Source organism: Mustela nivalis, assembly GCF_964662115.1.
Source record: "Mustela nivalis genome assembly, contig: HAP1_SCAFFOLD_1828, whole genome shotgun sequence".
Classification (NCBI taxonomy): Eukaryota; Metazoa; Chordata; class Mammalia; order Carnivora; family Mustelidae; genus Mustela; species Mustela nivalis.
In genome coordinates, this window is record NW_028134836.1 from 33,865 (window position 1) to 95,127 (window position 61,263).

Here is a 61,263-nt window from a genome sequence, read left to right on the forward strand (position 1 = left end):
AACCACAGGGTCCGGGTGAAGGCCGGAGCCCCGCAACCAGGCCCACCTTCTCAAGCGAGGGGTTTGGAAGGACAGGACCGAGTCCCACGGACGTGCCTCCCCAGGCTGAGGTCTGTGCTTGTCCCACCCGGTGGGGGATGGTCTGGCCACCTGAGTTGGTGGCACAGACCTGCCAGGGAAGGCAGGCTGAGAAGAGGGAGCAAGGGGGGAACCAAGTCGGCCCAGTCTTCCCCACGGGGAAGCCAGTCTCTACTTCCCAGCCTCACTGTGCCCATTCTGCCCTTGTCCCCGTTAGCTCCTGGCAGAGCAGTCTCCAGAGCGAGCTCCCTGCTGCTAAGATGAGGCCCGCCCCGGCCACTCTGAGGTAGCCTTCCCTCCCACTGCCCTTCCTTCAACACACCCAGGAGGTCTCAGACCTCAGAGGATCACAGAGTCGGATCCTCAGCCTCCTCTGGGGGCCCGTGACCCTGAGCATCCCCGCACCCCGTCCGGGGGCTCTGGGGACTTCCACGTCATTTCCCTCCAGTTATATCCATTTAACGGCACCCCCTGAAAGGTAGGGCCGCCCCTTGCTTCCGCTCGTTCAATCCCTTGTAGGCCCTTGACCACAGTCTCCTCTCCCTTAACACCCTGAATCACCTCGCTCTCACTCCACGGACATTATCTTATCCCCGATTAGTTTTATTCTCTCTCTCTCTCTCTCTCTCTCACTCACACACACACACACACCAATACACACACCAACCATGACCCTCGAACCTCCCAGCCTGCTTTCTGTGCCCGAAACACCCGGGCTCTCAGGAAGGGTGTCTGGTCTGGCAGAGGCGACCCTCACCTCACTCAGGCCCAGATCTGACCCTGAGTCTCAGGCCACACAGCCCTGGGCCCCGGCTGAAGAAAGGAAGCCATCCCCGCCCATCAGCGAGGGCGACATGGAACACGGAGTCTGGACTAAATCTTCTGTGACCTGAAGGAGCAGTCGGGGAGCCTGAGCGGGGACACGGAAATAGCGCCTCCAGAAAAATCTGGGTCATGGTGGAGGTCAAACAGCATTGGAAGAGGACTACGCGGGCACATCGAGACCCGTCACGCACCCTTGCCATGGAAGGGGATGGCCACTTTGCAACCAAGGGACCGGAGACAACCACGCTGGAGGAGGGGGTGAGGTGATTTGGACAGGAGGGAAGGGAGAGCTCCGGTGGCTAGCCCATCCGTTTCTGGCTGCTGGCGGGCCCTTTGCCCCTGGTCGGCCCAGAACCCCCACAAGCCTCATTGCGCCCACCTCCAGCCCAGAGACGAACCTGTGCTTTTCTGCCCGGTTCCCTGACCTTCCTGTACGGGTTCCCTGTACATGCTCAACAACCCCACTGGGCTGTGACTTCTGCCTCCAACCTGCCACTGAACCCAAGGAGGGAGAAGTGACAGGGTTGGAAACCCAGCCTCAAGGCCCAGGGCTAAAGAGGAGAGGGGAAGGTGCACCAGTTCCCGCGCCAGTGGTCCTCGGGCGCGGTGGCACCAGAGGGAGGGAAGGACTCCGCAGAGGGCGCTGGGCCCAGGAAGGGCCAAGAGGAGCTCAGCTGTGCTTTCTAATGCCTGTTGAAGCACAGGGGCAGGGAGGGCCAGCGAGGGAAAGCCACAAGCCACGGGAGTGATCAAGGACGCTCAGACAGCAGAGCAGGGAGGCTGGGAGGAACAGGACAGCAATCCCAAGGAGGGAAGGGAAGGGGGGCTGCTGCAGCTCTGGCAGGGGTCCTGAGTTCCTGCTGAAGGGGGAGGGGTCAGGGGCAGGGGATGAATGGCAAGCACCCCCCCAGACTCAAAAAGAGAGGGACATGAGGGAAGAACCTGAAGGGGACCTGCGGGGGAAAGGGAGCAAATGCTCAGGTGGCCAGACAGAGCCCACGCAGACCCCAGAGGGGGCACCCAGCACCCAGCACAGGCCCACCCACTCTCCCCACAAGGAGAAGGCCTACCACAGGACCCAGGAGGTCCTGTTCAGGCAAAGGCTGGGGCAAGGAGCAGCTCCCTGCCCTGCCCCGCCACTCCCCTCCCCTCTCCCACCCCTCCCCACTGCCTGCCCAGCCCCCTCACCCCACAGAGAGGGCAGACCACAGACCTGAGAGGTACTTTAATTTGAAACTGCTGTGAATGGGCCTGGGGAGGGGGCAAAAGAACAGGGAGAGGAAGTCTTGGCCGAGGTCGAACAGGAGGGAACCGGCTTGGCCACAGCTCCCTGGCTCCAAAGGCACCAGATGCTCCTCGTGCGCAGAGATGCTGGGCTCAACCTGTCCGACAGAGCAGGCTCAGGGAGGAGCAGCAAGCCAGGGCCAGCCCCCGCCCTGCTGCACGGGCCACCGCCACGGTGCAAAGGGGAATGGAGTGTGTAACACTCACTTCAAAGGCTCTGGAACTTGTCAGTCAGGGACCGCATGGCCGCTGAAACAGAGACAGGCATAAGCAGACCCTCCAGACCCTCCAGACGTGGGGAGAGGAGCCCATCCCCCTGTCCCCGTGGGGAACCGCCTAGCCCTGCAACCTGAAACCCCCTCCAGCCCCTATCCCAGGAGTGCAGGCCTGACTCACTCAACCACCACCTCCATTCACTATGGACACATCCTCTAAAGGAACGCGATGCGCAGGTACTTCTCCAGCTTTGGGGCACATCCCACTCGGTCAGACTCGGACACACACACACACACACACACACACACACACACACGTCTTGCAAGCCATACCAAGGAACTGTTAAAGGGAAAATCAAGGCAGCATCTGCAAACGTCCTAAAGGAGGGAGACCTGTGCGACCTGTTCCCGCCGCCGGCAGAGCGGCCACGCAGGAGAGGCACGACTGAACCGCCTGTGCGCACACCTAGCTGCACACGCACTGTAGGCTCCCGGGTCAGGCCTGCCAGGGTCTCCTCCCCACAGGAACGATGGTCCCTGGGAGGCCGCCTGCACCTGCAGCCCATCTCGGGTCCTGCCCTGGGGACCCCCACCCCACCCCGCAGCCTGCCTCTGCCCCAGCCCGGCCCCAGCCAGAGGTTCCTCATACCAAGCTGCTCTTTGAGATCGTCTATTTCTCTCTGTAGCACGAGACACTAGGCCGGTAGACAGCAGACACAGAGAGAGAAACCATTAGTATCCTCTGGCTTCCTCTCTCCTCCACCTCCCCCTCTCCCACGGGTACTACATCCCCAGGCCCAGTGGCTAGACCCCCAGAGGCTCCTCAGTGGAAAGGCGGTACCTTCCCTCTGTGGTGAGCAGATCGGGGTGGGCGGGCGGGCGGGGGCACCCAGGTCAGTCTAGCCTGGACCCGGATCCCACCCTCTAGTTTGGGCCTGCCTTTCTAGGAGCCACAGGAAGCATTACCCGAGGACAGTCCTGTGCGCCAGCTGGCGGCTGCTGCTGCCTCTCTGGCCTTGGGGGCTGGTCAAGTGGCTCCTGGTCACCTGAGAGGGAAAGAACGTCCAATCCAGCTTCCAAGGCCCCCAGGGAGGTGCAAAGGGCCTCAGCGGGGTCCAACGTGAGGCAGCACCACCCTCTGCTGGCAACCAGTGGCCCCTGCTCCGCCAGCGGCTCCAACCTTCTCTCTGGACCCATACCCCCTGTCCCCCAGGGGCAGCCAGCCCATCCTTGAGGGTGGGCCCCAGGGACCGTGGCTCTGGCTCGGACTCTCCCAGAGCAGCATCGACAGCCACCCCTGGCAGGAGCAACGCGCCCAAACAGGACTCATCAGAAGAAAGGCTCCGTGCTGCTGAAAGGCTGGCTGTGTCCGGGGCTGCAGTTTGGGGCACTGCCACGCATCACCCCTGCTGCACAAACCCCACGTGGGGGAGGACGCGGCTTAAGGTCGATCCTGTCCACATCCCACATCCTGTGCGAGAAGCTGCCCGGGGCGGCGGGGCGCAGAACTGAGCCCCCAACAGAGCCAGAGCCAGAGGTTCCCCTCCTCCTCCCCTCTCCCCCGCACTCCTCTGACACCCACAAGACTCACCGGAGGGTGCAGGCCCTCTGGGCAGGACGTCTCCCTGGCTCGGAGCCAAGGGTTCCGAGCTTCCTGGGACTTGGGGGGCTCTGGCCTGGAGGTCGCCAGTGCTGCATTCTCCACGATGCATGCACAAACAAGATGGCCCTGGCCTCTGTTTTGGAAGCTAAAAGAAAAATTTCTCACCCATCTGGCCTTGGGATGTGTGTGTGTGTGTGTGTGTGTGTGTGTGTGTGTGTGTGTAGGTGTACCCACGTGTGTATAAGAGCTGAGGTGAGGCAGGGAATGGGCAAGGGAACTCAGAGCCCGATCTGGCTGGCACCTTCTCCCTCAATCAGCCCCAGGCCAGGAGGCAGGGCTGAGCCAGGGAGACGAGTAGGCCACTGACAAAGCCCAGGCAGCTAAAGCCTGAAGGGTCGTGGTCCAAACTTTGAAGGGGTTCCTGGCTTCCAATCAGCTACCAGCCCTCCCTTCATCCAGACCCCTCTCTGGGGGAAGGAGGCAGGAAACGTGCCAAGGGTTCATAACGGTGCCGGGCTCACACGCAGTGCTACCCCAAGTTAATACCTGCCCCCGTGAAAACGACCGACGAGCCGATCTGCCATCCCAGTGATCCCAATGACCCAGGGGCACCCACGGCAACCCCTGAAGTAGGGACAGAGGCAGCATGGGTAAAGAACTGGGCAGAGCCGGAGGGGCAGGGGGAGAGGAAGGGCACCCAGAGAGAAGGAGCATGGCCTACTCACCTGGCCCTTTGGGAATGCGTCTCTGCTTGAGTCAGTGCCTTCTCCTGCCGACGCCACCACCTCCGCCTCCCGAGTCCTCCTGGCCACCGATTTCTTCCCGGCCCCCGTGTGCTTGGGCTGTTTGATTCCCCAAGGGCCCACGGAATGCTTCTTGGACTTGCCAAGCAGCGGGACACCAGAGATTGGGGGGAAGGTGGCCGGTTCCAGGGGAGCTGCCGAGACTCTCTGCCCCCAGGAAGGAAAGCTTTTCCCCGAGGTGACTCTTGAGGGGCCCCCTAGGGATTTCTTCTCCTGGGTCACCTTCCTCCTAGAGGTGGCCCGGGGCAAGCCGCCTGCAGCAGCAGCAGCAGTCGCAGCAACAGCAGTAGCTCCCCGGTAGGTGGGCCTGCTCTCCCCCTTCCCCCAGACCACGCTCTGCATTTTCTTGGAGGAGGGCATGTCCAGCTCTCCGATGGCCTGCCTCTCCACAACCGAAGTGAATCCTCGGGGAGCCGAGGTCAGGAAAGGGCCCGGCACGTGCAGGAAATTCTCCCTGATGCGGAAATTCGAGTGTCTGGGTGTGTCCCCGGGATCCTCGGGGCTGCTGGGCTTGGCCTGGCCTCCTTCTTTGGAGTAAATGCTCACCCTCATCAGCTGTATCTCCCCGAACTCATCGGAGGACTCAGGGTCGGAAGGCAGCGGGGCGCCCAGGCCTTCGGCGGTGGCGGCGGTGGCGGCGGTGGCGGCGGAGGGCCGCTGGCGATCCGCCCTGGCATTCGCCCTGCTCTTAGCGCCTCTTCTCGGGTTCCCCCAGGCTCGGCTGCCCTGGGGCCCAGCCACGCGCAGCCCGGCGGCGGCGGAAGGCGGCTGCGACTCCACGCGGCCCAGAACGAGCGCGCCTCGCCCACTGGGCCCCGCGTCGAGGCCCGCCCAACCGCCCGACGCTTCGGCTGCGCAGCTCTCGGGGGACGGGTTTCTCCGCAGGCCCAGGCCGTCGCGGTCTGTCAGCTGCTGCACGAGGTCTGCCGCGGACTCGTCAGCCAGGTGGGCCGCGTAGTCCGGGGCGTCCCCCTTGTCGTCGGCCGGGGAGCCGGGGCGGCCTTCGCGGCCCCACAGCACCGGCCCTCCCGCTTCCAGCACTTCCCGCTCGGACTCGAAGCCCTCGGCGTCTGCGAACCCGCCCTCGCCCTCGCCGCTCCGCGGCGGGCCCACATCCAGACCTACTCCCGGGGCTCGCGGGGCTCGCGGGGCCCACGGGGCCCCGGGGCCGGAGGGGCGGACGCCGGCCTGCTCCCCGCCCTCGGGGCCGAAACCCGCTCCCCAGACAGACCCCTCATTCGGAGTGCTCATGCCGGTGACGCCGCGCAGCCGGGCTTTGACGGAGACGGCCGCCCTGGTCCCGGCGTGACGGGTGAGAGGCGAGGGCGCCTGAGCAGCAGCGGGAGTCGCTCGGCGTCCGCACGACGCGGGCCCTCACCACAGGCTCCACGCCACGCGGCGTGGCGTTGAACCGCTCGAGATCGCCTCAAACAACGTGCGGCTTGCGCGCGCCTCCGGCGGGACTGCGGCGGCTTCCTCATTGGTCCGCCCCCCACCAACCAATGCGCCCCTTGTTGGCCCGCCCCTCGAGGCCCTAACCAATGGGGTCGAGCGCCGTTGGTTCTCCCTGCAGCGGGTGGGAGCTGGGTGTCCGTGAGTCCTGTCGTTGCTTCGGGCTGTTCTGGTCCCGCCTCCCTTGCCCAGAACCTGCTTTCCACTTAGAGTCACCGCTTTGAGCTTCCGTCTCTCCATCCACCGAGTCGGGGGGCGGCGGCACCTGTCTCCCGGGTCTTGGGGACGAAAGGTCGGGACGGAGGTGAGGCACGGAGCGCACAGAGGATTCGCCGGCCTGTTTTCCACAGTGGCACTTAGGACCCGATGGGAAACTGGGCACGGGAAGCCCGCAGTCACCGATCAGGGGATGGGGGGGCGGGAGGCGGGCATACTTTCCCTGCGAAGGGCCCGAGTGCAAACGATGTCATATTTACGCGCCTTTCAGTCTTTGTCGCAATCACTTGACCACGATGGACCATCAAGTTGGTCCGTGACTCTCTGCTCCGGGAACTGTATTGGCAGGCAGGTCTGGTGCACAGGCCGGGCTTTGCCCCCCTCCTGCCGGCCCCTCCTCCTCCTCTCCGAGGCGGTTCAGAAAAAGAGGGAATCCCAGCCGCCAGTGCAGGCACCAAAAGCTGCTCACCATCACCATTGCCGGAGGTGTGAACTAAAACCTCGAATCGGTGTTCAGAATCTGGACTTGGGACGATCAAAGAGCTGAACCATTCCAAGGGTGGCAGTGGTTGTGAGCAAAGCGGTGCTTTTGCCCTCTGGGTGGGGGTGGGGGCCCAGGGCAGCCTTTTGGGAGGTATTTGGCAGAATCGATGCAAAGCAACTTATACAATAGGTGCCACATGCCCGGCGCTCACGTGAGCACTGTAGTTAACTAGTCACGCACCCACAAGACAGGCGTAGGGTTGAGGTACCCTCGGTTACCACCCTCTTACAGGGGAGGAAACGGGCACTGAGAGGTTGAGCCACTCGCCCAAGGTCATCAGGATTGCTGGGATCCCTGGCAGGATCAAAAGCACGCAGTCTGGGGGCAGAGTGCTCGCTTTGAGTGGAAAACCTTAAAGCGGAGAACACCCACATTCCCTAACTACCATCCAGCAAATCTGCTGCCGGTGCTGCTTCTGGAGACTCGCTCATTCCCGCAGTGGGTAAGGAAGGACACGTGCGCGCTAGGACGTTGGTGATGAGAAAAACTGGGAACACTCCACGTTCCCAGCAGTGCGGAGAGGGATGCAAGCAACGGGGAAGTGTGCATCCCGAGGATGGGAAAGGCGGCAGTCAGAAGGAACACGAGAGGCCACGTTTACAGGTTTCAAAGCACCCTCGTGACTGAATAGAGCAATTTGGAGGTCAGTGGAGCTGGACACACATTGGCAAATAATGAAATGAATTGAAAACCACCAACCACTCCTATATTTAGACTAGGTAGAGGTGTAGGTACGAGAATGTCAAGAGGTCTGGAGCAAGGTACAGCTAAGTAGGCCTAACAGTGGTGGTGGCGGTGGGAGTGGGGCGCCAGTGGTCTCAGATTTTCCTGACACTATGGGTTCCCAGCTTCTCTGAGCTGAGCAGTCATGACATCTGGGGACTGGTCCCTCTCTCCCTTGGCTTCTGTGAGGTCCCGGCCCATTAGAATTTCCCTTGCTTGCCACCCAACCCCTACTCCAAGGGCCCTCCCTTCCTTCCATGCTTCTCCTTCCTCTTTCCCATTCATACTCTTCTGTCTGCCCCTTGTTTCTCTCCTTCCCGCATCCTACTCTAGCTGATCCCCAGGAGAGGCCTGGGGTGCCTGAACACTTCACGTCTGTGAGCTCCGAGGCCCAGTGTCATGTCACTGGGCACACTCTAACTCTGCGATGAGCCGCCTCCTCCAGCGTGCCCCTCCCCACCACTGTCCCTGCCTGTGTGTGGAAAATGCCCTCTCCCACTTCTCCCACTGACTCTTAAAGTCATGGTGCTGTTTCAGACATGCTTAAATTGGTCACGGAGGATACAGTAGCATCGCTTCTCCCCACCGCCCTCCTAGGGAACATTGCCTTTGGAGCCAGTGGAAGCCTCCTTGTCCCTATCCCCCGCAGACAGAATCCTGGAGCCTTTTCACACCTTCCGCACTCTCGTCATCCCTGGGGCTCTCGTGTCTCCTCTTTGCTTGCACCCTATAGGTCTCCACCGGCGTCCGCAATCCCTGCTGACTCCCTCCCTTCAGCCCCGCCCTGCTCCGATAGCGGTTTCAACTTACCTGTTTGGTGTGGCAGGACCAGTGTCAGGGACCGGTGTCAGGGCATCCACGTGGCCGCCCTGTCGTGATAGCTTGTTACCACACAGACCAGTGATCCATGGTGGGGGTTTTCACCCCAGCTGCCACTTGCATCGGTTGTCAAGTTGAGGACTGGAGATGTCTTCCAAAACAGAGGCCAGGGCCATCTTCTTTGTGCATGCATCGTGGAGAATGCAACACTGGTGACATCCAGGCCAGAGCCCCCCAAGTCCCAGGAAGCTCGGATCCCTTGGCTCCGAGCCAGGGAGACGTCCTGCCCAGAGGGCCTGCACCCTTCGGTGAGTCTTGTGGGTGTCAGAGGAGTGCGGGGGAGAGGGGAGGAGGAGGGGAACCTCTGGCTCTGGCTCTGTTGGGGGCTCAGTTCTGCGCCCCGCCGCCCCGGGCAGCTTCTCGCACAGGATGTGGGATGTGGACAGGATCGACCTTAAGCCGCGTCCTCCCCCACGTGGGGTTTGTGCAGCAGGGGTGATGCGTGGCAGTGCCCCAAACTGCAGCCCCGGACACAGCCAGCCTTTCAGCAGCACGGAGCCTTTCTTCTGATGAGTCCTGTTTGGGCGCGTTGCTCCTGCCAGGGGTGGCTGTCGATGCTGCTCTGGGAGAGTCCGAGCCAGAGCCACGGTCCCTGGGGCCCACCCTCAAGGATGGGCTGGCTGCCCCTGGGGGACAGGGGGTATGGGTCCAGAGAGAAGGTTGGAGCCGCTGGCGGAGCAGGGGCCACTGGTTGCCAGCAGAGGGTGGTGCTGCCTCACGTTGGACCCCGCTGAGGCCCTTTGCACCTCCCTGGGGGCCTTGGAAGCTGGATTGGACGTTCTTTCCCTCTCAGGTGACCAGGAGCCACTTGACCAGCCCCCAAGGCCAGAGAGGCAGCAGCAGCCGCCAGCTGGCGCACAGGACTGACCTCGGGTAATGCTTCCTGTGGCTCCTAGAAAGGCAGGCCCAAACTAGAGGGTGGGATCCGGGTCCAGGCTAGACTGACCTGGGTGCCCCCGCCCGCCCGCCCACCCCGATCTGCTCACCACAGAGGGAAGGTACCGCCTTTCCACTGAGGAGCCTCTGGGGGTCTAGCCACTGGGCCTGGGGATGTAGTACCCGTGGGAGAGGGGGAGGTGGAGGAGAGAGGAAGCCAGAGGATACTAATGGTTTCTCTCTCTGTGTCTGCTGTCTACCGGCCTAGTGTCTCGTGCTACAGAGAGAAATAGACGATCTCAAAGAGCAGCTTGGTATGAGGAACCTCTGGCTGGGGCCGGGCTGGGGCAGAGGCAGGCTGCGGGGTGGGGTGGGGGTCCCCAGGGCAGGACCCGAGATGGGCTGCAGGTGCAGGCGGCCTCCCAGGGACCATCGTTCCTGTGGGGAGGAGACCCTGGCAGGCCTGACCCAGGAGCCTACAGTGCGTGTGCAGCTAGGTGTGCGCACAGGCGGTTCAGTCGTGCCTCTCCTGCGTGGCCGCTCTGCCGGCGGCGGGAACAGGTCGCACAGGTCTCCCTCCTTTAGGACGTTTGCAGATGCTGCCTTGATTTTCCCTTTAACAGTTCCTTGGTATGGCTTGCAAGACGTGTGTGTGTGTGTGTGTGTGTGTGTGTGTGTGTGTGTCCGAGTCTGACCGAGTGGGATGTGCCCCAAAGCTGGAGAAGTACCTGCGCATCGCGTTCCTTTAGAGGATGTGTCCATAGTGAATGGAGGTGGTGGTTGAGTGAGTCAGGCCTGCACTCCTGGGATAGGGGCTGGAGGGGGTTTCAGGTTGCAGGGCTAGGCGGTTCCCCACGGGGACAGGGGGATGGGCTCCTCTCCCCACGTCTGGAGGGTCTGGAGGGTCTGCTTATGCCTGTCTCTGTTTCAGCGGCCATGCGGTCCCTGACTGACAAGTTCCAGAGCCTTTGAAGTGAGTGTTACACACTCCATTCCCCTTTGCACCGTGGCGGTGGCCCGTGCAGCAGGGCGGGGGCTGGCCCTGGCTTGCTGCTCCTCCCTGAGCCTGCTCTGTCGGACAGGTTGAGCCCAGCATCTCTGCGCACGAGGAGCATCTGGTGCCTTTGGAGCCAGGGAGCTGTGGCCAAGCCGGTTCCCTCCTGTTCGACCTCGGCCAAGACTTCCTCTCCCTGTTCTTTTGCCCCCTCCCCAGGCCCATTCACAGCAGTTTCAAATTAAAGCACCTCTCAGGTCTGTGGTCTGCCCTCTCTGTGGGGTGAGGGGGCTGGGCCGGCAGTGGGGAGGGGTGGGAGAGGGGAGGGGAGTGGCGGGGCAGGGCAGGGAGCTGCTCCTTGCCCCAGCCTTTGCCTGAACAGGACCTCCTGGGTCCTGTGGTAGGCCTTCTCCTTGTGGGGAGAGTGGGTGGGCCTGTGCTGGGTGCTGGATGCTGGGTGCCCCCTCTGGGGTCTGCGTGGGCTCTGTCTGGCCACCTGAGCATTTGCTCCCTTTCCCCCGCAGGTCCCCTTCAGGTTCTTCCCTCATGTCCCTCTCTTTTTGAGTCTGGGGGGGTGCTTGCCATTCATCCCCTGCCCCCGACCCCTCCCCCTTCAGCAGGAACTCAGGACCCCTGCCAGAGCTGCAGCAGCCCCCCTTCCCTTCCCTCCTTGGGATTGCTGTCCTGTTCCTCCCAGCCTCCCTGCTCTGCTGTCTGAGCGTCCTTGATCACTCCCGTGGCTTGTGGCTTTCCCTCGCTGGCCCTCCCTGCCCCTGTGCTTCAACAGGCATTAGAAAGCACAGCTGAGCTCCTCTTGGCCCTTCCTGGGCCCAGCGCCCTCTGCGGAGTCCTTCCCTCCCTCTGGTGCCACCGCGCCCGAGGACCACTGGCGCGGGAACTGGTGCACCTTCCCCTCTCCTCTTTAGCCCTGGGCCTTGAGGCTGGGTTTCCAACCCTGTCACTTCTCCCTCCTTGGGTTCAGTGGCAGGTTGGAGGCAGAAGTCACAGCCCAGTGGGGTTGTTGAGCATGTACAGGGAACCCGTACAGGAAGGTCAGGGAACCGGGCAGAAAAGCACAGGTTCGTCTCTGGGCTGGAGGTGGGCGCAATGAGGCTTGTGGGGGCTCTGGGCCGACCAGGGGCAAAGGGCCCGCCAGCAGCCAGAAACGGATGGGCTAGACACCGGAGCTCTCCCTTCCCTCCTGTCCAAATCACCTCACCCCCTCCTCCAGCGTGGTCGTCTCCGGTCCCTTGGTTGCAAAGTGGCCATCCCCTTCCATGGCAAGGGTGCGTGACGGGTCTCGATGTGCCCGCGTAGTCCTCTTCCAATGCTGTTTGACCTCCACCATGACCCAGATTTTTCTGGAGGCGCTATTTCCGTGTCCCCGCTCAGGCTCCCCGACTGCTCCTTCAGGTCACAGAAGATTTAGTCCAGACTCCGTGTTCCATGTCGCCCTCGCTGATGGGCGGGGATGGCTTCCTTTCTTCAGCCGGGGCCCAGGGCTGTGTGGCCTGAGACTCAGGGTCAGATCTGGGCCTGAGTGAGGTGAGGGTCGCCTCTGCCAGACCAGACACCCTTCCTGAGAGCCCGGGTGTTTCGGGCACAGAAAGCAGGCTGGGAGGTTCGAGGGTCATGGTTGGTGTGTGTATTGGTGTGTGTGTGTGTGAGTGAGAGAGAGAGAGAGAGAGAGAGAGAATAAAACTAATCGGGGATAAGATAATGTCCGTGGAGGGAGAGCGACGTGATTCAGGGTGTTAAGGGAGAGGAGACTGTGGTCAAGGGCCTACAAGGGATTGAACGAGCGGAAACAAGGGGCGGCCCTACCTTTCAGGGGGTGCCGTTAAATGGGTATAACTGGAGGGAAATGACGTGGAAGTCCCCAGAGCCCCCGGACGGGGTGCGGGGATGCTCAGGGTCACGGGCCCCCAGAGGAGGCTGAGGATCCGACTCTGTGATCCTCTGAGGTCTGAGACCTCCTGGGTGTGTTGAAGGAAGGGCAGTGGGAGGGAAGGCTACCTCGGAGTGGCCAGGGCGGGCCTCATCTTAGCAGCAGGGAGCTCGCTCTGGAGACTGCTCTGCCAGGAGCTAACGGGGACAAGGGCAGGATGGGCACAGTGAGGCTGGGAAGTAGAGACTGGCTTCCCCGTGGGGAAGACTGGGCCGACTTGGTTCCCCCCTTGCTCCCTCTTCTCAGCCTGCCTTCCCTGGCAGGTCTGTGCCACCAACTCAGGTGGCCAGACCATCCCCCACCGGGTGGGACAAGCACAGACCTCAGCCTGGGAAGGCACGTCCGTGGGACTCGGTCCTGTCCTTCCAAACCCCTCGCTTGAGAAGGTGGGCCTGGTTGCGGGGCTCCGGCCTTCACCCGGACCCTGTGGTTCTCTCTTGGCGGGGTAACACGGTGCGCTGTCGTCTGCGGGGATGTGTTTGGGAGAGACCTTCTGGCTGGGGTGTCCGTGGGCCTTGGCGCGGTCAAGGTGTGAGTGGGGAGACGTCCAGCACCCACAGCGCCCCTGGGGGTACAGAGCCATGGTGGCCAGCACCAGGAAGGGGAGAGTGGGTCGAGGATGGTCTGGTCACAGTCCTGGCTGACTAGTTTTGCCAGCCTCCCTTCTAACGTCTGAGCACACGAGCTCTGTTCCCTATTCAGATCGCGTAGCCCGCAGTCCTGTTGCTGTAAACACATGCATCACAGGCTGTGGCTCGGCACCTTCCCATCCCAGGGGGAAGCGAGTGGCAGATGGTGAGGCACAGACTAAGGGCGTACGTGTGGGTCCAAAGGGAAAGGAGGAGGTGGGTCCCCTGCCTTTATTTAGTGCCCCTTTCATTTTGCACTTCAGCCAGGGAGGCGGTGGCAACTGGCCTGGGGAGCCCTAGGCCCCATCCGGCCTCGTTCTCAATTGGCTGCCTGCCCAGGCCCCCGGCAGATGACTCCCTCTCCACCTCCTCCGGCACCAGCACCACTGGCCACCCTTTCTCTGCCAACGCTTGAGGGGGATGGGCACACCCAAGGAGGGCAGGAGGAAGTGTGCACCAGAGACGGCGCTGGGCGTGGTGGGCACAGGCATGGTCCCCAAAGATATCCACGTCCTAATTCCTGGAATCGGCTCATATGTTACCTTGCATGGCAGCGGTGGGGTGCTACTCAGCTACATTCGGCGTGCTACTCAACTGACCTTAAGGTGGGAAGACTCTTTCCCGTGTTCGCTGGCTTTGGCTTGCCCGCACATTGTGGGTGTCAGGGTGGTCATGTGACCTGTTACCTGCATGATCCCTGCGGGCACCATCGGCATCACTAGAGGGTGCTCAGTGGCCCTGGGCTCTTGTCAGGTTGGCATCCTAGTAACTACCGCTCAGATTTAGAGAAATTTTGACAGTAAGTTGAAACCCTCCTTTTGCCCCATGCCAGTCACCTGTCTCCCCAGTTTTCTTGAGGTGACTGCTGTCCTGACTTTTCCACTTTCTTTTAAAGGAAAACAATCGCTATTTAATAAATAGCCTTCACAAAGATAGGATAAATTACAGGAAGGTAAGGATTAATTATATTTATGTTACACCATATGTATACATGATTGTGGAAAGCCTGCAATTTGACAAATGGATAGGAAGTGATCAAGCCATGTAGCTACTACCCAGGTGAGGAATGGTACATGACACCTACAGACTTGCCATATGTGTGGGTCCCTTTCTTGAAGGACAAGTGTAAAGTCTGCATACCATAGGATTCCATTCTTGTGACATTCTTACAAAGTCCAAACCATAGGGACAGACAACAGATCAGTGGTTGCCAGTGTCTGGGGTTGAGAGAAGGGGTTTACCTCTCAGAGCACTTTGGGTTTGGCGGGTGATGAAAATTTTGTAGTCTGTGGTTGTGGTTCCCTAACAGTATGAGTTTGGAAGGACTCATAGACCTTAACGCAAATTCTATCTCCATAATCTTGAACTTTGCTCCCTGGGCTCAGACCTAGTTTGCGGCAACATGGCTAAATGCACCAAGAAGGTTGGAACTGTGGGTAAATATGGAACCTGTTATGGTGCCTCCCTCGGGAAAATGCTGAAGATTGAAATTAAGCAGTATGCTAAGTACACTTGCTCCTTTTGTGGCAAAACCAAGATGAGAAGACGAGCTGTCGGGATCTGGCACTGTGGCTCCTGAGTGAAAACTGTTGCTTGTGTTGCCTGGACATACAATACCACTTCTGCAGTCACAGTAAAGTTGGCCATCATAAGGCTGAAGTAGTTGAAAGAGCAGAAGAAGCTCCCGCATTTGAGACACTGCTAGCCTATAATAAATGGGTTACTTCATGTAACAAAATTACTTCGGCTTGTTGTTAAATTTATTAATTAGATCTTCTGGTTTGTGTTGCATTAATTTTGCTTTCTCAAAAGACTCAGAAGTTAAAAATCCTCTAATTAAAAAAAAATAATCTTGAACTTTTAAAAAATTGTGAAAAATACATTACGAACGGATACTGTACCCTACCAATTATTTTTCTGAATTTGAGGTTCACAATGATCTCCTATAATTTGTGAATGTGGAATATTGTAGCAATTTATTTTCTGAAGTTAAATCAAGTTTGTGTGTCTGGGATGGATCCAGTTTCATCATAGCGCCTTCTGGTTTCCTTCTTATATCCTGTAGAATTCAGTTTGCTAATATTCTGTTACTGATTCTTTTTTCTTTATCATGAGTGTGTGACTGATCAGTCATTTTCCTTTCTCAACTTGTCCTTGACAGGATTTAGTATCCAGGTTATTCTATCCTCCAAGTGTTTTGCAGAGTGTCCTTCGTTTTCCCGTTTTTTTATGAATTCATGTCACATTAAAAATGTTTCTGCCAAAAAAACAAAAAGTTTTTGCTTAAAGTATTTGTCCAAAGTCAATGGAGGAGCCTGGATTTTTTTTAAACATTTTTATTTATTTAATTGCTAGAGAGAGAGAGACCACGAGAGAGGGAACACGAGCAAGGGCAGAGGGAGAGGGAGAAGCAGCTACCCGCTAAGCAGGGAGCCCGACTCGGGGCTTGATCCCACATGACCTGAGTTGAAGGCAGATGTCTAACAACTGAGCTATCCAGGCGCCCTGAACCTGGATTTTTTTTTTTTCTTAAGCTTTTTAACTAGTGATATATTTCTGTATGGCTATAGAACAATTCAAGTTGGCTATTCCTTTTTGAGTGACTTTTGGCAAGTTATTTTTTTCTAGATATTGGTTACCTTTTTCTGAGTTTGCAAACTAATAGACATAAAATGGCATTTAATATCTTCTTTTTCCTTAAATTTTACTTTTTTAAAAAAAGATTTTATTTATTTATTTGACAGTGAGAGAGGATACACATGCAGGTGGAGAGGGAGGAGCAGGCTTCCTGCTGAGCAGGGAGCCTGATGGGGAGCTTGATCCCAGGACGCTGGGATCAGGACCTGAGATGAAAGCAGACACTTAACGACTAAGCCACCCAGGCGCCCCCAAATTTTACTTTCGAAAATGTCTCTCTTACAGATAATTGCAAGACAATTGCAAGGAACACTCAGATATCCTTCACCTGGATTTACGCATTATTATTTGTCACTTATGTCATTCTCTGTCCCTCCCCTCTGTGTGTGTGGTTTAAATGTTTCATGAATCATTTGAGTTACTTGAAGAAATTATGGTTTATTGTCCCTAAATACACAACATATATTTCTTTTTTATTCTTTTTTTAGAGATTTTATTTATCTATTTGACAGAGAGAGAGATCACAAGTAGACAGAGAGAGGGGGAAGCAGGCTCCCTGCCGAGCAGAGAGCCAGATGCGGGGCTCAATCCCAGGACCCTGAGATCATGACCTGAGCGGAAGGCAGAGGCTTAACCCACTGAGCCACCCAGGCGCCCCACAACATACATTTCTTAAGAAAAATTGTGATCTGCTACAAAATCTTAATGCAGATATCACACTCTGAGAATTTAATTTTGAGACAATATAATACCTAGTTTAGATTCTCACTCAAAATTTCCCATTGTCCTAATATTGTTCTTTGTACCTGATCTCAAACAAAAAACCCTCATCTTTCCAAGTAAAGATCATCCATTGCATTTCAGTTGTCAAGTCTCCTTAGTATTTAAACTAACGTATTTTCCCAGACTTTTTTTTTTTTTTTTTTTTGGTCTTGCATGACATTGCCTTTTGAAGATCTGGTCCAGGAGTTCAGAAAGCTTCTTAGGCTGGATTTGTCTGATTGCTTTCTCCTGTTTAGTTTCAGGTTAAACACAGGCAGGAATACTATACAGGTGATGTTCTGTCCTCCGTGCGTGACACCAGGATATTCTTCTTTTTTTTTTTTTTTTAAGATTTTATTTGATAGACAGAGATCACAAGCAGGCAGAGAGGCAGGCAGAGAGAGAGGGAAGCAGGCTCCCCACTGAGCAGAGAGCCCAATGCGGGGCTCAATCCCAGGACTCTGGGATCATGACCCAGGCTGAACACAGAGGCTTTAACCCACTGAGCCACCCAGGCACCCCGACACCAGGATATTCTTGATGTCAGTTGTCCCACAACTTAATTTGGATCATTTGGTTTTGTGGCTATTTCTACCCTCTCTTTTCCAATGTTGGTGCTTTGCTCCCTTGTTTCCTTGACCAAGCTCCTTCGAGTTTCACCAATTTTAGTCTTTTCCAAAGAACCAACTCCTGCCTTTGTAATTCTATCTCTTGTATACTTGTTTCCTCTTTCACTAATTTATTTTACCTTTATTCCTTCCTTCATCCTTTCTTGAGCTTATGCTGCTTTTTTTCTAACAGTTTTCATTAACTTTCAACTATCCTTTTAAACATATACATTACAAATACCCCTTTAGGCGCCTGGGTGGCTTAGTGGGTTAAGCGGCTGCCTTCGGCTCGGGTCATGACCCCAGGGTCCTGGGATCAAGTCCCGCATCGGGCTCTCTGCTCAGCCAGGAGCCTGCTTCCCTCTCTCTCTCTCTGCCTGCCTCTCTGTCTACTTGTAATCTCTGTCTGTCAAATAAACAAATAAAAATCTTAAAAAAAAAACAAATACCCCTTTAATGGCAAGACAGAAAGGTTTATGAGCAGCATTTTTGCTATCATAGGGGAACCACACAGATTTCTACTTTTGTGGGCAGGATCAATGATTTGTGGCACATTTATATGAGGGAATACTTTTTCATCAGCAAAAATGCACAAGGTACTGCTGCACAGAATAATAAGAGCAAATCTTACAAATATGAAAGTGAATAAAAGAAGCAAGAAACAATATGGACATATTTAATGATTCCATTCATATAATTGTAAATAATGGGCAGTATTGATGTATCATTTAAAAATGCATATATAGGGGCACCTGGGTGGCTTACTTGGTTAAGGGTCCAACTCTTGATCTCTGCTCAGGACATGATCTCAGGGTTGTGAGATCAGCCCCTGTGTCGGGCTCCATGCTGGGCATGGAGCCTTATTAAGATTCTCTCTCTCTGTCTACCCTGTCCCTCTCCCCCAACTCCTGAAAAATAAAACAAAATAAAGATGCATGTATTGTGTATAAAACCACGAGGAAAAGCAAGGAAAGTGTGGTCACAGAAGTAAGGTTGTGGATTTCCTCTTTGGAGGAGGAAATGGGGCTGAAACCAGACAGGGAAACCTCAGGAGCCTTGGGGGATATTGACAGCGTTCTCTTCTGTGACCCGGGGAGTTTACACAGACATTAACTTGATAATCATTTATTAAAATATGCATATAATCGTGACATTTTCCCTATCTATATTACCTTCCACCATAAATGGCGAAAGAACAATGCTAAGGGAAATAACATAGTAGTATAAACATATTGTAATTATCTTATATCCAGAAGTAAAACTAAAATTATTTCCTTTATTCATAACAGGCCTCATTAAGATTAGTAACTTCATTTAATTTATATTGATAGCCTTATGTTCCAAATTTCATAGATTTTACTAAAAATGACAGGAATGATGTTTACATAATTATAGTATATAAATCAATCTCAGTTTTTTAATAGTTATTCCATATTTGAGTGGTATGTTTTCATTCGGAATCTAATTGTGAGTTTGTGCTGAAAACCCACAAAGGTGTTGCACTATAGTTACAGCTTTTCAGAGATTTCTACCTTCCCCATCCACTTCCTCTCAGCGCTGGAGGACCAAGAACCCTGAGAGCAAGAAATGAAGGCCAAAAATCCAAAACAAAGGACCTGCGTTGTAATACGATGATTTGACCAGCTGAGGGCAGTGCCGTTCAAGGTTGTTTGTTGGGAAGTAAGGGGTGGACGCCACGCCTTTGGAGTTCCTCCCGTCCTTCGTAGTTAGCTGATTAGCCACTGGGACTGAAGGGGTTATTCGCCAATAAAGGTGGTGGGCGTGGTGATGGCGGTGCCCCGCATTTCCCTTGCCTGTTTGACACTTCCCTCTTAACACCAGCCTTCACCCCTGCTTCCCCATCTGCAACCCTTTTCTTCCTCTTCTCCCTAGACAGAAACTGAGACCAATGATGTGTAAGACTAGGTGTGGGGGCATGGACAGGCAGAAGAAACAGCAGAAGGGTGTGGGCAGCCCTTCAAGGCCTTATTGTTGGTAGGGAGCAAAGCTAGAAGAATATTCCTGAAAAGTTAGACCTCACCCCAGTAGTTTCCCCTGCTTTTGTTTCTAGTCTTGCTTTCCCCCAAAGTGGCTCAAGTTTAGGCTCCACGCTGCTTTATGGCATTGAGAGGATCAGTTGAAAGAATGTCATGGTTGTTTATTTCATTGACAGATGAAATGGAACAAAATGATCCTCTGGGGCCACCACCTCTGCCTAAAGATACATAGCATTTCCCATTGCAAATACTGCCCCATTCTCTTGGCACCTTTATTTAGAAGTTCAGCTACCCTAATTCTCCTCTCTTACTTAAGGATGGGCCTGAAGCAGAAACAAAGGAAACATTTATGTCAAAACTTTACGTTAAATGACTAAGTATTTAAAGGGTCTTTTCAGATTCTGCTTAGGGCTTTTCCATCTCTTCAAAAGACATTTTTTTTCTTTTCTTTTTAAAGATTTATTTATGGGGCGCCTGGGTGGCTCAGTCAGTTAAGCGTCTGCTTTCTGCTCAGGTCATGATCTCAGGGTCCTGGCATCAAGTCTCAAATTGAGCTCCCTGCTCAGTTGGGAGTCTGCTTCTCCCTCTCCCTCTGCTGCTCCCCCTGCTTGTGCTCATTCTCTCTCTCTCTCTCTCTCTCTCTCTCTCTCTCTCTGTGTGTCAAATAAATAAATAAAATATTTTTTAAAATAATAAAAATAAAAATAAATAAAGATTTATTTATTTTAGAGAGGGGGTGGTGGGGGCAGAGGGAATGAGAGTGTTAAGCCGACTCTCCGCTGAACATGGAACCCAACACAGAGCTCAATCTCCTGACCCTGAGATCAGGACCCAAGCCCAAATCAAGAGTCGGATGCTTAACCAACTGCACCATCCAGGCACCCCCAAACAACATTTTCTTTATCGCTAATTCTATGGTACCATTAGAAGACATTTTGAAAAAAAAAATTATTTTCCCTAGAATTAAGAACCCAAATGCCTCAACTCATTTTTCCTCCTGCTTCCTGCCCCAGTACCATAGAAGTACAGAATCTGAGAGCCAGAAGAACTCCTGGAGAAATCAAATAGCCCAACTTCTGGGCAGTGTCCAAGTGAGGAATCAGACCTAGGGGGACAATGCCACGTCAAGGCCACCAGAGAGTTCAAGACTGTGCCTTGTCCTCTCCATTGTCTTTCAGCAAGACCAGAGCCCTTCCGCCTTCTCAATCTCCGGTCTCTTGTGGATGAATATTGAAGTTGGCGCAGCTCCTTCACAAGCTCCTGACTAGTTTGAGACACTGAAATCTATCCACCTTGCTGTCCATTACAGCTAGAGCCTTATTAACCCATGTGAGTACCCCAGGTGAAGAAGTGGCTGCACCTGGGGCGCCTAGGGGCTCAGTCGTTAAGCGTCTGCCTTTGGCTCAGGTCATGATCCCAGGGGCCTGGGCCTGAGCAGGGAGCCTGCTTTCTCCTCTCTCTCTCTGCCTGCCTCTCTGCCTATTTGTGATCTCTGTCTGTCAAATAAATAAATAAAACCTTAAATATATATATTTTTTAAATAAAAAGAAGAAGAAGTGGCTGCACCCTTCCACCCTGTCCAGAGGACCTGTGGTGTGCTTGTGCTGGGGTCATCCTGGATGGCTGATCTAACAGGCTCAGAAGAAGGCAGAATAAACTTGGGCAAGAACTAGATGAGGAATCATGAGACCTGGCTCTCTCCGAATCTGTGGAAAATCACTTCCCTCTTCTGAAGCACCATTTCTCCATCTGTGAAAAGAGGAAGTTGGTCTGGAACAACGCTGCTCAACCTGGGGTCCATGAACTTCCTGAAATTGTGTGCAACGATGTGGGAGGCGATGTATGCAGACTCCGGGGAGGGTGCACAGAACTTTCATCAGGTTCTCAAAGGGGGCCTGTTACGGGCTGAAACATGTTGCCTCAAAATTTCCTGTATTGAAGCACTAACCTTCGTTGTGACTGTAGTTAGAGACAGGGTCTTTAGAAAGTTAAATGAAGGGTTTCCTGGTTGGCTCAGTTGTTAAGTATCTGCCTTCAGCTCAGGTCATGATCCTGGGTCCTGGGGTCCAGCCCCGCATCGGGTTTCCTGCTCAGCGGAAAGCCTGCTTCTCCCTCTCCCACTCTCCATGCTTGTGTTCCCTCTCTTGCTGTCTCTCTCTGTGTCAATTAAATAAAAATATAAAATCTTTTTAAAAACTTAGAAAGTTAACTGAGTTCACATGGGTGGGCCCCAATCTGATGGGACTGGTATCTTTATAAGAAGAGAAAGAGACACCAGAGATCTCTCTCTCTCTCTCTCCATAACATACAGAGAAAATGCCATGTGGTGACACAGCAAGCAGGTGGCCATCTGCAAGCAGAGAAGAGAGCCTAACCAGGAACTGCATTTGCTGGCACCTTGATCGTGGACTTCTAGTATCTGGAACTATGAGAACATAAATTATTTAAGCCACCTGGCCTGTGGTATTGTTTCGGTTTCGGTGGCCTGAAGAGACTAATACAGGATTCATAGCCCCAAAAAAAAGATTCAGAACCAATAGACCCACGGGTCCCCAGGAACCCATCCAGGACATTCCTATTTTACTGCAACATGCTTCTAGATACTTCACAGGCTTCTTGAGTGTTTAACCTTTCTTACACAGGGATTCCTGGGTGGCTCAGTCAGTTAAGCATCTGCTTTTGCCTCAGGTCATGATCCTAGGGTTATGGGATCAAGTCCTGTATTAGGCTCCCTGCAGGGAGTCTGCTTCTCTCTCCACCTGCTGCTCCCCCTGCTTGTGCTCCCTCTCTCTCTCTCTCTCTCTCTGACAAATAAATAAAGTCTTTAAAAAAAAAACTTTCATACACATATTTCACATAGTTGTGATTATAGTGCATATACAAATTTGTTTTCCTTTTAAAAATTTTTTTCTTTTTTTAAGATTTTATTCATTGAGAGAGAGGGCACAAGGGTTGGAGAGGGGCAGAGGGAGAAGCAGACTCCTCACTGAGCAGGGAGCCCGCCCCAGGGCTGGATCCAAGGACCCTTAGATAATGACCTGAGCTGAAGGCAGATGCTTAACCAACTGACCCACACAGGCACCCTGAGAATATTTTTCTTTTAAATTATTTTCTCAGGCTAAATCCTGAGAGTGATGTAACTGAGCCAATAGTCTTTTTTTTTTTCTTGTCAATTAGAGTTATTTTGTTTAGGTGTCAATCTCTTGTGAAGACATTAAAAAGAAAAATAAATCAGGGCACCTGTGCGGCTCAGTCATTGTGTCTGTCTTTGGCTCAGGTCATGATCTCAAGGTCCTGGGATTGAGCCCCACATCGGGCTCCCTGCTTGGTGGAAAGCCTGCTGCTCCCTCTCCTACTCCCCCTGTTTGTGTTCCTTCTCTTGCTGTCAAATAAATAAATAAAATCTTTTTTTAAAAGCAAAATAAATCAGTTGACTTATTTCTAGAAATGCTTTATATTTAGTGTAGAACTCAGAGTTGTCTGTGTTGCTGATCTTGTACCCTGTGGGATTCTTTGGCAGGACGGCATTGAAATAGAGTGCTTCACTCTTGGGTCCAGGATTTCCTTCCGACCTATTGAAACCCCCATTTGGACCCTTTCAATGGCAATGTTTTCTTGCTCTTTTAAGGGGGTCTAATGGGCATACAAACAACGACAGACGCAGCACAAAAGCAACAGATACCCAACAGCCATCACTGACCTATCAAAAGTACACTAATTTCATGGGGCGCCTGGATGGCTCAGTGGTTTAAAGCCTCTGCCTTCGGTTCAGGTCATGATCCCAGGGTCCTGGGATCGAGCCCCGCATCGGGCTCTCTGCTCAGCGGGGAGCCTGCTTCCTCCTCTCTCTCTCTGCCTGCCTCTCTGCCTGCTTGTGATCTCTGTCTGTCAAAAAAAAAAAAGTACACTAATTTCAGAAGCATAAAAATGTGGGGAAAATGCGTGTCTTAGAATCAATGAAATATGCTTACTCAACCACTACTGTGAATGCCACCTCTTCAGATAGATTTCTCCTAAACTTCATTCCCCAACGTCCCTTGCATGCCTGTGATGTAGTTCTTACCAATAAGATGCCCCCGTGGAAAGCTTTGATTTGGAATTGACATGGGGTCACAGCTGGGCAGAGGTCACTGGCTTTGCGGGCATGGATGGCAGCAGAGGCAGTGTTTCTGAGGTTAATCAGACTAACTAAGCAATATTGTTTCTGAGAGTTTTGCCTAGACCTGCTTCTATAGCTCTTCTAACATTTCTGCCGGAGATAAATTTCTTTCTGCCCCAACTAGTTAGAGCCCATCTGAGATTTCTTCTTTCCCTCCTTCCTCATTAGCAAACCCTGATTTTGTCTGTGGCAGCAACACATAACAGCTAGAAATCTACATTGCCCAAGCTCCCTCAAAGAGTGATAACCACATGACTAAATTCTGGCTAGTGAGATGGAAGTAGAAGTTGGTGCATAAAACTTTTGTGAAAATTCCTCAGGAAGCAAGGTGACCTCAGTATGTCCCACAAGGTAATATCCTGCAGCTGGCTTGCAGTGTGTCAGCTCCTCAAAGCTGGAGTTCTGTTTTCTTCTCGTTGCTAAGTGTGACCATAGGGCACATATTCAAGGCACATATTCATTTGGGCAAAATGAAAACCACACCCAGAAATGCATTTGAATTGTGATGAAGCAACAAATATATGAACCCTTAGACCTCCTGCTGTATATTGATAATTTCCCCCCAGGAAATGGAGAACATTCTTTCAGCTTTGTACACAGCTTTGTACATAGCGGCATTTTACCTGAATCCCATTCAGTATGCATAAGGAGTCACTAGGTACAGGGTGCCTGGGTGGCTCCATAGGTTAAGCGTCTGCCTTCAGATCAGGTCATGATTGCAGGGTCCTGGGATGGAGCCCCACATCTGGCAGACTGGTCACCAGGATGTCTGCTTCTCCCTCTCCCTCTGAACCAGCGTTGCTTGTGTTCTCTCTCACTCTTGCATCTCTCTCTCTCTCTCTCAAATAAATAAAATCTTTTTTAAAGAAAGGGTACAAATTGGCCAGGGTACAAATTGGCCATTATCTGTAGATAATGTTAGTGCAAGAAATGTTTGATGAGAACCTGAATCTATAACCTTGCTTTTGTCACAAGTAGATTTTTTTTTTTTGCTGTATAACCAGTAATTTGGATTTTATTCTGTATTTGCAAGGTTTGTCATTGAATAAGAGTTAATATTCATCATATGGAAAGCTCATACTCGTAACACAAACGCAATGAATGCTAATTTTCTTCTTGTTTGCCCTACAGCCCTTTTCATACCCTCAGAGGCTGATTTTGTTTCTCATGATAGTCCTATTCCTTAGTGTTTTAAATTGTCACAACCCTAATTCATGAAGCTTTAAATTATTATTATAAATTTCTTTGAAGATTAAGTGCTCTTTATTCAACATTCTTTTCAGTGTGTCACATTGGATATGTCATCCTTTGACATTATGTTCTACTGAATCTAACAGTGAAATCTGAGTATCATCCTTCCCACTGAAAGGTGACTGAATGTTTATACATATATATTTTGTGCAAAGAAACACGGATGAGAGAGATGAATCAGTTGACCTATCTCCTTGCGTCATTAACTTCTCTTCCCCTCTGCTGCTTTGAAGGCAGATGTGAAGGCTGGCAGTCAGGCAGCCATCTTGTGAAGGTTAAATGTTCTAACATTGTCTGAGCAGAAATTCAAAGAGTCCAAATTTCTGAAAACATCGTGTAGATACCATTTCATCCCTTGATTACCCATCTTGGGACTTTTCCTTACATGGGAAAATATGTTTTTATGTTATTTGTTTGGGCCAGGCTTTGGAGTTCCAGTTATTGGAGCTAAATTGGAATGTAGTACCTCAAAGTAGGAGCTACAAGGTACAAAATCCAAAATTTTAGAATTGGCTCAATAAGGAGGATTAGGCTTGGAGCCATAATGGTAAAACTATGGAAGATTAGAAAGTTATCACCCTTAGTTATTTAGTGGTGAAACATTTGGTCAAACAATGTTGCCTGTGGTAATTTAAAAAGTGGGCTCTGTACCAACCAAAGCTGTAAGGCAGGGCAGTTAGGTTATTTTTAAAACTATATATGGGGCGCCTGGGTGGTTCGGTCGGTTGGGTTTCTGACTCTTGATTTCATTTCAGGTCACGATCTGAGGGTTGTGAGATCCAGCCCCAGGTCAGGCTCCATGCTCAGCACAGAGGCTGCTTGAGATTCTCTCTCCCTCTCACACTGCCCCTCCCCCCTGCTCTCCCTCTCTCTCAAATAAATAAATAATTCTTTTTAAAAAAACATGTATGGGGGCACCTGGGTGGTTCAGTGGGTTAAAGTCTCTGCCTTCGGCTCAGGTCACGATCCCGGGGTCCTGGGATCGAGCCCCACATCGGGCTCTCTGCTCAGCAGGGAGCCTGCTTCCCTTCCTCTCTCTCTGCCTGCCTCTCTGCCTATTTGTGATCTCTGTCTTTCAAATGGATGAATAAAATATTTTTAAAAAGTATGTATTTTTAAAACCTGTCTACACAGAAGGGTGGGTCACCGGAACAGATACAGGGGAGAGACAGAAAGATGAAAGGAAGCTATCCTCTCCCCTACGGTGGCCATTAAGGCCCTTGCACCATCATCTCAGGTCCTGGCCCCCACGTCAACAAGGCTGGAAGAGTTTCCCCCCAAGCAAAAGCTGAGGGAGTTTCTTACCACAAGGCCTGCTGTACAAAAAGTGCTAAAAAGGAGTCCTTCAAGTTGAAGCCAAGGGATGGTAAACAGCTATGTGAAGCCATGTCAAAATGGAAAGATCTCTGGTAAAGGTAAGCCCATGGCCACACAGAAGAACCCGGATGGTACCATGGGCATATCTAAGGTGGTATCTGGAGAGGAAGCCTGAGAAGGTCATCTTGGAATGGGGGAGATCTGGGTTGCTATATGCAGAAGGAGAGGAGAGGGAAAGATAAGAAGCTGAAGAGGCAAACGATAGAGGGGATCGTTCTGGATCAAGGCCTGCTGGAAGGGCTACGGGGGAGGAGCTAGGGTGCCTGTCAGAGACTGCTGACAGGGAAGGGGGATGACTCTTCCTCAGCTATGGCAAAAGGAAGTCAGGGAGAAGGAGACAGGCATTCTGCTGATGAGTGTGTTCCCCCAGCAGAGGAGGAAAAAACCTATTGGTTGCAAACGTGAACATTTGGAAGCCAACACGGTAAGCAGAAAGTTATCTGGGCCCAAGGCCACCCAGGGAAAGGGAGTGTGGAAATGTGAGGCAGCAGTTGAGGTCACAGTGACGTGGCTAAGGCTTCAGGTTCTGGCTTGGCAGAGAGGTGACTGAGGCTGTCCCTGAGGCTGTCTGAGAAAACAAGGTTGGCTGGAGGGGCTGGAAGCCACGCTGAAGGCAGAGTGACTTTGGCAGAAGGAAGAGAACTGAAAAAACCAGAGGTGGTACTCAGAAAAGAGGATTTCCAAGTTTAAATATTTGAAAATGAAACCTGAAACTTGGGTTGAGCGGAGAAGGCATCCTAGGTGTGATTAAACCCGTGGGAGGCTGACTAAGAGCAGAGGTGGGAATTACTGAAATTGAAAGGAACAGTTCTATGGTGTCATCTATTCCCCATCACATACCAAGGACCCAGGAGATGACAAAACTTGGGCCCGAAGAGGTGAGGCAGCCGGTCAAGAGAGATGGCGGGGTTGAGATTTGAACCCAGATCTGTGAAAGGGACATGGTGCTCTCCTGCCACCAGCAAGGAATTGGAATAAAACAGATGGCATGGACGGAGGACAATGTCCCCCAGGTGAGGGCAGGTGAAGGCAGAATTAAGCACAAAGTTAGTTTGGACAATGAAAAAGGAATAAGAAAGTTTGGTCCGGGGGTGCCTGGGTGGCTTAGTCGGTTCAGGTCATGATCTCGGGGTCCTGGGATCGAGTCCTGCCCTGGGCTCCTTGCTCAGCAGGGAGTCTGTTTCTCTCTCTCTCTCTCTCTCTCTCTCTGTCTCTGTCTCTCTGCTCCTCCCCCACCTCACGCTTTCTCTCTCTTTCAAATAAATAAATAAATAAATAAATAAATAAATAAATGCAAATAAGATGAAAAAGAAAGGTTTCGTTAGGTTCTTACACTTGGGACCTCATTTTTTTTTTTAAGTTCATTTTCTCTGGGGCCACTTTTAACAAAAGTGGTTCTTTGAAGGTTATCTGCGTGTAGCACATGACAATTTGGTGAGCACTTTCACTTCGTCGCTTGGTGCCTTCCCGACAGTCTTTGAGGGTAGCTACCATGATTATGCTCGTCTTCCTGGGGAGAAACAGAAGCTCATAGACTGTGATTTGTCCGTGATCACACAGGAAGTGACAGATGAAGGGGGCGCAGTCCAGACACAGTGTTGAAAGTAGGATTTACAACCCCGCCGCCCCCCCCCCCCGCACCATCACTTCAGTGTTGAAGAAATCTCTAGCTCTAGCACCTTCAGCCTGAATTGTCTGGGACCAGAAGGGGGTGGTCTAGGAAAATGAGAGCCATGCATGCTTGAAACCACGTAGTTGGAGAGTACTACTGAGAATCTTCTAAAATGGCAGAAATACAGACATAACGACACAGACTGTACCTTCAAAGAACGCATCTGTGTCGAGGTGGAGAAAGAATTGTTTTTAAAATTGCAATCCAGGGGTACCTGGGTGGCTCAGTTGATTAAGCGGCTGCCTTCGGCTCAGGTTCCGGTTTGAACCCCGCATGGGTCTCCCTGCTCAGTGGAGAACCTGCTTCTCCCTCTGCCTACCGCTCTGCCTACTTATACTACCTATCTGTCAAAAAAAAAAAAAACGTTTAAAGAAAATAAAATAGCAATCCAATATGCTAGCTTCTATGCCATCCTGGTAGACACTGTACTGTGGGACCCCCAAGGAGAAACAACCACTACCGTGCTGGGCTTTGAAAGCCAGCTTCTGGCACAAAGAGCATCCTGAAGGATAAGAAGGCAACTGAGTTCGGGCATAGCAGATGGGAACAGTGTGCCCAGGGACACACTAGCCTCTAGACCCATTTGGTGAACAAACCTTGCAGCATGCTTGCAAAACTGTTAAGAAGCCAGGAAACAGGGGTCCCTGGGTGGCTCAATCTGTTAAGTGTCCTCCTTTGGCTCAGATCAGGTTCCCAGGGTCCTGGGATCAAGCCCCGCATCAGGCTTTCTGCTCAACGGGGAGTCTGCTTCTCCCTCTGCCTCTGTGTGCTCTCTCTCTCTCACTGTCTCAAATAAATAAATAAGTCTTTAAAAAAAAAAAAAAAAAGAAGCCAGATCACAGGGACAGAATATCAGTCTATTTATGGAAGGCAGTAGAGGAGAGTTCTGGAGAGTTTTGAACAGGAAGGTGAACAAGGAGGTGATAGGATTAGGTTTGTATTCTGAACAATCTTTTCCGTGGAGAAGAAAGTCTGGACCCAGGAAAATTGGAGAGGAGGCTGTTCACAGTGGGTCAGGTGAGAGACTCTGGCTTGAGCCATGCAAGGAAAGCTAGAGAGGAGGAAATGAATCCGAGGCAGCTCGCACAGGTAATTTTGAGCACTCATGCTGTCGGGGTCACGGAATCATAGGAGATATACCTGCTTAGCAGATATGGCTCGCTGCTCTCCAAAAACACGGGCAGCCAGTGTGTGCAGGTGAGTTCCTTCGAGCACCGCAAGGCTTTTCCATTCTCGCTCAGTCTCCCTAGAATGCTTGTTCGTGTACACTGCTCCATGAAGTAGATTGTATTCTCTGATTGTGGATAAAGACACCCAAAAGCTTCATTTTAAGCATGTGGTTTCCCATGTAACTGTGTGTCCAAGCCCTTTGGCAGATTGAAAGGCATGTTGCTTTGTTATTAGTCCCAGATCATAAATCTAGGTATGGAAGAATATTATCCTTCTCTCTTGGGTTTTTTTTTCTTTTTTTTTTTCTTTTATTTATTTATTTATTTTGACAAGGAGAGACACAGCGAGAGAGGGAACACAGGCAGGGGGAGTGGGAGAGGGAGAAGCGGGCTCTCCACCGAGCAGGGAGTCCGACATGGGACTTGATCCCAGGATCCTGGGGTCATGACCTGAGCTGAAGGCAGCCTCTTACCTGACTGAGCCACCCAGGCGCCCCTCTCTTGTTTTTCTAAATCAGCTCAATTTCGGTTCTGCACCCCATCTCAGCAGAGTGTTGGGAAATTCTACCTGAGTCATTCTTGCAGTTCCTGCCTCCCTGAGATCAAGACTAGGTCTTGGAAACTTCCACAGTGCCAGACATCTGAGGGAGCACCATCTCATCATCAATTATTGGTTGTCTGTAAACTGCCACTAACCCTTTCATTGTCCCTGTCACGGGAAGCTGAGGAAATCTGCCAGACAGCTGGGAGCTCTTGTGTTTCTGTGTGAACAGGGCGGGGATGAGGCGGGGGAGAACTACACTTTGGGGGAATTACCAACTCCTCAGAGCGCTGCTAGAAAGCCAGGTCAGGAGACCCACAGTGCTCTCTCTACCCCCTGCCAGGCTACATTCCTTCCCTGACCTGTTGAAGTAGTGAGGCAGTAAGGAGCAGAGCTGGCTTCACTTTGGTGGGGGGGGGGCCGGTGGGGAGAAAAGGGAAAAATACACCCTTGAGCCTAAGGTGTCTACAAACATGAGGTGATTAGCTGATGAGTGGATTTATGAAAACTGATATAATATCAGAATAAAGCGATATGGGAGTTTAGGATTTAAAAAATAATTTGAAAATTCCAGCATAATGTCATAATTTGTTAAAGCAACAATAGGGAATGAGTACAAGCTGACAAGGGAAAATCCAATTTGTGAATTTCTCATCATTGTTTCCAGTATAACTGCTTCCATCCCAGGGCTTGAAGGCAGCATTGGGCAAGGCCGGTATCATGTTTGCTCCCATGCCTCGGTGGTAGATGGTGTGGTTAGAGCAGATGGCTCACCTCTAGCCCTGCCTACTTGGGCTTTTATAGAAATTGATGTCCTCAGGGCTCCTGGGTGACTCAGTGGGTCAAGCATCTGACTTCGGCTCAGGTCATGATCCTAGGGTCCTGGGATCGAACCCCGAGTCAGGTTCCCTGCCCAGAGGAGAGCCTGCTTCTCCCTCTCCCTCTGCCACTCCCCCTGCTTGTGCTCTCTCTCTCAAATAAATAAATAAAATATTTTTTAAGAAAGTTTTTTAAACAATTGATGTCCTCTCTTTGCCCTCCAAGCCATCTAGAAACCAAGTCTTGACCAAAGATGAGTGTTAACAGTTTTTGGATCTGCAAACAGATTCTTCTTCCAGCCATGTCCAAAGACAGTAAGTTAAGGAGGAAAGCTACTTTACCTATTTCTCTTTTTTAAGACAGGGGAAACCTTTCCCCAAAGCCAGCCAGCTGGTTTCCCCTTACATAGCATGGTCCAGAACTCAGTCGTCACACGTGATTACTCCTGCTTGCCAGGGAGTCTGGGAGAGTGAGCACCTGACATTGAAAGGGTTTTCTAGTGGAAAAGGAGAGGCGCATGGCTGTCAGGCAGACAACGAGAAGAAGGCGCCAGAGCCACGGTGAGCCCAAGCTTTAGCCTGCCTCTCCACGACAGCATCCTGAGCTCAATATCTTGCTTCCTCCAGCACCAGCTGGGATACTGGGGTTCGCTCTGAGTAGTGGGTTTTCTGTTTTCACTCCTTCCCACACTCCTGGCCAGATGACCACCTGGGTTATGGTAGAGCCGCAACACCAAGGGAGCAAGCCTTGTGGCTGAAACACCACTCGAATGAAGGTTTAATGCCAAGCCTTAGAGAGTGTTGATGCCTCCTCTAACTTTTGGGCTTGTTACAGAGGCTGACATTCCTTAGAGGCAGGCATGAAAGCTAGGTCATTTGCCTGCACATTAAATGCAACCTGAGTTTTCAAAAGCATCCTGCTAAGTTGTGCTTTCTACCTATCAGGCAGCAGCAGGGGGAGGGGTGGGGAGGCAGGTGGAAGGAGGACCGTAGAGCTTGTAAGAGATTGGCTTCTCCGACCTAGCCTGGACAGAAAATTCCAGGCAGACAATGGCCAGGCTCTTTCTCCCTCCAGCACCTCCTGGAGACTGTTGCGGTGATTCAAGAATAGATGGGCCCTGCTGGAGACCAGAGTGGTTAGGAAGCCTTAAGAGGCAGGACACAGACTAGGCAAGGAGACCCCAGCATCTTCCTTCTGGCTGGAAGCAGGCACAAATATCACCCACACAGAGGAACCCAGCCATCTGGCCCCCAGGGCTTCTGCAAGGTAAAGAGAAGGATTTTTCCAGGGGAGTCTTATCGAGGGGGCCCATTCCAACCTCCCAGGGGGTATAAATGGCCAGCTCCCAGCTCAAAAGATAGATCGCTAGGGCTGTTGGGTGTGAAGTGCAGGGCAACTGCGTCTTTGGAGGTGGCTGGCCCAGCCAAGGGGGACGACTTGCCTTTGAATCCCGGCCCTGCCCTTTATTTGCTGTGTGATCATTCCGAACCTCACTTTACTTTCCTGAAAAGTAATGATCCCAGCTCCCAGCAGCAGTATTCACACCAGCCAAAAGGTAGAAACAACTCAAGTGTCCGTCGATGCACCCATGGATAAAGAAAACGTGGTCTACCTGCACGAGGGTTAGACCATAAAAGGGAAGGAGATCCTATCCCGTGCTACAACATGCATGAACCTTGAAGACCTGCGAAGTGAAATAAAGCAGTCACAAAAGGACAAAGACTGTATGATTCCACTTCCATGAGGTGCCCAGAGGAGTCCAGTTCATAGAGACAGAAAGCAGAATGGTGTTTGCCGGAGGCTGGGAGGAGACGGGAATGGGAATGTGTGTTTAATGGGTGCAGCCTCAGTTGAGGAAGATGAAAAGAACTCTAGACATGGATGTGGTGATGGGTGCATGAAAGTGTGAACATACGTAATGCCGCTGAGCTGTGCTCTTAAAAATGACTCTGACAAAGGGTGCCTGGCCGGCTCAGTTGGTGGAGCGTGCAACTCTTGACCTCTGGGTTGTGAGTTCCAGTCCCACGTCGAGTGTGGAGATTACTTAGAAATAAAATCTTTTTTTTTTTTAAGAAATAAAATCTTTGGAAAAAAGTGGTTACGATGGTAAACTTTAAGTGATGCATATTTTGCCATTAGGTTTTAAAAATGACTTGCCCATCATTAAAGTAAAACACTCACATTAAAATAGTAAGTGTCGGGGCCCCTAGGGTGGCTCAGTTACTTAAGCACCTTCAGCTCAGGTCATTATCCAAGGTCTCTGAGATCGAGCCCTGCATCAGGTTCCCCACTCGGCTATCTCTTTCTGTCAAACAAATAAAATCTTAGAAAATAATAATGATAAAATAAAATCATAAAGTGTCTAAATGAAACAACTCAAAACAAAGAGTCTGATTCCATGTTGACATACAGGTCTTCCTCCTGCCCATCATTGTGGGGGAAGAAGGCCGAGGGACCTAACAGGTATTAATTAGTGTATTCTTGGTATTTATAAGAAACCAACATATTCTAGAACTTAAAGTTTACACAGACTAGCTTCAAAGCCATCATCCCATTTTATCCTTTCAATATACCGAAATGATTGGAGATGTTGAGGTTAATGTGATTTTCTCTCTATGAAGAAGGCATGGCCCAGCATAAAAAGGTATCTGTGAGTCTTTGTTCCCAAACTGGTTAAAATGGCAAGTTTTCTGTCGTTTTTAAAATGAGAAAAAAAGGGGTGCCTGTGTGGCTCAGTGGGTTAAAGCCTCTGCCTTCAGCTAAGGCCCTGATGGGATCAAGCCCAGCATCGGGCTCTCTGCTCAGCAGGGGGCCTGCTTCCGCCTCTCTCTGCTTGCCTCTCTGCCTACCTGTGATCTCTGTCAAATAAATAAATTAAATATTTTTTAAAAAATAAAATAAAATGAGAAAAAATATAACAATAATGCTAAATGGTTTTTCTCCCCAGAGAGCTGGGGAACTTCGAGAGATAAGAAAGCCCTGGATAAGGACCCCATAGAGAAAGGGAAGAGTATTCCTTTTTGGCAGCCCCAGCCTCAAAAGGGGCTCAGGTATCCTTTATAAGACCTCAGATCAGTTGGCTTGAACCTCACATTTAATACTCGAAAAAAATACTTGGGCACTAAAAGCACTCGGCCTCTCCTAAAGGCTGGCTTCTCTCTCTGAGATCCTGCAGAGTTGCTGACCACCCCCACTCCAGCCTCAGCAGTCATGGCCAGGGTGCCCTAGCCTACTGGGCCAGGAGGGACTGGAGGCCACTGACTGCTGGGCCTAGCCCAAGGGCTTTCCCTTAAAAAAAAAAAAATTAAATTGGGACCCCTGGGTGGCTCAGTGGGTTAAGCCTCTGTCTTCGGCTCAGGTCATGATCTCCGGGTCCTGAGATCGAGTCCCGCATCAGGCTCTCTGCTCAGCGGGGAGCCTGCCTCCTCCTCTCTCTCTCTGCCTGCCTCTCTGCCTACTTGTGATCTCTCTCTCTCTGTCAAATAAATAAAATCTTAAAAAAATAAATTAACACCTCCTCTTTCTTCCTCACAAGTCCTGGCAGTTCTCTGCTGGCTCCCTATTTCCATGCCCTAGCCTTGGCCCTGTAGTCTCCAACCAGGGCCTGAGGCTTTTGACCATCCCTGGCTCCCGCCATGCTTTCTGCTTTCTCTCCGCACCTCCTCCTTGCCCAGCATCCCCGCCCCCATCCCACCCCACAACCCCCCTCCCCCCAGGCAGCTAGTGTTCCTGGCACTTTTCACATCCAGTATTATCTCCCCCAAGAAGGTCAAGAGGGTTAATAATTGATGTCAACATTGTGAACTTTATTACCACTCTTCAATATAATATTCATTAACAGCTGTGTTTGAAGCGCGCATCTCCTCGGCACTCTGGCCTAGTGGTTTTCCGCTCTTACTACGCATTACAATTACCTGGAGAGCTCTTGAAAGCCGCCCAAAGCCCAGACACCCTCCCCAGCCCAATTAAATGAGAAGCACAGCACAGTCATAACTCTCCATCAGGCATAATTACCTCTCCACATCTTTGTAAGCAGTGGGTCCCAGTCCTTGACCCACAAAAAGAATTAGCAGGAGAGCTCCATCGGTATCCAGCCCCATTCCTCCCATGCTGAGAAGGGTCTGACGATCTGTAGTATCCTTTCCAAATTTCAAGTTGTTTCTTCCTGTACCCTACTTCTGTCTCCATGCCCATTCTTTCCAAAAGCACATTTTTCACAAGTGATCCTGGCTCAAAATATACTCTATAGTGATAGCCGGGGAGTTGTGGAAAACTGAATGGTTCCCAAAGAGCCATCCAGTCCTAAACCCTAGAAACTATGTACATTATCTGACATCCTTTCTTGGAAATGGGGTCTTCATGACGTAATTAAGTTCAAAATTTTGAGACATGGGGCGCCTGGGTGGCTCAGTCGATGAAGCGGCTGCCTTGGGCTCAGGTCATGATCCCAGGGTCCTGGGATTGAGTCCCATGTTGTGGGGCTTTCTGCTCACAGGGAGCCTTCCTTTCCCTCTCCTTCTGCCCCTTTCCACCGCTCATGCTTTCTCTCATCCACGCTCTCTCCCTCTCTCTCTCAAATAAATAAAATCTTAAAAAAAAAATCTTCAAAAAACAATTTGAGATGAGGAGTCTCTCCTAGATTATCTGGGTGGACATCAAATTCCATCAACAAGTGCCATTATAAGAGAGAGACAGAGGGAGATTAGACCCACAGAAGAGGGTACTGTCTGAAGATGTAGAGGCAGAGATTGCAGTGACAGGGTCACAAGCCAAGGTTTGATGGCCAACAGCCACCAGAACCTGGAAGAAGCAAAGAATGGATTCTCCCCTAGGGCCTCTGAGGGAGTGTGGCCCTGCCAACACCTTGACTTTGGACTTCTGGCCTTCAGAATGCAGGAGAACAAACTTCTGTTGTTTTTAAGTCCCCCCCCCCAGTGTGTGGACATTCCTTATGGTGGCCCTAGGAAGCTGATACAGTGACTGAATAAGATCAGTAACTCTTCATTTTTTTTTAAGACTGATTAGTCAGAGAGAGAAGGAGAGCACAAGCAGGGGGAGGGGCAGTGGGAGAAGCAGGCTCCCTGCTGAGCAAAGAGCCACAAATGCAGGACTTGATCCCAGGACCACCCCCACCATCACAACCTGAGCCAAAGGCAGGCACTTAGCCAACTTAGCCACCCAGGCACCCCAGCTCTTGTTTTTATAGCTTCACCAAAAGTTTCCTATGCTAACGGGCACTGTTTCTCAAACACAGGCCCTGGATGAGTGCTCCCCGGAATGCACCTTGTGCTAGGTCACATGCTAGCCAAGCAGCAGGGAGCAGAACTCACAGCATTGCAGGATGCGTGTGTGCAAGACCTTTATGTGTGAGCTATAGCCACACACAGATTCATCGTGCCTCTACCCTTTCAGAACCTACTATGCACTTGCTTATAAACTGTTTCAATAAATATTTATGAGCACCCACTATATATATCAGAAATTACTCAAGCCTCAAGCCACGAAAGATAGAGTGATTTTACAAGCAAAAATAGGGGCACCTGGGTAGCTCAGTCAGTTAAACGTCTGACTTTTGGTTCCTGCTCAGGTCATGATCTCATGGTTCCTGAGATGGAACCCAGTGTCGGGCTCCGTATTCAGCCAGAGTCCACTTGGATATTCTCTCCCACTGCCCCTTCCACTGGTCATGTTCTCAATCTCTCTCTCTCTCTCTCTCAAATAAATAAATCTCTAAAAATAAATAAATAAGTAAATAGTGAAAATAAAAATAATAAAAACAAAAAGGAAAAATCATGTCTCTTGTGAAAAGTACATTCTAACAAAACAGTCAGTAAGCAAATAAGCAAATAAATACCAGGTAGTGACTAACGCTAAGAAGAGCATAAAATGAGCTGAAAGGGTAGAGAGGGATGGGGGGTCGCTCCTTTAGATTGGGTAAAGCCTTTCACTAGGTGATTCCCTACGTTAGTTGCATGTTAATCTTCTCAAGAACCATTTCTTCTTCCCCATGTGTGGTAGATATTATCTCGATTTTGCCGAGGAGGAAACTGAGACTCAGGGAAGTGCAGTGACCTGCCCAGATCATCCAGCTGTTCAGTGGCTAATATGGGATTGAAATCCAGGCCTGACCAACACCAATAACTGCCCTAAAAGTCCATTTACCAGTAGTGTGCTATATCGTGTCTGTACTCAGCTGGACTCACAGCGAGAGCCTCTAGAACCTGGGGTAGGCTGGTCCACAACAGTGGAATGAATGGTTCTGAGGGTGAGAAGGCTGGGGGTTGGATTGGCAAAGGCTACTTCTCTTCAGACACTTGCCCTGTAGAATTCCTTCAGTCTGGGGTGCCTGGGTGGCTCAGTCAGTTAAGTGTCTGCCTTCAGCTCAGGTCATGATCCCAGGGTCCTGGGATCAAGTCCCATCAGGCTCCCCGCTTGGCGGGAAGCCTGCTTCTCCCTCTCCCACTCCCTCTGCTTGTGTTCCCTCTCTCGTCCTCTCTCTCTCTCTGTCAAATAAATAAATAAAATCTTCTAAAAATGAATTTCTTCAGTCTGTTTCTGTGTTGGGAAGGTAGGCATGGGGTACTGAAACTTCCCACTGCTCCCCCTGTGGCATCTCACCTTTCCTTTCTGTCCTGCTCCATCAGCTGGGGCCCTCAGGGCAGGGCCATGAGATCTCAGATAAAGAGAGTTTTGAGTGTTTATGGCTCACTGGCTCTGGCTGCACTTCTGGGTCCTAGATGGCAGGTAGGATGTGGGCAGAGACGAGCCAAGCATTGGATACCTGGGGTGTGTTTGCAACAGCATATGGCCCAGTTTGCCTGGGACACAGGATACCCAAAGCAGAGTGAAGACTGGGGCTGGAGCAGGAGGCCGGGGCCAGATCACAGAACAGCTTTCGCTCTCTGGGTTGGTGTTTGCCAAAGCTTGTACTGCAGACAACTCACTGTTTGGGATAGTAATAGCAGTGACAGGAAGAGGCTTTATGTGAGGAAATAAAGGTTCCTCACCAGGAAGGTGGAGTTCAAAGAGACTAAAACAGATATCCTTTAAAAAAAAAAAAATGTACTTATTTATTTATCTGAGGCGGGGGAGCAGTGGGGGTGCAGGGGCAGAGTGAGAGGGAGAGAGAGAATCTCAAGCGGACTCCACGCTGAGTGTGGAGCCTGACGCAGGGTTCAATCCCAGGACCCACAAGATCACGACCTGAGCCAAAATCAAGTCAGACACTTAACCGACTGCACCACCCAGGTGCCCCTAAACAGACCTCTTTTATGCCGGACTCCCCAGACTTGACACGAAGGCAGAGGGAGAACAGAGAGGCCACCGTGGAGGCCATCCTCGTGGCAAAGGTGGGCAGAGACCTACTGGAGGCAGATTGGGCTGGCGCTGGCAAGTCAGTGCTGTGGACTCCGGCTCTGGATCATCTTCTGTCCCCTCCCTGCCACCCCCACCACCCCCACCTCAGCCAGCAGTCTCCCTCCAACCTGTTTCCCTGCACCTACCTGCTCCTAAACTCTCTTCCAAATAGCTTCCGAACCCCACCACCTCCCTCCTCCCCCTCCTCCTCCTCCTCTTCTTCCTCCTCCTGTGTCCCATCAATCCCGTCTGGGGCCTCTTCCTATGCAAGTGCTTCTCCAGCTGTATTAAAAGCTACAGTAACTTTTAGATACTCTAAGTGTGAAAGACCTCTATTCACTAGCAAATATGCTACAAATGCATCTGCATTCTGCAGAGAGTTCATCCTAAGCCATCCTCCAGAACAATCTAGAATTTTTTTAAAAATATCATTTGCCTGCCTGGGTTTTTTTTTGTTTGTTTGTTTTTTGTTTTTTTTTTAAGACCCAGACAGGCTCAGGCTCAGCTTTGAGTTTACCGCACCAGTTGGTTTCCATGGTAACCACCGATGGTTCCAGACTCCTGTGCTTCATTTTTCTGTGCTGGTACACAGCTGTGGCTTGCTCCCTTGTTCCAAGAAGGGGCCCTGCCTTGGTTTCTCCTGAACCTTGCCCCAGTCCCTGCCCAGGCTTAGGCACTCTGGAACTCTGGCTGGGGATACACTTCCTGAGCAACACACCCCTCCTGTCAGGCCCAGGTAGGGGGTGAGCTTCAGGCTCCTCTGCTCCTCTTAAATTCACATCATGGACTCTTCAAACCTGAGACAGTAGAAGAGGGTGGTGGAAAGTGTGGACTTTGAAGCCAGACTGCTTGGTTTGAAATCCAGGCTGTGTCACTTATTGGTCGTTGAACCATGGGTCAGTTACTTAACTTAGTTGCATCTGTTTCCTCATCTTTAAAATGGGAATATAAATAGAACCTACGTGAAAGACTTGTTATGAGGATATGTATGCGTGATGGTGCTTTAAACAGTGCCTTGCGGGCTTCCCGGGTGGCTCAGAAAGTTAAGCATCTGCCTTCAGGTTGGGTCATGATTCCCGGGTCCTGGGATCAAGTCCCAAGGCAGGCTGCCTGTTGAGTGAGGAGTCTGCTTCTCCCTTTCCATCTGCTTCTCCCCCTGCTCATGCTCGCTCTCTCTCGCTCTGTCTCAAATAAATAAAAATTTAAAAAATAAAACTACACCTGGTATGCTCTGTTACCTAAGTGGAACTGATTAATATTGTTGGTGCCTGTCTGTGTCATCATCAACAGGCATTTTGGCTAAGGCAACAATTAATGTGGTACCGTGTGAGCGGGGAAACTATGGGTACCACAGAGAATATTTGGTGTCCCCTCAATCTCCTTTAAAGGTTTGATCCCCAGAAGCCAGGCCCAGCGCGTGCTACCCCCCACAGCTTGGAGAACGCGCCCCCCCCAAGGCAGGCTCCTTGTCTCGAAGGGACCTCTCACCCCATTACCTATGAAGACTTGGGTGTGGAGTTCAAAACTGGTACCCAGGCCCCACAGTCAAAGGCAGCAGCACTTTGACCAATTCTGCAACTCAGGGCCCAGGCTCAGGCCTCCCCATCTAGGGCGTGGGGTACCTCCATGCAAATGAAGCTGCCCCCATGGGTGTGGGCTGCGGGGAGCTAACAAGTCACACCTAGCACTCACTGCACGCCAGGCTGGGATCTGAGCGTCTGTACCTGGACAGCCCCCTTTCATCCGCAGAGGAGCCCAGAGAAGTGAAATGACCCACCCAGGCTCACACGGCCAGCAAATGGCAGAGCTAGGAATCCAGCCCAGTCTGTCCCATGGTCTCTGTGATCACTTGCTCTGCCACACTGCCTCACACGGGGCCAGGTCAGCTCAGACCAGCAAGCATCGATGCTTGCCCTGCGTGTGCTACTCGATGCCCTGGGCGGAGAGCTAAGGGGCTCCACACTAAGACTAAGCAGGGCCCTGACCAGCCGCAGCCCTGCCCAGGACCTGTGGGAAAAGCGCCCCTCCCAGGCCAATGCCACACCCTGTTGGGATTTTAGGAGATGTTTGGGTAGTTGAGGAATTTTCCAGAAGGCCCAGGAGTCCAGGCAGGTAAAGTCCTCACGGGATGGGGCCCATCATCACCAAGGGGCCTCGTGCAGGCTCCCAGGAGGGCAGCTTCAGGCACAACTGGGTGCCCTCCACGGTAAGGAACCAGGGAGAGACAACAGTCAGCTGTGTTTGCTCAGCGGGCTACCTCTGGGCTGGGTGTACTGGGGTTTCCAGGTGCATCTCTTCTGAGCTCAGCAGCAGCGAAGAGCCCCAGCCCAGACTCCAGGGGGAGCAGAGTCTGCCTTCTGGGCAGCGCCCCGCCACTCCCTCAACTTGGCGGGCCTCTTTCTGCTTGGGAGAAAGAACTCGAGGCTCTCATCTAGGGACACCCTGTGAAGGAGGCATATCTTAACCCTGAAAGCTCCAGGCACAGCCACTGTTCTTTGAGGGACGCTGAGTGGCTTGGAGAGGGAGCTCAAGGACCTTAAAGCTTCCCACCTGGAGAGCAGGCTGCACTTTCCTTCCTGGTTCAAGAGGCTACAGGGAGAGGAAACATGAGAGACTACAGAGTGGAGCTGCAGGGAAACAAACAGGATTTCAGAGGGGAGGAGGTGGGGAAGGGGATAACAGGGTGATGGGTATTGAGGAGGGCATGTGGGTGATGAGCACTGGGGATTACATGTAACTAATGAATCACTGAACACTACGTTAAAAACTAATGATGTGGGGCGCCTGGGTGGCTCAGTGGGTTAAGCCTCGGCCTTCGGCTCAGGTCATGATCTCAGGGTCCTGGGATCGAGCCCCGCATCAGGCTCCCTGCTCCGCAGGAAGCCTGCTTCCCTCTCTCTCTCTCTCTCTCTCTCTCTGCCTGCCTCTCTGCCTACTTTGTGATCTCTCTCTGTCAAATAAATAAATAAATAATCTTAAAAAAAACTAATGATGTATTTATTATACAGTGGCTAACAACATAATTTTTAAAATGCAAGTAAATAAATAAAATCCAACAGAAAAAAAAAAAAAAAAAGAAAGAGAGTGCAGGGAAACTGGGAAGGAGTCAGGCCTGAGAGGTCACATGTAGCCCGATAGAGGGAAAAGGCAAGAAGCAGCCCAGGATTCTGGAAATAGCGCCTGCCAGGGAGAAGCAGTGGGGACACAACTGTGGGAGCAGACGGCGCTTTGGGGGAGGAGGCCGCCAGCCACAGCCAGGGAGCCTTTATTCCCCTCACTGTCTTCACGTGAGGTTTCCCAGCTTCTCGTGGGAATAGCATCAGATGCCGACCCCACCCAGTTCAAGGAAGATTCCTTCAGTAACTTTTATTTCAGTAGAATATCACTGAGGGGAAAGTTGCCAGGAGAGCACAGAGAGCTCCCTGACACCCACGTCAGCAACCATTGGCGTCTTACCTGGTTTGCCTATGCTCTGTGAACCTTCTCTCACTCTGCGCATATGCTTTCCAAGTTATATGTAAGTAGATTGCAGATGTGATGGCCCTTTACCCCTAAATATCTAAGTGTGTATTTTCTAGAACAGAGACTTTTTTTACATCACTGAAATCAGCAAAAGAGCACAGATATAAGGTTATTCTCTCATCTCCAGGCCATATTCAAGTTTCACCGACTGTCCCAGATATATAGCTTAATTTTATTTTCCTTTTGGATGGCTTCTTAATCACTCAGCTAATATGTGAATACAGTCTCTGTGGAAAACCTTACAGATAGAGCCAAAGTAGTCTTCTTGGCCCACCACCCTCGATCCCAGTCCCTCAGACCTTAAAAGGTATTATGGTGTCTGTAATGGGTAAGAGCATGAGGTCTTGGGCGCATGGGTGGCTCAGCTGGTTAAGCATCTGCCTTCAGCTCGGGTCATGATGTCAGGGTCCTGGGATCGAGTCCCATGTCGGGCTCCCAGCTCAGCAGACAGTCTGCTTCTCTCTCTGCCTCTGACCCTACCCACCCCTCGCCACTTGTGCTCTCTCACGCTCTCTCAAATCAACAAATAAAATCTTTTTTTTAAAAGATTTTATTTATTTATTTGACAGACAGAGATCGGCAGAGAGGCCGATGCGGGGCTCGATCCCAGGACACTGGGATCATGACCTGAGCCGAAGGCAGAGGCTTTAACCCACTAAGCCACCCAGGCGCCCCAACAAATAAAATCTTAAAAAAAAAACCAAGAGCATGAAGTTTCTGCCACTTGTTGGCTGTGCGGCTTTGAGTGAGTTCCTTAAACTCTGTGTTTCTGTCGTCTGTAAAACAGGGGTGATAAGAGTAATAATGTCCAAGTCACTATGTGGTTATAGCAATCAAATTAATTTGTCCCAATAAAGCTCTTAGAGTAGTGCCTGGCACATAGTTATGTAATCAGTGCATTTCAGCTGTTCTTATCTCCTGTTTGACCTTATTCCGTGGGGCAAGCCAAGGGAACCCAACAACCAAACGGTGGGCCTGCCAATAACTTTGTTTCCAAGGGGTAGCCCAGCTCACCAGCGTGGAGGACATCCCCCAAGCGTTCATGATGGGAGCAACTGGGACTCAGTTCAGGCTTCCACAGTCAGACTTGTGTGCATTACAACATAACAGCATTGCCACCTGTATGCCTCTAGAGAGTGTGGGCTGGCCTCCCAGCTGAGGTGGGCACCCCGGGTACGGGCCAGGATGAAAACAGAGGCACCCAGAGCCCACACATAAGGGAAGTTTCCAAGCCAGGCCTTCCAGGGCTGACCTGCAATAGAATGGCGATTTCCGGGAGCAACACAGATTCTCCTGGGGATGTCACAAAAGGCGTCTGACCCGTGGCTGGTCTTTGCTGGGTCCTCCAGACCTCTCGTCATGGAGATTCTGACGTTTCTTCTCCCTGGTAGGTGGGAAGGAACAGGGCGAGAAGAATGGGGCTGTGATGAGCTTTGGCAAAGCTCACTCTAGGACACACGATGCCTGGTTGGGACCGTATGGTGAGGAAGGCGTGGCTCTTAGAAGAACAAGTCCTTAGGCAGCAGTGTGCTTTGGGGGGGTGGGGCACAGGCAGGGGTCTCCAGCCTCAGCAGTCAGAACAGCCCATTAGAAAGCAGCGTGAATAGGAATCTTGTCACAAGGCCTACTGGCCAACTAGCCTGGGACAAGTCACTTGACCTCTCTGAGTCACCACCTCCATCCCTCAGAGGAGGTCGTGTGGGGTTGCCTGGGTGGCTCAGTTGATAGAGAGTCCGACTCTTGGTTTTGGCTCAGGCCATGATCTCAGGGTCATAAGGTCGAGACCCGTGTCGGGCTTTTAAGATTCTCTCTCCCTCTCCCTCTGTCCCTCTCCCCCAGTTCTAAAAAATAAAAATAAGAGATCATGTGTATGAAAGTACGGGTTTGCTGAATGGGAGCTATTTCCACGTCTCAGTTTCCGGGCATAGCTGGGGACGGGATGATGAGAAGGTCGTTGTGCTTGGGTCTTGAGCTGTTGTCCAGCCCCCTCTACCTTCCTGCTCACACACATGCCTGCCTTTCTGGCCAGACTGACCACCCCTGGGCTGACAGTCTCTTCTTGACTTTCTTGCCTTGGCACCTGTTGTTCTCACCACCTGAATCGTCTTGACAAATGGCAGCAACACCCTCCGGCCTTAGTACCAAAAATGATGAGGGCCCCTGCAGCTTGGGAAATCACCCTCATGGGCCTGGACTGCATACACCCTGGCCCCACGGCCCCAGCATGCAGAATGTTCTTGCGTCCGAAGAGGGCTCAGAGCTGCAGGAAACAGAGACGGGGGTGGTCCCCAGTTCCGGGGCCTCCTTGTGGCTTAAGCTGTACTTCTCTGAGGAGAAGGGCCAGCAGAAGGAATCCCCAAGTCCCAGCCCCGAATGGGGCAAACTCACAGCCCTTCCTGGGGCTAGCTAAGACCCTTCTTAACCATCTGTAAGAAGAGTCCAGCCACAGCTGAGGCCACCACCTGAGTCCCACAAGAAGCTCATGCCCCAGCAGCCTGGCACTTTTGGAGCAGGGCCCCAAGGGGCATGGCAAGGCTCCATGAGGGAGGTCTCGAGAGGCAGCAGACACTGAGGGGAAGGAGAAGGAAATGGCCCCCTTCCCTGATCGGCCCAACAGAGAGCTGTAGAGGCCCTCCTTCCTGTGAGAGCCTGGGCCCAGGGCTCAGACCTCTGAGCCTCCCATCTCCCCAAACCACAGCCCAGAGGTGTGAAAAAAAGAGAAAAAAAAACAGGGGGATGGGTGGCAGAGAAGAGACAGGTGCACATTTCACACCTTGACCACAGGTGGGGCCCGGAGCAGCTTCGCTCTGACTAACTTCCTCTTCAAGCTTCCCCCCTGGCTGCTCGGGAGGGCAGAGGCAGGAGAGGCACATCTAGCAGAACTCTGGGTGCGGGCCCCTGGTGTGGTGGCTTCTTTCCCTCCTGCCGCGTGAGGGCTGGGCCCGCCCCAGACTTACCCTGTGGGCAGCTTGGGATAGGAGAGGACCAAAGCCAAGGGCCGCCATGGAAAGTAACCAGAATGAGGAGGAGCCTGCCGCTCACCAGGCAACTCCTGGGCTGCGCACCTGTGGGTGTCACCAGCAGTCTCCACAGCAGCCCCAACTCTCACGCGCATCCTGGGCTTACCCCTACCTTTCAGACAAGGAACCTGAGGCAAAGAAGTGAAATGCCAGAGGATTAGGCAAGGGCCCACCTTTCTGGAGGCCACCCCAGCTCATGGCCCACAGGGCAGCACACCCTACCCCGGGGGTTCCCCTTGACCTGAAAGGCTCCTTGTCACTCCCATGTGTAGCCAACCTCCCTTGCTCAATGTTCTCTGCTGTGCTCCTACCATGTGCTGGGCCCTGGCAGGGGCCTCGCAGTCTCCGCAAGCTCAGTTCATCTCCTTAACAACCCTGCCAAAGGGACAGGTGCGAAATGGGTATGGCACTTGTCTGAGGTCACCCTCAGGCATGGTATTATTCAAGGACATCCTCAAGTAAGGGGTGGGGGGAGCCTGAGCCAGACCCAGTCAAGTTCAGAGTTCTTCCCACCCCATCACAGCCACGCCAGAGGCTATAGCCCAACTCAGAAAAGCTCTCTGCAACTTTTCAAACCTCATGTCCGACCTTCTCTCATTTCTCCATGCCGGCAGCCTGGGAAGGTGGGGTGCATGATCCCCATGTGACCAATGGGGACCGGGGCACAGGAGGGGGACCAGGGATGCCTAGACTTTGACACTGTACACGGACCAGTGACTTCCCAACCTCTGTTTGGAGGCCCCAAAGGGAGTTATTTACCCACTTCAGCCAACACAAGCTGTTTCCAAATCTATTGGCTATTTTCCTGCATAATTTCATACAGAAAAGATCCTTTTAACACCAAAAAGGGGGATGAATGACATCATTGCAGAATATAAGACTCTTCTTTAAGTCGAACAGAGATTTTTGTTACTCTCACCTCAAAGCCCAGTTGGTGGGAGCTCCTCATGGGCCGGCAGCCGGAAACAGGGCTCCCAGCTCCAACCCTCTTCATCACCCCGCAGGCAGTCAACCGCCAAGTCTGACCCATCCTAACTTCGAGGCCCCTGGTATCACCGGTCCTGCCCACCTGTGCTCCTCCTCCCGACGTCCCCCAGGGTCCTCAGCTACCTCTGGTCCGGACCTTGTGGGCAACAAGCTGTTTAGAGCCAGGACACTCACATCTTCTGTCCACAGAAGGTGGAGAGGGGCTTGCTGCCTTGCAAGCATGTGTCTCATCAAGAAGTTTGAGGCAGGGGCGCCTGGGTGCCTCAGTGGGTTAAGCCTCTGCCTTCAGCTCAGGTCATGATCCCAGGGTCCTGGGATCGAGCCCCACACCGGGCTCTCTGCTCAGCGGGGAGCCTGCTTCCTCCTCTCTCTCTGCCTGCCTTTCTGCCTACTTGTGATCTGTCTTTCTGTCAAATAAATAAAATCTTTAAAAAAAAAAAAAAAAAGAAGTTTGAGACAAATTCCAGGCCTGAGCCTAGAGGCTCTGGCGAAGCCCTCTGCCTGAAAACTAGACCCCAGTGGACCTGCTTTGCCTCAATGTCTCTGTCTCTGTGCATCTCCTTTTTGTCTCAGTGGGAGATAGGGAAAGAGGAAACTGCTTAGCAGACACAAGGTAGGGGCAGTCTTTCCCTACGGATAAGGAGAACAGGGCAATAGGGAGGGGAGAAGGGGGCAGAGGGCCAAGGGCCAGGAGGAGGGGAGAAACCAGTGTAGCATGCAACCAATGAAAGACCTGATCGGCTCCACAAATGTTTACAGCTTTTCCTCCAAATTGGGAGCACCTCGTGTACCCTTCCCTAACCCTATCCTCTGCCCTCTAACCCTAGAAGCGACTACTCTCACGAATTTGTAGTGTCTCTAGTCCCTGTCTTATTTTATTTTTCATTAAGATTTTTTTTTAAGGAATTTCTCCACCCAACGTGGGGCTCAGACTCACGACCCCGAGATCAAGAGTCCCATGTCCCACTGACTGAGCCAGCCAGGCGTCCCTCCAGCCCTTCTTTCAAACTTCTGGGACAAATAGCTGCATCCCAAACAACAGGGTATAGTTTTTTGCGTGTGGTTTCTCGAATTTACATAAGTGGTGTCTGACTCCACGTGATGTGTTCTATAACTGGCCTTTTCCACCATGTGTTGATTAGATTTTTCTAGCTGCAGCCATGTTAAAACATACCATTTCAGGTTGTTTTAAAAAAGATTTTATTTATTTGAGAGAGGGAGAGAAAATAAAGCAGGAGTGGGGGATGAGGAGAAGCAGACTCCCTGCAGAGCAGGGAGTCCAACGTGGAACTCAATCCCACGATCCTGGGATCACTACCTGACCCAAAGGCTGATGCTTAATCAGCTGAGCCACCCAAGTGTCCCAGCAGGCCTTCTGTTTTTAAGTGCATAGATATATCCTAGCTTATCCACTTAAAATGACTGAAAGCAGTGCGAGAGATAGCCATGGTTTCATTCCCAGCACCAAGCCTTATTTGCTGTGTCTGCCGAAGGACTTTCCCCCCTGCTCTGGATTGGCCTTGGGGATAACACCCCCGCCTCACAGGGGAGTTGTGTGGTTTGAATGAGGCCATGTTGGAGAGAGCGCCTATAACACTGTCTAGCACATACCAAGTTCATCATTAGTAGTTCCCTTTCTTCGTCCCATTGATTAGCAGGGAGGAGCAATAGTGGAAGACTAGATTCAGTGTGATGGATTGCTTTAAAATATTTTCATTTTTAGGGGCGCCTGGGTGGTTCAGTCGTTAAGCGTCTGCCTTTGGTTTGGGTCGTGATCTTGTGGCCCTGGGTTCGAGGCCCGCATCGGGCTCCCTGCTCAGCGGGAAACCTGATTCTTCCTCTGCCTCTGCCCCTGCCCCACTCCTTGTGCACGCACTCGCTTGCTCTCTCTCCAATAAAAAAATAAAACCTTTAAAAATACATAAATATTTTCATTTTTCAAGGAGGCTCGTCTCTTTTACAGACCGAAGACCTTTAGCTACGCAGTCTATAGTCACGCACAATCCGCTCCAGCCCAGGGCCCATGAATGCAAGTTCGGAGCATCAAGCATTGACTATCACAAGGCAGGAGCAGCAGTTTGTGCCCCTGGCAGCAGGGGCTGCCCCCCACTTTCCAGACATGGTCCTTCTCTCTCCGATCCCTCCCCTTGGATGCCCTGCCCTTTCCCAGGCCCCAGGCTCTCTGGTCCCAGACTCCAGGCCAGCACCTGCAGAGCAGCTTCCCCTGGCCAGGCAGAGAATGTCTGGAGTAGGAACTCCCGTGGCCCAGGGTCTGAAGAGGCCTGGTACGGACAACCCCATGGAAGAGGTTGCTGCTGAGAATCATGCGAAACCCTCACTTCCTCTGTGTAACACAGGTCCCGACCACAAGCACCAAGGCTGAGGGGCAGGCAGCACGCAGGCCGGCAGCCGGAGTACCAGCCCAGCGATGGTCCCTGAGGTAAGTGCTGCTGCCCAGAAGGCCAGGAGGGACACAGCTACGCCACTCAGAGCAGAGAGCCCAGGATACTGGGGGAGAGTCAGGGCTGGGTAACCCCCACCTCCCCCTCCTGAAGCTGGGGCCACCTGAGGGTTGGGTGAGTAGAGAGAGCATGCAGAGGTTGTGGTAAATGGAGCCCTGGGCCAGGGAACTGGGAACCCACCTTGGCCCCTGGCTTGTGTAGGACCACAGGGGAGTCCCCTGTCTTGTCTGGCTTTGGCACCTCATCTGCGAAATGCAGCAGGTAGAGGCTCACCCCAGACGGCCGCCAAGGCTGCCTTCAGCTCTTGACTTGGAGCTTACTCTTCCATGCGGGACTCAACTGGCACTGAGAAGGCTCGAGGCTCTGGGGTGGTTTGCAGGGTGATGGGGTAAGGAATAGTTCTACTAGAGTTTGATTGGGGGAACCCCCAGTGGGTGACGGGTGGCCTCCACGTTTGGGAAAGGAAGATCAGGAGCCAAAAGCATGTGATGAGGGGGTGCTTCAATGATTTGTGGAGAGGCCCCACGGGGGGCAGGAAGTTGGGGTCCTTAGGCAAAGACTGAGGAGGGAACTTGACTAAGAGAGGGGACTGTGGGGAGGTGCCTGGGGAGGAAGGTGGTAGAACTAGGCGTGGCTGGGGCAACAGAAGGTGAGTCGTGAAGGAAGAGCCAGGAGAGAGGCGAGGGGGCAAGGAGGGTTCTTGGCATGGGAGGACGGCTCTCCCTTGGGCCCACGATACCCAGGCTGATGGGGTGGTCCAGAAGGGTGAGAGAGAAGCAACCTTTGGGATAAAAAGTTACCCCGGCCTCCCAGGGGTGGGCATGGTGGCAGCAGTGGTGGCCACGCCTGGGCAGATGGAGTTCTGAGTTCCATTGGCGAGGCCTTGAAGAAAAGCAGGAGCAGTGGCAGGGCATGCCCCTGGCCTGGGGCCTGCCTGATGGAGGAGCCCCTCAGAGAAATGCTCCCATAGTGACTGCAAGGCCTCACCGGATCCGCTCCCTGCCTTCGTCCGCAGATGAGCGAGCGCCAAGTGTTTCAAGCCTCGGAGCTTGCCTTCCTCCTGGAAAACTGCAGCTCTTCCTATGACTATGGAGAAAACGAGAGTGACTCATGCTGTGCCTCCCCGCCATGCCCACAGGACTTCAGCCTGAACTTCGACCGCGCCTTCCAGCCAGCCCTGTACGGTCTCCTGTTCATGCTGGGGCTGCTGGGTAACGGCGCCGTGGCAGCTGTGCTGCTGGGCCAGCGGGCGGCCCGCAGTAGCACTGACACCTTCCTGCTCCACCTGGCCGTGGCCGACATTCTGCTGGTGCTGACCCTGCCCCTCTGGGCGGTTGACGCTGCCATGCAGTGGGTGTTTGGGTCGGGCCTATGCAAGGTGGCCGGGGCCCTCTTCAACATCAACTTCTATGCCGGGGCCCTCCTGCTGGCATGCATCAGCTTTGACCGCTACCTGAGCATCGTGCACGCCACCCAGCTCTACCGCCGGGGTCCCCCGGCCCGTGTGACCCTCACCTGTGGGGTCGTGTGGGGGCTCTGTCTGTTCTTCGCCATCCCCGACTTCATCTTCCTGTCAGCCCAACGAGACGAGCGCCTCAATGCCACCCACTGTCAGTACGACTTCCCACGGGTGGGCCGCACAGCCCTGCGTGTCCTACAGCTGGTAGCTGGCTTCCTGCTGCCCCTGCTGGTCATGGCCTACTGCTATGCACGCATCCTGGCCGTGCTGCTGGTTTCCAGGGGCCAGCGGCGGCTGCGAGCCATGAGGCTGGTCGTCGTGGTTGTGGTGGCCTTCGCCCTCTGCTGGACCCCCTACCACCTGGTGGTGCTGGTGGACACCCTCATGGACCTGGGCGCCTTGGGCCGCAACTGTGGCCGGGAGAGCCACGTGGATGTGGCCAAGTCGGTCACTGCGGGCCTGGGCTACATGCACTGCTGCCTCAACCCACTGCTTTACGCCTTCGTGGGCATCAAGTTCCGTGAGCATATGTGGAGGCTGCTGGCACGCTTGGGCTGCCGCAGCCAGAGAGCACACCAGCGGCAGCCGTCGTCCTCCCGCCGCGAGTCATCATGGTCCGAGACCACAGAGGCCTCCTACTCGGGCTTGTGAGGCCAGGTCCGGGCTCTCCTTTCAGCACGTGGCCCCAGTGCCCCTGTGCTCCAGGCTCCTTCCTCCCTCTCCTGGTAGCCTCCTGCCCCAAGTGCACTCTGGGGATGCTCTGACAGCAGCCCCAGCACCCCCAGGGTGTCCCGGGGAGGTACCCCTGCCCCGGCCCTGCCCTAGGCTGTGGGGTCTATGCCCATTGCTGCTCCTTAGTTGCAGCACCCCACTTGGAAGGTGGCTGTCTCAGGGCCTTGTTCCCTTGGCTGCCCAGAGCCCCACTGTCCCTCTTATCCAGTAACTAGAACTTGGCCTTCCCCAGGTTTGGGGAGCACATAGCAGAAAGCATGGTAGAGAATGCCCCCATGGGGCCCTGGCCCAGGCCTCCAACCCAGCATCTGTAGCTGTGGTCCCCCAGACCTGTGTATTTGCTCCTGGTTTATTTTTTTATGTCTACAATTCTGCTTACAATGCTTCAATAAACAAGATAAGCAGGCCCAGGGTGTGTTTGTCACACATCATTATCCCCAGCCCAGCCCAGGCTTCAGGGATGCGTTTCCGCTCTCCTTGCTGGACCCCGGATCTATGCCAACCAGTGCTGCTGGCATGAACATCCATGTTGAGCCTCCTCTGGGACCCCTGGCGCTCCTGCCCCTCACAGGGAAGCACCCAGGTGCATGGGTGTGTGCCAACAGTTGCCTGGACCAGCCAGCTGCTCTGTGGACATAATTTGGGGAAGGGCCTTCAGACACGAAGACCTAGTCCCTGCACTCCAGAAGTTTAGGCTAGCAGGGACGATGTGGTGAGAAATGACAATACCAAACTGTCTATGCCACAAGGCAAATGAGTGGCTTGTGGACTGTGACCCTGGCATTCAGAGCCCTGTGGCTGGATCCATTTAGGAAGGCTTCCTGAAGACAGAAATGAGCAGACTTTAATGAACAAGTGGTATTGCCAAGGGCAAAAAGATGGGAGACAGTATTTCTGGGCAGAAGGGAAAGCACTGGCAAAGCATGGGAAGGCTGAAAACTGCAAAGCCTACCAGACCCAGAAGTGCTCCCAGCTGGCTAGAGTTAGGGGTTCAGATAGGGAAGGGTTGAAAACAGTGAGACTCAAAGTTGGTTTAGGATCAAGTGATGGTATCAGAAAGTCCTGCTAGAAGGTGGTAGCCAGCTGTTCAATTGAGAGGGTATGCAGGCTCCTTTGAGGATGGGAGCCAAACACTGAGACCGAGACTGAATGACTTGTTAATAGTCATTAGCACATGGGGAGGCATGGGGAGGGGGCGCTATGGCTGAGGTGGAAGCGAGTAGGGGAAATAACCGGGGCTCCCCAGAAAGGTAGGCGGCAGGACTACTGAGTGAAGACCATCCCTTTGCAGGAGTGGGACCACTGTGCTGTCAGTTCCCCTTCATTAAGCCACCAACGTGCCATGATCCAGTTTCGCAGGTCAGCTGGGCCTCTGCCAAGACTGCAGATGCGACTGGAGGCAGGCCTGCTAAGGAGGAACCTGAAGATTTATCTAGCTTGGAAAGCTCCTATAACCCCAGTGCCCACACCCAAACCCTTAGACTTGTGGTTAGGCTTCAGTCCGCCACCACGGAAAGACAAAGCACCTGTGAAATAAAGGAACGATGGAAGGAAAGAAAAGGACAAAATGAGACATCCTGCCCTATAAAAGGTTATCAATGATGTCCCATGATGCTAGATTAGTAATGAGGTTTGTGGCAGGCTGAGCAGTGGGTCCCCCAAGATGTCTGCCCTCAAATCCCCAGAACTCATGAATAGGTTACCTTACATGGCAAAAAGGTTGCTGATAAGCTGCCCTTAAAATAAGATTCTCTTGGATTATCCAGGTGGGCCCAGTGGCTTCACAAGGGTCCTTAAAAGTGAAAGAAAAGGAGCAGAAGGAGGGAGAGGGTGGGGGAGAGTGATGGAGAGAGAGAGAGAGAGAGAGAAGAGAGAGACAGATGTTGCTGGCTTGAAGGATGGAAGGGGGCCACAAACCAAAGAATGCTGGTGACCTCTAGAAATTGGACAAGATGAGGAAATGGATCCCCAAACCCCAGGGCGTCCAGAGAGAGAAACACAGCCCTGCCCACCCCTTGATTTCAGGGTCTTGGATGAAGGACCTGAGGGTTGGTTCTGCGCTAGGCACGGGGTGTCAATGAACTGACCCCATTTGACAAGCAAATTTCAGAAAACATTTTATTTTTTTTTTTGTCTTAATAACAATTACATTGGCTCAGCACAGGCTTATTCAATGTCAAGAGCAACTAAATTCATGAAATATGCTTGTCTTTTATGTCTATTTAAGTATAACATGTTCTACCTGCCAGCAGCCCTGGTCTTGGAGCGCGGCCTTTAAAACTCGATCACCTCCAGCATCCTTCTTATCTCCAACTGCCCCTCTTGAAAATGCAGTTTGTGTCTGAATTGTGTTGTACATGTTGAAACTACGTTAAGAGTAATACCCAGAGTGGATCTGATCCAAAGGGCTTATGAGTACCTCAAGGGCACAAAATTGCTTAGTAGCAGAATCCTTGCCTAAGAACAATCATCGTTAACTCTATGAGGCTATAAAGAAATGGTTTAAATCCTAATATTCCTAATATTCATCACTTATCAGAAACAGATATTTTTCTAAAACTTCTTAGCAGTTAAGGGGGGCTCAGCCCACAGAAATACGCCCCCAGATAACCTCAACGATCCTGCCTTCGCTTATCGGCATAATCCTTGCTCAGCCGTCTCATCACATCCCCGTGGCTTATCCCTTCCGTCTCATGCTTAATCGTTCTATAATTCTCCTGCACATACTTAGCAAAGGGCCTCACATGGGGCGCAATGGGGGTTCCATCCTTGCGAGTTAGCGGCAACATGACCAGAGGCCCCTTGCACTTGGCACAGATAAAGCGATCGGTGTTCAAGGATCTGGTATAGCGGCCAACCCTAATGAGGAAAGAGACACCACACAGCAAACTGATCAGTCAGCGGAACTCAGCATGTTCTCGGAGCTGCTGGCTGGAGGCCCAAAGCAAGGCTCTCAGGCCAGCTCCAAGTAGCAGAGCATGGAGAAAGAAGACGCGGAGAGGAGCAGAGGTTTACTCCACAGGCAGGCCAGCCATGGGCTTAATAACGAAACCACAAAGGGCCAGTTAGCTGGAGGCCACAGCGGAAACGTAACCGAAGAGAAGTCTGAGGCAGAGAGTCTTACCTGGTTTTGCACCGAGTACATTCATAATGGATCCTGTAGTTAATCTTATAGTTATGACAGCGGGTGACCATGGGCAGCTCCGGGTGCACCATGTTCGATTTCTTGGCGTAATATTTCCATGCGTCCCCATGAGAGTCACGGATGCCGTCAAGCAACCACGAGGCTGCGTGGCATATCTCATGGATCAAAGTGTCCCGGAGACGGTCTTGGAAGAGGGATGGAAAGAAATCATGAGCACCTGAACCACTGCCCTCCAGTCTGCTACCCAACCTCCTGAGACCCTCAACCCTGCCACACACGCGCCCCAGGTGGCTTAGTAGGAAAGCGATGCGGTGGTGTGCTGGAAACTGAACGGAGATGAAGAGTGAGGTGACGGGGCCCCAGACCTGGGCAGAGGCAAAGGAACGAGGATAGAAGGGTCATTGTGAAGATCTGGTGATTGGCTAGCTATGGGGGTGAGACCTTGAACCTTAGTTACCGGGTGAATAGAGACACCACCGCTGGCAACGGGAGCTACCTGCAGAGAGACAGTTAGCCTAATTGAAAGACAGCCAAGCCGATAATCATGTCCTCTGAGCAGAGGCACCTGGGTGGCACAGTCCATCGCTTGATTTTGGCTCAGATCTCGATCTCAGGGTAGTAGGACCGAGCCCCGTGTCAAGCTCTGTGCTCAGCATGGTCTGCTTCAGATTCTCTCTCTCCCTCTCGCCCTGCTCATGCTCTCTCTCTCTAAAATAAATGAATAAATCTTTCCCGAAAATTCTAAAAATAAGAAGTTAATGCCCCTGGAGCAAGGCATAGTAGGCCCAGCTACCCAGGAAGGACAGGTAAAGCTGTGGCATAGGCTGTCAGGAAACACCAGTATGTAAGAGTCACTACACAAGGAAAGGGCGCAGCCAGAAAGCTGCCTGTCACCTGCGGAGTCGCAGACTTTCAGGGAAATCTCGATCTTCGCATAACGCTGCTTCTTAGGGTAACGGGTCTCACCCGTGGTGCATAAGCCAGCGGTCCTCAGCATCTTTTTATTCCAGCCAATATCAATTTTCTCTGGTAGCTGAGAACAAATCAGCGAGCAAAGTGAGTCAGCAAGCAGTTTCAAGCAAACCAAAGACTATTTACTCAAGAGCCCTGCAAGGGGAGTGCCTGGGTGGCTCAGAGGGTTAAGCGTTTGCCTTCGGCTCAGGTCATGATCCCAGGGTCCTGGAATCGAGCCCCACGTTCAAACTCTCCATGGAGAGCCTGCTTCTCTCTCTGCCTCCACCCCCTCCCCCTGCTTGTGATCTCTCTCTCAAATAAATAAATAAAATCTTAAAAAAGAAAGAAAAGTTCTGCACATCTAAACATTCTGGGGAGAGTAAAAGCCAGGCTGAAGCCCAGGTGAAAATGACGCACAAGCCATCAGGACACAAGGGAGATGGCTGAGGGTACACGCACAAAGGACTTGAGCTGCCCCACATGGGGACACAGGTCAGGGGCAGCCAAGGAGAGAAGGGCAAACCCCGCTGAGGCAGGAGACGGAGCCCCTCCCCTCCCAGCATAAGAATGCAGAGGTGAAACTGCACATGCACCTCAGTCCCCTCATCAGCCATGTGATGTGACACCACTGTCATGGGGAGTGACTTCCCCAAAAGCTGGGGAACCTGGTTGTGTCAGCAGAAATAATAAAAGTCTGAAAATCCTAACAACTGCCAAGGCTCTGTTCTAGACACTTAAGGAGTATTACCTTCCCTAGGCCTAACAATAATTCTGTGGGGGCACCTGGGGGGCTCCATCAGTTACGTGTCTGCCTTCACCTTGGGTCATGATCCCAGAGTCCTGGGATCAAGCCCTGCATCAGGCTCCCTGCTCAGCAGGGGAGTCTGCTTCTCCCTCTCCCTGTGCCCCTCCTCCCCCTGCTCATGCACTCTCTCTCCGACAAATAAATAGTATCTTTAAAAAAGAACATTAATTCTATGAAATAGCAGGTACTATTATCGTTCCCATTTTACAGATGAGGACACTTAGGCAAAGAGTGGATAAGTAACTTGCCCAGGCTCACAGAGCTCCTTCCCATTATTCTTCAACATAAAGCCTCTCTTTCCAGATACTCAAGGATCAGCAGACGCCCTCTCCACCCCCCACACACAACTGCTGCTCTCTCTGCCTACCATCCTTCGAGAACCAGAAGTCTTACTTCCTGCAGGCAACCTTATTTCCTGACCAGTTGGGGCTCTCAGTGATTTTTCTGCCTCTGCTGATCTCCTGTGCTGGTAACAGTCTACCATAGATGATTAGCCACAAACACGTGTGATTTCTTTCACCTACAACTGCATCATCTCTCCACGTAAGCTGGCACTTCTCCAGAGCCGGAAATACACAGCTAACACATCCAAACACCTCACAGCTCCCGAGAGCACCAGGTGTCCAGCCGGTGCTCATCTAGCACTCATTCATCAATACCTTTTTATTAAACACCGAGCTGTTAAACAGGGTGTAGATTTTCTGAACCAGGCTATCCTTATTTTGCTTGAATTTCCTTCCGGAATACTGCTTCGCGTTTTCCAGGTCACGCAGGAAACATCCAGGTATTTTGCACGTTGCTTTCCTGCGAAGGTAAGTTCAACTGAGTTATGTACAGCTGGAGGAAGAAATGAGAGAAGTGCGCACATGCGGGTCATATCCAGAGAGACTGGGAAAAGGTGCCGGTTCCTCTTCCTTCCAGCTCCTTATAGGAGAGCAGTCCCCAGAGTTCCACGCATAGCCTTTTTTTTTTTTTTTTTCCGCTATTTGCATTCTCAGAGATGTGAAGCCCGTGGCTTCAACCTCAGCAGGAGTGATCCCACTCCTGTATCCGTATCCGCAGTCTGGAGCTCTCTTCTGGGGGATCCAGTTCCAAGTTGACAAGGTCCCCAGGTGCACTGCCAACTGATTAACCTGAGTACGTCCCCTGCTCAGTGTGTTTTGTTAGCGGACTTCTGTTATACCAGGCTGAAAACCTCAGAGACAGCTTAAAATCCATTTTCTCCCTTGTCCCATATTCAAATAAGCTCAAAAACCACAATCTCCTTCACATCTCTTCCAGCCAGACTTCCTTTGCACCCCATGGTCGCCAGCCTAGTTCATCTCCCCTCTGGGCCTTGCTGCTACAGTGTTCCTCTGTGTTCCTCCCCTCCAGGCCCTTTTTCTTTCTTTCTTCCTCCACTCCAACACCCCCCCACACACTATTCCGTCCCTCCCCAGCTTGCCATGACTGTGTAGTCTGCCCATTCAAGGCCCAGGTTAATTGGGCCCCAACCTCTGTCTCCAGCTACCATTTCCACCATGGCCAAGGTAGGCAAGTTAAATGTTCTCTGGACAGGAACTGTGATATCCTGAAGTCTGTTCATGTCTGGACACAACCAATTCGCCCCTGAGCCCTAGAATGACCATGTCTCCAGCTCTCCTGAGAACCCCCATCCATGTAGTGTTTTCTCCTTTGCAGAGAACTTCTTGTTGCCTTATCTTACTTAATCCTCACCAACACCCTTCAAAGAAGTGATTGCTATTCTCATCATCTCTACTTGGCGGAGACAAGAAACCGAAGGTCTGAGGTCAGGTGACTTCCCCCAAGTTCACAGGGACCCTGGATCTTTGGACCCAAATCTTGGGGTCTTTCCCATTAGACCCCTACTGTCATCCCATCTTTTGAGGTCTAATTGCACTGCACAAAGAATAGTGCTAAGTACATGGAGGACTTACACTTGTAATAACAATTCATTTCACCCTTTCATCCTAGCCACAACCACCCACAGGTCCCAAGAGATGAGCCCACTGAGCAGCACAGATGAAAACAGGAGCAAACACACGTAAGCTGAGTCTCTGACTTAATGGAACTCCTGAGATGGGGATTTTGCCAGGACACTCATGAATCCTGAAGTCACAAAAGAAGCCATCTGGGAGGGGACTGGGGTGGAGAGAGGGAATCAGAACAAAACCAGGCCAAGGCAGCTCAAGTCAGGGTCCTCATCCCCCAGAGTCCGAGACTGGTGACGAACATGGTCTGCCTCAAATTACCTTGTACTGAAAGCAAATTTGCATCCAAAAAGGTAGCAGATGAAAACCCAAACCATCTGCAGACCTCAGCAGAGAAGGGGGGACCCCCCCACCGTTGGCACCTATGTCAAGCAGGCCTTGTGACTTGGCCCACCTTCCCCTCAATGCCTCTGCCACTTCACTTGCAGGCAGAATACCTCCACATCAGAGGAACCAGCAAGACCCCAAATGGGTACATCAGATGCCATGACCAGCGAGCAGCCTGCACAGGAACAAGGCGAGGCACAACAGGAAGCCCACAGACTACCACAGGAAGCGCCAAGGCAACCGTGAGGAGTCCAAACACACTAACCTCCCTGGGCTGATGCGGAGGATGACGCCGCCCAGGGGCAGCTGACGGCCTCCTTCTGTCACACCACAGTAAAGCAATCTGGGAGCTGCCCAAGACACAAAGGCAGCTCATGGCTGTTATCTAGGAACCCAGAGAAGACCCTTGGCTGGCCACAGATCCACCCATGAGAGAACATGCCAAACGACGAGAGCTGCTTCTCTGAGCGACAAGTGCAGAAGAAGAGAGCGCCTCTCAGCTCAGGTTCAAGTGGCCCTGCTGTGCCCGTGCCTGCCAAGTCGTTCTTCTTCTCCCCTTAGGATGCATTTATTGTGGGGTGCATGGGTGGCTCAGTCATTAAGTGTCTGCCTTCGGCTCAGGTCATGATCCCAGGGTCCTGGGGTCGAGCCCCGCATCAGGCTCCATGCTCAGCAGGAAGCCTGCTTCTCTCTCTCTCCCACTCACCCTGCTTATGTTCCCTCTCTCACTGTGTCTCTCCCTGTCAAATAATAAATAAAACCTTTAAAAAAAAAAGATGCATTTATTGCTTCAAGATCCAGGTATAAACAAAACCAAAACCAAACAAGCAGAGTCCTTCAAACACATTTCTTGTCTTGTAAGATAATTCGGATGTAAGTATGTATGACTCCTGAACACGAGGAAGAACGAAGAAAATTATGCCTACTACACCGTCTTTTTAAGGGGAAAGGTGAGAACGTCCTGCAATCTGAATGGAAAAAAAAAAAAGTGTCAGTTTTTGGCTTCCTTTAAAGTATTAACATGTCTTTGGTCTAAGTGACCTGCTGTTCTCAGGACCAATCCCACACAGCCTAACAAAAATAAAGACACCATGAGCCATCAGTTTCACCCTGATGTTTAAGCTTTCGAAATGTTCAAGAACATCGACAAGCTGTAGGAGTAACTGGAGGCAGCCAAAGCACAGTGAAAACCCGAAAGGCAATCTTGACTGCCCCCTCCCAATTCCAATAGATGGGGACATGTCCACTCTGCCTTCCTACCATCTCCCCTGTGACTGCTTTGGTTTTGTGCCCACTGGTGGCAACAAGGCAGTATGTAGTCTGAAGAAGTCTCATGTTTGGCTACACATGAGTTTTTGACCTGAGTTTAAGGACCGAGGAAAGGCCAGCACTGATGTGGGGGCCAAAGGGCTCTGGACCCACCCAGGGGAGCACAGGAATTGTGGTAGGGCGCCCGTGCAGGGCTCTGCTGGGGACAAAAAGAGGTGGGGAGCAGTGCAGTGTCTCCTCCTCCTCTCCTCCGTCCTCCTCCCAATTTATGCCCCCCCCAATTCAGGGAATGAAGCCTTGTCCCCTCTCCAACCAGACTCCTCCATCCCCTGGAAGACCCTCCCACAGGTGCGGTGGACCACTTCACATGGACGGGACAACGGTACCATTAATTCCCATGCAGCTGAACATGAACAGTACGTACCCGGGCGTGCGTTTTTCAATTTTCCCTGCACCGGGCTTCTTCTTTGTAGGCGCACGTCTTTTGGAGACTCTCACAGCTGTAAAGATAATAGCTCATCTGTACCCTGAAAGCTGGGCCCATCCAGAACTGGAAGAAAGGTGCACCCAGGAGCAGCCCCCACAGCCACACCCAGAGCACCATCTAGAAAAGGTCTGAAGCCTGCATACTCTCCATTGGTTGGTGACAAAGTCTCCCTGAGTGAATCCCAGAGCTGTCAGCAGAGTAAGCTGGGTACGAGGCTGTCATAGGTAAAAGGACTATATAATGAGGTGATGTGAGCCTGCCGCTAGAGGTCAGATTGTGTGGGCAACTGAGGCACAGGCAGCATAAGGAACAGTGTAGCACATCTCATGCACTTGCCCTAAGGAAGTGGCTTAGGGGCGCCTGGGTGGCTCAGCCAGTTAAGCGTCTGCCTTGGGCTCAAGTCATGATCTCAGGGTGCTCAGATCGAACCCCTCATCTGGCTCCCTGCTTGGCGGGGAGCCTGCTTCTCCCTCTCCCTCTGCCCCTGTTCCTGTCCCTTTCTCTCTTCTCAAATAAAATCTTAAAAAAAACAATACAAGGAAGCATCTCAGATTCTAGGGTAGACCTTCACTCAGCATACAAGTCCAGCCTGTGTGTCTTTGGTTAGCCCCCATTTACTGCTGACCGCTGTAGCCAGAGACTTCTGTAACAGCAGTGTCATTCATTTGTTTACTGAAAAAAAGTATTAAACATCGACTATGTGCCGAATACCAAGCTAGACCCTGGGAGAGACTTAAAACTGAAGAGTCCTCCCACCCAGAGGCTCATCGTCCACTGGGGGGTGGGGGACAGATTCAGAAACACATCATAAGACAGCTGGGTAAGTGCTTTAGCAGGGACAGGCTCTGAGAACTTTGGGAACCCAGGAGGGAGGAGCCTCTCTGATGTCCGGCTCCCTACAGGAACTGACAATTGGGCTGGATCCCAAGAAAAATGGCATCTCCTTAGGATGAAAAGCACAGAGAGAAAGTGTGCCAGATCGAGGGAAAAACAGCTTCTAAGACACAGGTGTTCCTCCCCCACTTCCAGAAAAATCTTTTTGCCTGGGATGGCTATCTCCCTTAGCCACCAGGAAACTGCTGAAAGGCCCAAGGTCAGTAGGCAGGACAGACCTCTCAAGGGCAAAGCAGGCCTGGCTGGTGCACAGGGAGAGGGGAGAGCAGGGCGGATTCAGGAGGTCGGGTGTCCTTGAGGTGACCGGCTTACCAGGTGTCACACATATATTCTTGGTCTTACTCTTCCTCTTCCGTGGCTGCTCCACCACAGGTGCGGGCTTGTCATCTGCAATCTCCACCTCGGCTTCGGCACCTCGTGGTGGCTGGCCCAGATTTTCACCAAGATTCAGCTCCCCAGCATCATTAGAGGAACCACTTTGGGAGACATTGAAGACCTCCATCTCTTTTTCCTCTGAGGCAGTTTGGCCCTGATCACACGAATCCTCGTCTATTATGAGCACAGGGCCCTCAAAATCACTGTCATCATCAGTAATAACTATTGGTGGCTCCTTGGTGGCAGGGTGCTCCTCAGTGTCTGATAACACATCCAGAATCTCATCTGAAATTCACGAGACATGGTCACATATTCATATACTCCCTCTGCCCACCCCGCACACTCAACTTCAGATTATCGAGCACAAATGAAGCAAGCTGGAAACAGGGACGTTCAGAATCACATTAAGAATCTGTTATCTGGGGACGCCTGGGTGGCTCAGTTGGTTAAGCAGCTGCCTTCGGCTCAGGTCATGATCCCAGCATCCTGGGATCGAGTCCCACATCGGGCTCCTTGCTCCAGCAGGGAGCCTGCTTCTCCCTCTGCCTCTGCCTGCCATTCTGTCTGCCTGTGCTCGCTCTCCCCCCCTCTCTCTCTCTGATAAATAAATAAAATCTTAAAAAAAAAAAAAAAAGAATCTGTTATCTGGTTGTTGAGTGTGCTATTACAAACATTGGGGTGCATGCACCCCCTCGGATCTGTATTTTTCTATCCTTTGGTAAATACCTAGGAGTGCAATTGCTGGATTGTGGGGTTGGTCTATTTTTAACTTTTTTTTTTTTTTTAAAGATTTTATTTATCAGAGAGAGAGAGATTGACAGAGAACATAAACAGGTTCCCCACGGAGCTGGGAGCCCGAAGCAGGACTCAATCCTGGGACCCCAGGATCATGACCTGAGCCAAAGGCAGCCACTCAACCAACTGAGCCACCCAGGCACCCCTATTTTTAACTTTTTGAGGAACCTCCGTACTGTTCTCTGACGTGGATGGAGCTAGAGTGCATCATGCTAAGTGAGAACAAGTCAGTCAGAGAAAGACAAAAACCACAGGAAAAATCACTGAGAGGGGACAGCTAGCAGAACAGTAGCAGACTAGGGTTGCAAGCCACCTCTCCTTTCCCTGCTCTGATAACGCAGGTTAGCCAGGAAACTCTGGCCAATGGTAGCTCTTTGGTAGTTAGCAAAGAAGCAGCCAGCACTTTAAGGGTGCAGGTACCTTAAGGAGAGGCCTATGGGTCATGCCCTATCTTTGTCAGAAGTGAACAAAGATCAATAAAGTACCATCCCTAAGGCCAAAGAGGCTCCTAGTCTTGGGGCACCTGGGTGGCTCAGTCTGTTAAGCATCTGACTCTTAATTTTGACTCAGGTCATCATCTCGGGGGTTGTGAGATCAAGCCCCACATCAGACTCCACACTCA

General features: G+C 51.9%; 3 protein-coding genes, 1 long non-coding RNA gene and 1 pseudogene across 6 annotated transcripts; 3 read left to right on the plus strand and 2 right to left on the minus strand.

Annotated features, from left to right (window-relative positions):
- Positions 1–2,145: 2,145 nt before the first annotated feature.
- On the minus strand, positions 2,146–6,259 carry LOC309858078 (uncharacterized protein CXorf49 homolog). Its single transcript, XM_082750770.1, has 6 exons — positions 4,731–6,259; positions 3,994–4,150; positions 3,369–3,448; positions 3,052–3,097; positions 2,395–2,436; positions 2,146–2,285 (listed from the first exon to the last, which is right to left on the minus strand). Exons 1-5 carry the CDS (start codon positions 6,057–6,059, stop codon positions 2,396–2,398), a joined length of 1,653 nt encoding a protein of 550 aa, XP_082606896.1. The 5' UTR covers positions 6,060–6,259; the 3' UTR covers positions 2,146–2,285; position 2,395.
- Positions 6,260–9,721: 3,462 nt separating this feature from the next.
- Positions 9,722–10,720, plus strand: LOC309858072. The gene is made up of 3 exons (XR_014308033.1): positions 9,722–9,812; positions 10,430–10,471; positions 10,581–10,720. It is a non-coding gene; the product is annotated as an uncharacterized lncRNA (long non-coding RNA).
- Positions 10,721–14,471: 3,751 nt separating this feature from the next.
- LOC309858073 (large ribosomal subunit protein eL43 pseudogene) lies at positions 14,472–14,732 on the plus strand (annotated as a pseudogene). The gene has a single exon. The product of its transcript is annotated as a large ribosomal subunit protein eL43 pseudogene (transcript).
- Positions 14,733–26,198: 11,466 nt separating this feature from the next.
- CXCR3 (C-X-C motif chemokine receptor 3) lies at positions 26,199–50,005 on the plus strand. 2 transcript variants are annotated; one of them, XM_082750764.1, is made up of 3 exons: positions 26,199–26,284; positions 47,304–47,386; positions 48,424–50,005. In XM_082750764.1, exons 2-3 carry the CDS (start codon positions 47,375–47,377, stop codon positions 49,516–49,518), a joined length of 1,107 nt encoding a protein of 368 aa, XP_082606890.1. In that variant the 5' UTR covers positions 26,199–26,284; positions 47,304–47,374; the 3' UTR covers positions 49,519–50,005. The 2 variants fall into 2 exon arrangements, with proteins under 2 accessions (XP_082606890.1, XP_082606891.1); XM_082750765.1 differs by having other exon boundaries at positions 48,547–50,005.
- A 1,703-nt stretch (positions 50,006–51,708) lies between these two features.
- On the minus strand, positions 51,709–60,131 carry GCNA (germ cell nuclear acidic peptidase; the record flags this gene model as incomplete). Its single annotated transcript, XM_082750769.1, has 6 exons — positions 51,709–52,458; positions 52,724–52,928; positions 53,639–53,777; positions 55,163–55,307; positions 58,515–58,590; positions 59,784–60,131. Coding segments are annotated over 6 exons (1,160 nt in total), but the record flags the coding sequence as incomplete, so codon positions are not given.
- Between the last annotated feature and the right edge of the window lie 1,132 nt (positions 60,132–61,263).

What these genes read in the sequence shown, in the direction of transcription:
- LOC309858078 (XM_082750770.1), bottom strand. Translation starts at nt 6,059, where the DNA reads ATGAGCACTCCGAATGAGGGGTCTGTCTGGGGAGCGGGTTTCGGCCCC. An exon ending in GCGCACAGGACTGTCCTCGG is followed by an intron (nt 3,098 to 3,368) that starts GTAATGCTTCCT and finishes CTACCGGCCTAG; the next exon opens with TGTCTCGTGCTACAGAGAGA. An exon ending in CGATCTCAAAGAGCAGCTTG is followed by an intron (nt 2,437 to 3,051) that starts GTATGAGGAACC and finishes TCTCTGTTTCAG; the next exon opens with CGGCCATGCGGTCCCTGACT.